General features: G+C 37.1%; 4 protein-coding genes and 1 pseudogene across 4 annotated transcripts; 2 read left to right on the top strand and 3 right to left on the bottom strand.

Annotated features, from left to right (window-relative positions):
* Positions 1-26,168: 26,168 nt before the first annotated feature.
* Positions 26,169-28,765, bottom strand: LOC131019621 (protein REDOX 2-like). Its single transcript, XM_057948212.1, has 3 exons — positions 28,315-28,765; positions 27,333-27,576; positions 26,169-26,698 (listed from the first exon to the last, which is right to left on the bottom strand). Exons 1-3 carry the CDS (start codon positions 28,620-28,622, stop codon positions 26,618-26,620), a joined length of 633 nt encoding a protein of 210 aa, XP_057804195.1. The 5' UTR covers positions 28,623-28,765; the 3' UTR covers positions 26,169-26,617.
* Positions 28,766-39,218: 10,453 nt separating this feature from the next.
* On the top strand, positions 39,219-44,463 carry LOC131023240 (uncharacterized). Its single transcript, XM_057952781.1, has 13 exons — positions 39,219-39,518; positions 39,649-40,026; positions 40,127-40,247; positions 40,441-40,916; positions 41,048-41,269; positions 41,430-41,756; positions 41,895-42,360; positions 42,592-42,596; positions 42,769-42,891; positions 42,985-43,083; positions 43,170-43,541; positions 43,912-44,043; positions 44,133-44,463. The coding sequence occupies exons 2-13, from the start codon at positions 39,664-39,666 to the stop codon at positions 44,277-44,279; spliced, it is 2,853 nt and encodes a 950-aa protein (XP_057808764.1). The 5' UTR covers positions 39,219-39,518; positions 39,649-39,663; the 3' UTR covers positions 44,280-44,463.
* A 1,668-nt stretch (positions 44,464-46,131) lies between these two features.
* On the bottom strand, positions 46,132-48,588 carry LOC131019620 (60S ribosomal protein L6-like). Its single transcript, XM_057948211.1, has 4 exons — positions 48,218-48,588; positions 48,012-48,118; positions 46,517-46,698; positions 46,132-46,428 (listed from the first exon to the last, which is right to left on the bottom strand). The coding sequence occupies exons 1-4, from the start codon at positions 48,460-48,462 to the stop codon at positions 46,273-46,275; spliced, it is 690 nt and encodes a 229-aa protein (XP_057804194.1). The 5' UTR covers positions 48,463-48,588; the 3' UTR covers positions 46,132-46,272.
* Positions 48,589-49,279: 691 nt separating this feature from the next.
* LOC131019619 (MICOS complex subunit MIC10-like) lies at positions 49,280-56,875 on the bottom strand (annotated as a pseudogene).
* Positions 56,876-62,440: 5,565 nt separating this feature from the next.
* On the top strand, positions 62,441-66,500 carry LOC131019618 (protein TIFY 6B-like). The gene is made up of 7 exons (XM_057948210.1): positions 62,441-62,907; positions 64,085-64,278; positions 64,439-64,629; positions 64,708-64,798; positions 64,865-65,153; positions 65,250-65,310; positions 66,116-66,500. The coding sequence occupies exons 1-7, from the start codon at positions 62,844-62,846 to the stop codon at positions 66,234-66,236; spliced, it is 1,011 nt and encodes a 336-aa protein (XP_057804193.1). The 5' UTR covers positions 62,441-62,843; the 3' UTR covers positions 66,237-66,500.
* Positions 66,501-72,089: the final 5,589 nt, after the last annotated feature.

Below are 72,089 nucleotides of genomic sequence, written 5' to 3'. Positions count from 1 at the left end.
TTAAAATCTAAAATATTCAGATACAATTCTCATTGTCTTTTCATTTCTATTCTATAAATTCAATGGATTTGATGACTCTAATTAGTGAAGTGTGTTGTAGAGAATGAAATACAACCCATATTTACTGATATTGGGGGCCTTATTTTTGGCCCAGTTTAGAGCTTATTTTTCCTTCTCTTCCAGACTTTTTTTTTTGATCGGATAAAGTTATGTTAGATGTTAACAATTAGTTCTCCAAACACTCCAAGAATTCACCAAGCCCACCTTATCTCTCCAATCACCAAATTCGCTCCCAAAGGGGATCGAACCCGGGTCTCATCACTTAAGTGAGGACCCGGTGGCCAGGTGAGCTAAGCCCCCTGGTTAAACTCAAGAAAGAAACCTTCTCTTCCAGACTACTCAGAACACCTGCAACTCTTCTTCTCTACATATCTGCGATTTTCCCTCAATTTCCAGAACATAGATACACATTTTTTCTCTCTTCTTTAAATTGCAAAGCGTCTCCAATCCGTCTTCTGCGAGTGTACCCAATTGACGGATTGTTGTGTTAACCTTGGGAAGCAATCGACAACGAGACTTGACACCGGAGGGTTTGCCGAGATAGCTTTTAAAGCAGCGGTGCGCCGTGATTTTATCCTTTTTTCATTTTCTACTCTGTTTTGCAGGAAATGTCTATGCTAGGTCGAAACCTGCAAAGCACTATCGATGGATTCACGACACGTGATTTTTGTTGAAGTTCCGATTCTTTTTATTTTAATCAACCCAGACCGGTTTATCCCAAAGTAATACCACCCTTGAATTATAATAGTGGTTTGCTTAAATGTCAACAGTTACCTAGCAAACCTACATGCAATATAATAATTTATTTTTGATTCAACCGAAAATTGTGGAGGATTGTGAACCCATTACTTTTTGGGAAAATTGCACCCAAATACACAAACTTTGCCGAAAATCCAAATTTAACGCAAACTTAGGATTTTACATTTTAATACACCAATTTAATAAGTTGTTCAATTTTGACACATTTTTCAATTCCGACGACCGGCATTCTGACGTGGACGCCGGAATGCCACATCATCACCACGTCACACACACACACACACTCCACACTCTCTCTCTCACACCCACACTCTCTCTCTCTCTCTATACACGTTTCATGAATGGTGACTGTTCATGGGGACTGTTCATGAATGGTGACTGTTCATCGGGAAAAAGGAATCATCTAAGGCCGCTGTTCTTCTTTCATTCTCCGGCAAAAATCCGGCCGATTTCGCAGCATCCCAAGCTACCGCGACGCCTGCACATCTCGAAATCAAGTCGGACATCTTTTTATCCGGCTGTTGGGGTTCTCCACGCAAATGAAGGGAGGGCTCCGAAAACCCCCGATTCAAAACTCAGGGAGCAATCGTCCGATCAAATCACCCCTACTGCTGTTATCGCCGCTTCCAGATTCATCACCCGCCACTGAATCAATCGCCGCCGTAGTGCTTTAGCATTGGAGTTCGTCTCCGTCGGCACCATGTTCTGGATCCCCTAATTCCATCGTCGAATCGGCTAGAAGAACCTCTGAATCGAAGACCCACGAAATCAGGGAGGGGACGCATCTTTTCCGGTAGGGTTCTGTGATTTTCCAAGGACATCAAGGCTTCTCTCTCAGATCCGATCGGGAACAACCACCGCTGCGGCCTTTCCTCGGTTCCGCCGCACTTATTTTCCATCGCCACCAGCACGGCCTCTTTTGGCAACAACCGTCGCCGTCGCCTGATCCAGCAGCGTCGCAGTCCAAGTCGTGGTTGACGGCGGGAGGCTGGGCTCGGCGGCGGTGGTGCGACGCGGTTCTGGGGAGGGGGAGGGTCCGACGGGGGGAGGGGGGAGGTGACGTGTAGAGAGTGAGAGAGAGTGGGTGTGTGACGTGGCTGCGACATTGGCATTCCGGCGTCCACGTCAGAATGCCGGTCGCCGGAATTGAAAAATGTGTCAAAATTGAACAACTTATTAAATTGGTGTATTAAAATGTAAAATCCTAAGTTTGCGTTAAATTTGGATTTTTGGCAAAGTTTGTGTATTTTGGTGCAATTTTCCCTTACTTTTTTGTACGATACAGAGTAGTGATATTATAGAGATATTATATTAATAAAAATATAAGTGGAAAACATTAATGATATAATATGAAATATAAAAAATATTTTCGGATAATATATTAATAAAAAATATTAGTGGAAATATTAATGGTATGGTATATTGAGATAATTTTTTGTACGAAAATTATAGAGATATTATATTAATAAAAAATAAAAGTGGAATACATTAATGATATAATATATCAATGAAATATAAAAAATATTTTCGGATAATATATTAATAAAAAATATTAGTGGAAATATTAATGGTATGGTATATTGAGATAATATATTAATAAAAATATTAATAGAAAATATTTTCAGATAATATATTGATAATAGATGGAGTATTAATAGTGAAAATATTAATGGTATGATATATTAAGATAATATATTATGAAATTGAAGTAGAATTAATGGGAAATCAATTCGGGTTTCGAAATCGAAGTAAGATCAGTGAAAAATCAATTGAGGATTATGAAATTGAAGTAAAATTAGTGAAAAATCAATTGGGAGTTTTGAAATCGAAGTAACACTAGTGGGAAATCAATTGAAGATTATAAAATCGAAGTAAGATTAGTGCAAATGCAATTGGGGGTTTATGAATTCAAAGTTCGATTAGTGGGAAATCAATTGGGAGTATAAAATGAAAGTAAGATTAGTGCAAATGCAATTTGGGGTTTATGAAATCGAAGTTTGGTTAGTGGTAAATCAATTAATGATTATGAAATTGAAATAAGATTATTGCAAATGCAATTGGGTTTATGAAATCGATGTTCGCTATTGATGATTAGTTGAGATTCTACTTAAGATTCTTAATTTCAAACTAGATTAGTGGAGAATCTTGTTTATATTCTACAATTCAAGAATGATTAATAGATATTCTACTTAAGATTCTTGATTCCAAACTAGATTAGTGAAGAATTATTTAGATTCCACAATTCAAGAATGATTATTAGATATTCTACTTAAAATTCTTGATTACAAACTAGATTAGTGAAGATTCTTATTAAGATTCTTCAATGGAAAGTGATTAGTTGAGATTCTACTTAAGATTTTTTATTTCCAAACTAGATTAGTGAATAATAAGTACTATTTAGATTCCACAATTCAAGATCTATAGGGATGAGCTAAAATAAAAACACATCTTAACGTATAAAATAGGAACCATTTTCAGCCCTTAGATTATCAAGATCTACAATTGATTCATTACCTTGATGGATGAATTCATGATCCTAGGTTCGAATCTCATTGGGTAACAAAATATTTATTTTTTGCAATTCATACCTTTATACAACGAATTCATACGTATTCAACAAAAAAATTCATACATTTTTGTTGGTTTGTATTTTTTATATTAAGAGCCGTTTTTACCGTCGCCCTTCCCTATATATATATATATATATATATATATATATATATATAGGGAGAGGTTCAAATAAGAACCACTAAATAAAATAAGAATGATAAGAACCACTATATATATATATATATATATATATATATATATATATATATATATATATATAGGGAGAGGTTCAAATAATTTGGATGGTTATCTGTAATGACCCGACTTTTTATTAAGGATTATATACTTTTAATTACTGATTTAAGGATTTATTATGGTAATTAGAGTTCAGCATCCTTTAATAAAATACGAACTTATATGAATTTGATAATTTATATATGTGATGATTTATTTATTTTTTTTTTTTCAATAGATGATGCACTCAAAATATATTTTGAGTCCATTAATTTATTGTGGAGAATTTAACACTGAAGTGTTAAATATAAATCTTTTATCGATTGTTTACTTAAGCTCATGAGTAATTTAATTTATGTTAGAAGCAAGCTCAAATGGATTTTATGCTTCAATAAGAATTAGGCTTATATGTCTTAATGTATTTAAATGAGTGTGGAACCATAAAATTAATATATTAATCTCTTAGATTTTTTTTATTTGAATAATCCTAAGCATGCTGAATCCTAAGCATGCTGAAGAATTTACTACGCATGCTGAAGAAATTCTTCAGTCATACATGCTGGCTGAAAGTGTTCATACCTGTAAGTTGAAAAATTTCCACGACCCTCACCACCCCATTTTTCTTTTATAATCTACACCATTCTTCACCCAATCCTCACCACTTCACCATTTCTAAATTCTGCAGCAAGTTCACACAGCAACTACACTACCAGACCAAGGTTTTCTTCTTAAACTGAGCTCGTTTATTTTGAGCTCTCTAGTTCGTTCAACTGTTACAGAGAACCACCAACACATACCAATTTCTCATATTCCATTTTTATGTGCATATGCAGCCTGTTATAAACAGAATTTACATGTATAAATGGAGGATTGAAATTACATGAATGAATGTTTAAGTGCAGTACGCTTTATTGAAGTACATTTACAGTATTTGAAAATGAATTCAGTAAAAAGCCTATTTCTATGTTTTGAACTAAATATGAGGCTTGAACCCTGTTTTGTATATGTGAGTCGAGATCAGAGGGAGGCGGCAGCCGCGGTGGCTCGTCGCCGGCGACGGAGCGGCGGCGGTGAACCTGCCGTTGTCTCCGATCTGCCAAGAAAGGGAAAGAGGAGTTTCAGTTTTTAATTAAAAAAAAAAAAGGGGGAAAAAGATGAGGAAATTTAAAATGAAATGAGAATAGGGAGATCCGGGGCTTACCTTTGTGAGACGGTGCTCGGCTCCTCACAGCGAATCCGACGACGAACGGCAGCGATGGAGGACGAAGAGACGGCGGCCTGGCTTGGACTCCGGCAGAGAGGGCGCATGCCCTGTTCCGATCTAGAGATCTAGAAACCGAGAGAGAGAATCAGGGCGGGCAGGCGGCGGCCGTGCTCTTCCACGGCCAGGCGATGGCCGTGAACATCCGTGGCGTTGAACGGCGGCGGCGGATCTGCCATGGAGGAGAGGCAGAGGCGACGGAGCGGCGGCGTGGTTGCGCTTGCTGTGCCTTTCCAGCGGCCGAGATTGAGAGAGAGAGATAGAGGAGAAGAGGGGGGGAAGAGTTCAGGGAGAGAGAAGGAGAGGCCGCGCCGCTCGCCGGCGGCGACGGCGCCGTTGAACGGCAGCGGCGGCGGCAGAACGATAGAGAGCAGAGAGAGTCGGGAGAGAGAGAGGTCCGAGAGTTAGAGAGAGAGAGAAGCTTGTGTGTTTTGGTGTGTTATGTGTGTGTATTGTGTGTGTATATTTAGGTTAGGAATTGGGCCGGGTTTGGGCCGATTTTTTTTTAAATGTTGGGCTCCCTCTTGGGCCGATTTAATTAAATTGTTTGGGCCGATTTTATTAATTGTTTGGGCCGAGACTTGGGCCGATTTTAATAAGTGTTTGGGCCCTTATTTAATTAACAGATGGGCTTCGATTTAAATGTTTGGGCTCGGCCCTTTACAAATAAAATCTGATGGGCTTCTTTTAATTAAAGGATTTGGACCTATTTTAATTAGATTGTTTGGGCCTTATTCAAAGAAAAACATGATAGACTTAATTTATCTAATTAATTTAGGCTTATATCTATTTAAATTATTTGAGCTCTTAATTATTAATTTAAATTGAGCTTGATTAATTTAATTATATATTGACCTTTAAATTAATTATTTAAATGGAGTTCTTTATTTCAAGTATTTATAAATGGATTATAAAATGAAATATTTCGAGTTAAACTCTCATTTAAATTAATTCTTTTCAAATGACTTATTAATATGGATTATTTGAAAATGATTAAACGATTTTAAAAATAAGAAAGCATGATCTATGATGATATAATTTATCTATGTAATATTATAGGATTTGTTTTTAAATGACGGAATATTTGACTTGATGACATAAATAGAACGAGTTATGATTAATGCGCATGTTGATGTTCGAATAAATAGTTTCGAACCTAAATGATAGTTATGTGATAATGTTTTGAGTTTAAGGTTTTGACGAGATAAGATTAATTCTTTCCAGTCCACATTATATATTACTTGGGCTCCTACGATTTAATTGATTAAGTCCAATGAAATTTATTTATTTAACCCAATAAGAATTATTATTTTAGGCTTCTTTATTAATCCTAATTATTCTTAATTAGTAATTAATATTAAAATTTACTATTTTTTTTAAGGGTGATGATGGGCTCACTTATTGGGCTTCATGATTTTATTATCTTGGGCCTCATTTGTTGGGCTCTAGAAATTAATTGATGTTGGGCCTAATATTATTAATGCACTGGGCTTCGAATTTATTCTTTTGGGCTCGAATTAAATTCCTTTTGGGCCTTGATTATTTTATTTTAATTGGGTCTTCATAATTATTCTATTAAATTTAATTAGAGAAGATTTTAAGACTTACTAATTATTAATTAGTAAGTGAATTAGATTATTTTAAGATGAGTAGATTATTAAAGATTAATAATCCGACCTCATAAGACGAGCTTTAATTCCTTAAATAGGATTAGCATCTCATAATTTAATTAAAGGAATATGAGTCATGCATAATCATTTCACGCATCCTCATTTATTGAGATTTTTCGAGAATTAGAATCTTATTTTATTTTCTCGAATTAAAGGTCAAACACCAGAGTTAGAGCTAAACCGTGAGTCTGCTATTCAGGTAGGCTTTCTATGTATAAACTAAAATTATATATTAGAATTGTTAAGACTTTATGCTTATGAATTTAAATGATATTGTCAATGCCTAAATGCTTTATGTTTTATTATTAATTGCCTATCTGATGTTAATCGAATTCGGATTCTGGATGGGACCGCAAATCCCTTCGGAATTAGTGTACACCTTGTGATCGTGAGTCATCTAGCGGGTTGGCCGATCATAGTGTCCGTAGAGGGAGGCCTCCCTCTCGGCACGAGTTACTGATATGGTGATTAATGATATAAAATACCTGCGCGGGTTATTGATGAAAGAAATGATATTATGTTTGGTAAATACGAGTCTTTAAAGGAAAACCCTCGTATCTTACTACTGTTGAAAGGCTTGACAATAAAATATTATGCATATATGTAAATTTCGGCAAGTGTCCACTAAGTACTTTTGTACTTAGCCCTGCATGTATTTTTTTAAATGTGCAGGTTGAGCTGTGATCGAGGATGTAGTGTGCAAGCGGAGCTTTTGTCAATTTAGGACGAGAACCTCAGAGTGGAGTATATGTCTTCATACATATACTCAAGTTATTGTTATTCCGCTGCGAACACTGATTATGTTAAGATATTATGTCATTTGTCAAACAATATGTATTATTTAATAATGTACTAAAACCATTGAGTACCCCGTTTTGGGATAATATTATGTACGGTCCCCTTGTGGCCTTCATTGATATCTATATATTTCGATTGATTTCTTTATACAAGTCGAGTCATCAAGAAGCCAAATATGCCCTTTCTAACTCCCGCTCCTAAATCCCCTCCCTTAGTCGCGGTTTCCCCGAATTTGCTATCCTTAGCAAGTGCGGTCGTGACAGAATGGTATCAGAGCATTTCTTTTGCTCTGAGTACTACTCATTCCTTCTAAGTTGAGTCTAGATTAAGTAAGTAAATACACTTTGAACTAGTTGACAAAAGCTTGGCACTACATCTCGTCACGCTCAACGGAGGTTATGGTAAGTACTTTCAAGTTTTAATTAAGTTAATTTCTTGAAATGTATGAAGCATGAATAAGTATGACTATTGTATGAATCACAAGAACTTAGAACTGTTAAGTTATATATGCTCACTCTCACGACGGAACATAGAAGAGAACTTAGGGAGATGCCTTAACTTTTTCTTCATGTTACGATGACATCGACAATGACGGTCGAAATAGAGAAAGAAGAATCACACGAAGGGTCGCATGATGAAACCACGAGCATGAAGATTGAGCAGCGTAACGAACGCCAATAGTACGTTGATGGCATGGGCATAACTTAAATATTCGAGTGTTTTTCTACGATGAGATCTCGAATTAGCTTGGCCTTTTGAACTTATTTTGTTGAAACTTTTAGTGCTCGTTGCTAGATTTAAGAAAATATCATCATCACATAACAAGCCCAAAGTTCGGTAAACAACGACACTAGAACTATATGATAGTCGAATTGGTAATCTGTAATTAAGTATTAAGAACCTGTATGGCTTGTGTAAATACTAGATTTAGATGATGAGGTATTTTTGCACGTTATGGTTATTGAACCGAACTTGTTTTCCGATTTTAGATATTTAGAACCTTATCGCCTTAAGTTACTTGTCGTGTGCTACTTTTGACGATAGAACTTCCTTTGTTAGATGGCAAGGACTGTTTTCACCCGACGACGACCACTGCCCCCATGGGCTAGTCCAGAGGAGGTCGAAAAGTCCTACCGCACCTATGCTCCATGTCACGGGGATAACCTCGGACAGTTCCTCGCAGGTTTTCACAGACACTGGGTCGAGGCGAGTGCACATGGAGTATCAGGGTATGACGGTATCCAAAGGTTGATCTTACTGTTACCTTCCGAGTGGCGGGGATGGGCTAGGCAGATCTCTGCCCACTACATCTTTCGCCGAGAAGATTACCACGACCTCATGGGAGACTTCCCTAGCTTTATTGCGGAGCTTCAGATCTGTTTCACTTTGTGGGGCCGCGCCCCTCTAGGGCCCTACATCCTTCCGGGAGACTACGTACAGGTGGGAACGCCTTTGCCAGCGGAAGCACCCACTACTGCTCCCGAGCCCTCGATGGCCTTGCCCCGAGATCCTCCACCACGAGCCTCAGTTCTAGGGCGCCGTGGTAGGCACGATGACGAGGCAGGCCCTTCTCGTCCACGGGCTCGCAGGGATTTCCCATCGCCTCCTGACTCATCAGCCCGGGCTGCTACTCCTCCACCACCAATGATACCTACGGCAGAAGCAAGGCTTTCGACTGCCATGGCCAACGCTGACAGGGTCATGTCCAACCTGAGGGAGTTCATAGATAGGGGCAAAGCCCCTATGCAGGAGGATGATGGTACAGTACCGTATGGTACGATGAGGAGTACTCATCCCGAGCCCGTGCCACCTCCAGCTCCGATCAAGCCTCGCACCACGGTCAGGATCAGTACCAGAGATGATCCGATCCGTGAGATTGTGGACGACATCTTCCGCTCAGCCCAGATCATGCAGGAGACAGGCGAGGGCCAGGGAGAGACTCCGTTGCCCAGCTGGGAGCAGGGCGAGGATGAGGAGAAGGACCCCGAGGAGGATGAGGAGGAGGACCCCGAGGAGGATCCAGAAGAGGACCCCCTAACGTCACCAAGGAGCAGCCGTACCGCGACTCAGGGTTCGCGGATTTGATAATTTTTAAGCTTGTTGATGTTTTCCGAAAACGATGATTCATTCCGATATTTTTGTAACCTATGACTATGATTTTATTTATGTTGTCTCTAGCTAGCATTAGTACGAAAACGTTGGTCTCTAGGACGTTCCATGATTAAGTACCCTTGCGAGGTTGCTTAGCTAGTAAACCGGTACACCATAGGGAGTACTCGGATCGACTTTACTTACGTTTTGGTTGACGATGTAAAAGCCCTCGATGAGGCAATTTTTCCATGATATATCTATATATGACCCTAGCATGGGCTTTCTGCGACGATCTCGTGTATGTTTTATGTTTCTCTACGGGTTTTATTCTTCACAAGTCAGTTAAGAATGTAGTAACTTTGAATAATGTGACTTGTGTATGCAACGGTTCCTGTTAATATCTTAGTTTTGGAGTTATGATAAGTTAAATTTGACAAACAGTTCTTTATTAATTGCCTTAGAGATTCCTGTATAGAATGTATTAAAAAGGGTGTTTGTAATTTGCAGAATGCCGCCTAAACGAGGTCGCCCCCCCTAGGAGAAACGTTAACAATGATGGAAATCGCGATGAAATACCTGAAGGGCGGCGAAACGACAGGGAACCTACCCCACCCCCTCCACCCCCTGCTAGAAGGACTGAAGAACTATTTCTTCGACAGAATCCGCCCACATTCACTGGGACAGGCGACCCAGCCGAGGCCGAAGCTTGGATACGCGCCTTGGAGCGTATCTTCACCTTCCTACACTGCACAGAGGAAGAGCGACTCTCGTGTATGTCTTTCCAACTAGCCGGATCGGCTGATTTTTGGTGGGAAGCCCGCCGAAAGACTCTGACTCCCGAACAATGGGCAACATACACTTGGGAAGACTTTAAGACGGGATTATATGATAAGTATATTCCCAAAAGCTACAGAAAGAAGAAGGAGGCTGAGTTCTATAGCCTGAAACAAGGGAAAAGGACGGTGACCGAGTATGACAGAGAGTTCTGCGATCTATCGCGTTATGCTCCACAACAGGTGGATACTGATGAGAAAATGGCGGAGAAATTTTGTGCCGGTCTGAGGCACGAGATTCGGATGACTCTAGCTAGTCATGGTGGACTCTCATACACTGAGTCTTTGAACAGGGCACTGGACATCGAAGCTGCGATGCCAGTAGAAAGGTTGGCTCCGCCACAGACCTCAGCGCCAGCCAACCCACCTGTACGCCCTCAGAACTTTAAAGGAAAGCGCAACTGGAACGACCATAGAGGGAATGAAAACCAGACTAACAAGAGGCCATGGCAAGGAAATGCGCCGTTGGGACAATATCAGCAACAAGGACAAGGGAAGCAACAGGGTCCTGCCCCGGCTGGAGGCAGCCAAAGACAAAATGAAGTTCCCCTTTGTCCAAAATGCCACAAACCACATCGTGGTGTCTGTAAGGCTGGAACTGACAGTTGCTACACGTGTGGCCAGAAGGGCCACTACTCGTCACAATGCCCCAACAAACAGCAGGGCGCGGCAATCAGGGCCACTTATGCCCAGCCCCTGCAAGCAGTTCAAGGGCAACACCAGCCCCGCCAACAACAGCCATACCAGCAGCAATACCAATACCAGCCCCGCCAACAACAGCCATACCAGCAGCAATACCAACACAAGAACCAACAGCGCCAACAGCAACAGAGGCGGCAACAACCATTGCCGCAGCAGGCGAGAGCCTTTGCTCTCACCCAAAACCAGCCCGAGAAAAACCAGGGAAACCTGGCAGGTATGGGCAAGCTTAAAGGTTTTTCCATAATGATTCTGTTCGATACTGGTGCCTCGCATTCTTTTATATCTGCCCCTTGCGTAGATACCGTAAAAATCGAATCAGAACGAGCTAAGTGTGCCTTAAGAATCACTACACCCTCAGGAGAAAGATCTACCACCACACATGTTTGCTCGAACGTAGAATTTGAAATAGGAGAACTTAAGATGGTAGCGAACAATCTTAATATTCTGCTCATGTGGGACGTAGATATGATCTTAGGAATGGACTGGCTAGCTGAGAATCACGCCACCATCCTTTGTAGTGAACGAAAAATTTCTCTTCGACCACTTGGAAAGGAACCGACGGAATTTCACGGCATAGGTATGAAGAAAAGAGTACCAGTGATATCCGCATTACAAGCCAGAAAAGAGATGATGAAAGAAGGAAGCACAGCTTATCTCGTCTACCTAAACGGGGAAGCTAGTGAAGACAAGAAAGTGGAAGATGTGGCAATAGTACGAGACTTTCCAGAAGTTTTTCCTGAAATATTGCCAGGACTACCTCCAGACAGGCAACTAGATTTCACCATTGATCTAGAACCTGGATCTGCCCCAGTATCAAAGGCACCGTACAGGATGGCCCCAAAGGAACTACAAGAATTAAAGGTGCAACTACAGGAACTCTTGGACTTGGGTTTCATCAGACCCAGTGTCTCGCCTTGGGGAGCGCCTGTACTCTTTGTCAAAAAGAAAGATGGAACCATGAGAATGTGCATTGATTATCGAGAGTTGAACAAACTGACGCTTAAAAACAAATACCCTCTTCCAAGGATAGATGATTTGTTCGATCAACTCAAAGGAGCCAGTGTATTCTCAAAAATAGATTTAAGGTCTGGTTATCATCAACTGAAGATCAGACCAGAGGATATATCTAAGACCGCTTTCCGCACAAGATATGGTCACTATGAATTCATTGTCATGCCATTTGGTCTAACAAATGCACCGGCAGTATTCATGGACCTCATGAATCGAGTTTTCCATCCATACTTAGACAAATTTGTCTTAGTGTTTATAGATGATATCCTCATCTATTCTAAGAATGACCAAGAGCATGAAAATCATTTAAGAATCATCCTGGAGACATTAAAGACGGAGAAGTTGTTCGCCAAATTCAGCAAGTGCGAATTTTGGTTGAAAGAAGTAATGTTTCTAGGGCACATCGTATCAGCAGATGGAATCAAGGTGGACCCCGCCAAGGTGCAAGCAGTGCGCGAGTGGAAATCACCAACCACACCTAATGAAATCCGGAGTTTCTTAGGTTTGGCAGGATACTACCGGAGATTCATCGAAGGATTCTCTAAAATAGCGAGACCAATGACGCAATTACTTCGCAAAGGAATCAAGTATAAGTGGAACGAAGAGTGTGAAGCCAGCTTCCAAGAGCTGAAGAAGAAATTGACAACTGCACCAGTACTAGCAGTTCCAGCAGCCGATAAAGAATACGTGATTTTCACGGACGCGTCCAAAAATGGGCTAGGTTGTGTGTTGATGCAAGAAGGAAAGGTCATTGCCTACGCCTCGCGACAACTAAGGCCACATGAATTGAACTATCCCACTCATGATCTGGAACTAGCAGCAATTGTGCATGCTTTGAAAATTTGGAGACACCATCTATACGGAGTTAGATGTGAAATCTTCACTGATCACAAAAGCCTTAAGTATTTTTTCGAGCAGAAAGACTTGAATATGAGACAGAGGAGATGGCTCGAACTCGTAAAGGATTACGACTGCGGTATCAACTACCACCCGGGAAAAGCTAATGTAGTAGCTGATGCTTTAAGTCGTAAAACTCAATCCGAGTTAGGACTTCTTCTCACTCAAGAGGACACGCTTGTAAGGGATTTTGACAAATTGAAGATAGAAGTGGTTCAGCCACCGGCAACGACAAGAGCAATTATTGCAACTCTAGTAGCCGTCCCAGACCTCAGAGAAAGGATCGTCAGTGCCCAGAGAGCGGATGAAAGCTTGGAAAAAGTTCGTCTCAAGATCCGAACAGGCACGCCAGGAGGCTACCAAGAGGCAACGGATAACGCAATTCTTTTTGAAGGAAGATTGTGTGTTCCCCATAACGAGGAACTGAGAAACGAGATCATGAGTGAAGCTCATGACACGCCCTATACCGCTCATCCCGGGAGTACCAAAATGTACCAAGATCTAAAACAGAAGTTTTGGTGGGACGGGATGAAACGAGATATAGCCTCGTTTGTAGAGCGTTGCCTTGCATGCCAGCAAGTGAAAGCTTTACATCAATGACCATATGGGAAATTACAGCCATTGGAAATCCCAGAATGGAAGTGGGAGCACATAGCGATGGATTTCGTGACGGGTTTACCCAAGACAAATAGGGGCAACACAGCTATTTGGGTAATAGTAGACCGTCTCACAAAGAGCGCTCATTTTATACCGATTCCAATTACCCATGGATCGGAGAAACTAGCCCAACTGTACATTCGTGAGATTGTACGGCTACATGGAATACCAATATCCATTACTTCAGATAGAGATTCAAAATTTACTTCTAGATTTTGGATCAGTTTGCAGAAAGAGTTGGGAACGAGATTAAACTTTAGCACCGCCTTTCACCCTCAAACAGATGGACAATCAGAAAGGACAATTCAGACCCTTGAAGATATGTTGAGGACAGTGGTGCTAGACCGAGGAGGAAGTTGGGAATCAGTGCTGCCATTGATCGAATTCGCCTACAACAATAGTTACCAGGCAACCATTGATATGGCACCTTATGAGGCGCTGTATGGAAGGAAGTGTAGATCACCACTTTACTGGGATGAGGTGGGTGAAAGAAAAATCCTTGGGCCAGATGCAGTAAGCGAGATGATTGAGACCATCCGCCAGATTAGAGCAAGAATTAAAGAGGCTCAGGACAGACAGAAGTCTTATGCTGATACCCGACGAACCGAACTACAATTCCAGATTGGAGACAAGGTTTTCCTTAAAATATCACCCTCGAAAGGGATCGTTAGATTCGGTGTTAAGGGTAAGTTGAGACCCCGTTTTGTAGGACCTTATGAGATCCTTGAAAGAATAGGTCCCGTAGCGTATAGGTTGGCACTGCCACCTAGCTTTGGAAACGTCCACAATGTGTTCCACGTGTCACAGCTGAGACGGTACGTGTTTGACCCCAAACACGTGATTCACCAAGATGAAATGATTCTTAACCCAGACTTGACGTACGAGGAAAAACCTGAAGCCATTTTGGACCGAAAGGTGCAAGAGTTAAGGAATAAATCGATCGCGTCAGTCAAAATACTGTGGAGACACCATGGACCGGAAGAAGCAACGTGGGAACTTGAGGACCAGATGAAAGAAAAATACCCAGAACTTTTCACATAGGTATGCAAATTTCGGGACGAAATTTCTTTTAAGGGGGATAGTATGTAATGACCCGACTTTTTATTAAGGATTATATACTTTTAATTACTGATTTAAGGATTTATTATGGTAATTAGAGTTCAGCATCCTTTAATAAAATACGAACTTATATGAATTTGATAATTTATATATGTGATGATTTATTTTATTTTATTTTTTTCAATAGATGATGCACTCAAAATATATTTTGAGTCCATTAATTTATTGTGGAGAATTTAACACTGAAGTGTTAAATATAAATCTTTTATCGATTGTTTACTTAAGCTCATGAGTAATTTAATTTATGTTAGAAGCAAGCTCAAATGGATTTTATGCTTCAATAAGAATTAGGCTTATATGTCTTAATGTATTTAAATGAGTGTGGAACCATAAAATTAATATATTAATCTCTTAGATTTTTTTATTTGAATAATCCTAAGCATGCTGAATCCTAAGCATGCTGAAGAATTTACTACGCATGCTGAAGAAATTCTTCAGTCATACATGCTGGCTGAAAGTGTTCATACCTGTAAGTTGAAAAATTTCCACGACCCTCACCACCCCATTTTTCTTTTATAATCTACACCATTCTTCACCCAATCCTCACCACTTCACCATTTCTAAATTCTGCAGCAAGTTCACACAGCAACTACACTACCAGACCAAGGTTTTCTTCTTAAACTGAGCTCGTTTATTTTGAGCTCTCTAGTTCGTTCAACTGTTACAGAGAACCACCAACACATACCAATTTCTCATATTCCATTTTTATGTGCATATGCAGCCTGTTATAAACAGAATTTACATGTATAAATGGAGGATTGAAATTACATGAATGAATGTTTAAGTGCAGTACGCTTTATTGAAGTACATTTACAGTATTTGAAAATGAATTCAGTAAAAAGCCTATTTCTATGTTTTGAACTAAATATGAGGCTTGAACCCTGTTTTGTATATGTGAGTCGAGATCAGAGGGAGGCGGCAGCCGCGGTGGCTCGTCGCCGGCGACGGAGCGGCGGCGGTGAACCTGCCGTTGTCTCCGATCTGCCAAGAAAGGGAAAGAGGAGTTTCAGTTTTTAATTTTAAAAAAAAAAAAGGGGGAAAAAGATGAGGAAATTTAAAATGAAATGAGAATAGGGAGATCCGGGGCTTACCTTTGTGAGACGGTGCTCGGCTCCTCACAGCGAATCCGACGACGAACGGCAGCGATGGAGGACGAAGAGACGGCGGCCTGGCTTGGACTCCGGCAGAGAGGGCGCATGCCCTGTTCCGATCTAGAGATCTAGAAACCGAGAGAGAGAATCAGGGCGGGCAGGCGGCGGCCATGCTCTTCCACGGCCAGACGATGGCCGTGAACATCCGTGGCGTTGAACGGCGGCGGCGGATCTGCCATGGAGGAGAGGTGGAGGCGACGGAGCGGCGGCGTGGTTGCGCTTGCTGTGCCTTTCCAGCGGCCGAGATTGAGCGAGAGAGATAGAGGAGAAGAGGGGGGGAAGAGTTCAGGGAGAGAGAAGGAGAGGCCGCGCCGCTCGCCGGCGGCGACGGCGCCGTTGAACGGCAGCGGCGGCGGCAGAACGATAGAGAGCAGAGAGAGTCGGGAGAGAGAGAGGTCCGAGAGTTAGAGAGAGAGAGAAGCTTGTGTGTTTTGGTGTGTTATGTGTGTGTTATGTGTGTGTATTGTGTGTGTATATTTAGGTTAGGAATTGGGCCGGGTTTGGGCCGATTTTTTTTTAAATGTTGGGCTCCCTCTTGGGCCGATTTAATTAAATTGTTTGGGCCGAGACTTGGGCCGATTTTAATAAGTGTTTGGGCCCTTATTTAATTAACAGATGGGCTTCGATTTAAATGTTTGGGCTCGGCCCTTTACAAATAAAATCTGATGGGCTTCTTTTAATTAAAGGATTTGGACCTATTTTAATTAAATTGTTTGGGCCTTATTCAAAGAAAAACATGATAGACTTAATTTATCTAATTAATTTGGGCTTATATCTATTTAAATTATTTGAGCTCTTAATTATTAATTTAAATTGAGCTTGATTAATTTAATTATATATTGACCTTTAAATTAATTATTTAAATGGAGTTCTTTATTTCAAGTATTTATAAATGGATTATAAAATGAAATATTTCGAGTTAAACTCTCATTTAAATTAATTCTTTTCAAATGACTTATTAATATGGATTATTTGAAAATGATTAAACGATTTTAAAAATAAGAAAGCATGATCTATGATGATATAATTTATCTATGTAATATTATAGGATTTGTTTTTAAATGACGGAATATTTGACTTGATGACATAAATAGAACGAGTTATGATTAATGCGCATGTTGATGTTCGAATAAATAGTTTCGAACCTAAATGATAGTTATGTGATAATGTTTTGAGTTTAAGGTTTTGACGAGATAAGATTAATTCTTTCCAGTCCACATTATATATTACTTGGGCTCCTACGATTTAATTGATTAAGTCCAATGAAATTTATTTATTTAACCCAATAAGAATTATTATTTTAGGCTTCTTTATTAATCCTAATTATTCTTAATTAGTAATTAATATTAAAATTTACTATTTTTTTTAAGGGTGATGATGGGCTCACTTATTGGGCTTCATGATTTTATTATCTTGGGCCTCATTTGTTGGGCTCTAGAAATTAATTGATGTTGGGCCTAATATTATTAATGCACTGGGCTTCGAATTTATTCTTTTGGGCTCGAATTAAATTCCTTTTGGGCCTTGATTATTTTATTTTAATTGGGTCTTCATAATTATTCTATTAAATTTAATTAGAGAAGATTTTAAGACTTACTAATTATTAATTAGTAAGTGAATTAGATTATTTTAAGATGAGTAGATTATTAAAGATTAATAATCCGACCTCATAAGACGAGCTTTAATTCCTTAAATAGGATTAGCATCTCATAATTTAATTAAAGGAATATGAGTCATGCATAATCATTTCACGCATCCTCATTTATTGAGATTTTTCGAGAATTAGAATCTTATTTTATTTTCTCGAATTAAAGGTCAAACACCAGAGTTAGAGCTAAACCGTGAGTCTGCTATTCAGGTAGGCTTTCTATGTATAAACTAAAATTATATATTAGAATTGTTAAGACTTTATGCTTATGAATTTAAATGATATTGTCAATGCCTAAATGCTTTATGTTTTATTATTAATTGCCTATCTGATGTTAATCGAATTCGGATTCTGGATGGGACCGCAAATCCCTTCGGAATTAGTGTACACCTTGTGATCGTGAGTCATCTAGCGGGTTGGCCGATCATAGTGTCCGTAGAGGGAGGCCTCCCTCTCGGCACGAGTTACTGATATGGTGATTAATGATATAAAATACCTGCGCGGGTTATTGATGAAAGAAATGATATTATGTTTGGTAAATACGAGTCTTTAAAGGAAAACCCTCGTATCTTACTACTGTTGAAAGGCTTGACAATAAAATATTATGCATATATGTAAATTTCGGCAAGTGTCCACTAAGTACTTTTGTACTTAGCCCTGCATGTATTTTTTTAAATGTGCAGGTTGAGCTGTGATCGAGGATGTAGTGTGCAAGCGGAGCTTTTGTCAATTTAGGACGAGAACCTCAGAGTGGAGTATATGTCTTCATACATATACTCAAGTTATTGTTATTCCGCTGCGAACACTGATTATGTTAAGATATTATGTCATTTGTCAAACAATATGTATTATTTAATAATGTACTAAAACCATTGAGTACCCCGTTTTGGGATAATATTATGTACGGTCCCCTTGTGGCCTTCATTGATATCTAGATATTTCGATTGATTTCTTTATACAAGTCGAGTCATCAAGAAGCCAAATATGCCCTTTCTAACTCCCGCTCCTAAATCCCCTCCCTTAGTCGCGGTTTCCCCGAATTTGCTATCCTTAGCAAGTGCGGTCGTGACATTATCATGGTCTCATGATAATTGTGGTTCTCCCTTGAACCACACCACACACACACACATATATATTTATATATTAATTTTCTTGAAAGTTGAGACTACTAACACTTAAACATTTTCTTAAGATTTTATTATTTTTATATATTTATGATATTTCGATTTTTTGTATTATGTAATCTTAGTTAGTTTACATTGAAAATTTGTTAATATGATACAGTGTTATTATTATAAAAATATCTGTGAATAGGCGAAAGTACCCACTTTCATAAATATAGTATTATACTCCTACCGTTCACGAAAAATATGATATTTTTGCTATTTCAGGTGTCCACAAAAAGGATAACAATTTTCATTTTAAGACATGATTGCACATCTTTTATTATTACAAATACCCCTTATTTACAAAAATATTAATCTCAACCACTCATTTCTTATAATTGTAGGATCTTTTTTCTCACTACATAAAATTACCGTCCATTTTATTCAAAATTGTGTTCACAAAAAATGTCATATTTTATATGAACGAAGTAAGTATAGTATATGTGTAGATCACATATTAATACCGCGCATCGCGCGGGAGATAAAATAGTTAAACTAAGATTAGTGGAAATGCAATTTGAGTTAATGAAATTAAAGTAAGATTACATGAAAACGAATTGTGGATTATGAAATTGAAGTAAGATTACATAAAATAGAACTTTGGATCATGAAATTGAAATAAGATTACATGAAATCGAATTGGGATTCTCAAATTGAAGTATGATTAGTGGAAAATCGATTGGGGATGATGAAATTGAAGTAAGTTTAGTGCGAAATTATTTGGGGATTTTCAAATTGAAACATGATTAGTGGAAAATCATTTGGGGATTATCAAATTGAAGTATAATTAGTGGAAAATCGATTGAGAATTCTCAAATTGAAGTATGATTAGATGGAAATCTGTTGGGGATCTCAAATTGAAGTATGATTAATGAGAAATCGATTGAAGATTCTTAAATTCAGTACGATTAGTGAGAAATTATTTGAGGATTCTCAAATTCAAGTATGATTAGTGGGAATCAACTGGGAATTCTTAAATTTAAGTATGATTAGTGGAAAATTGATTGCGGATTTTCAAGTTCAAGTATGATTAGTGAAAATTCAAATAAGGATTCTTAAATTCAAGTATGATTAGTGGAAAATCATTTGGGGGTTCTCAAATTGAAGTGTGATTAGTGGAAAATTGATTGGGAAATAATTCTCAAATTCAAGTAATATTAGTGGAAAAAAATTTAGGGATTCTAAAATTGAAGTATGATTAGTGAGAAATCAATTGCGGATTCTCAAATTTAAGTATAATTAGTGAAAAATCGATTGGAGATTTTTAAATTTAAGTATAATTAGTGAGAATCAACTGGAGATTCTCAAATTCAAGTATGATTAGTAGAAAATCGATTGGGGATTCTCAAATTCAAGTATGATTAGTGAAAAATCGACTGAGGTTTTTTAAATTTAAGTATAATTAGTGAGAATCGACTGGAGATTCTCAAATTCAAGTTTGATTAGTAGAAAATCGATTGGGGATTCTCAAATTCAAGTATCATTAGTGGCAAATCATTTGGGGTTCTCAAATTGAAGTATGATTAGTGAAAAATCGGTTGGGAATTCTCAAATCAAAGTAATATTAGTGGGAAATTATTTATGGATTCTCAAATTGAAGTATGATTAATGAGAAATCGATTGACGATTCTCAAATTCAAGTATGATTAGTGAGAATTCGATTGAGAATACTGATCAAATTCAACTATGATTAGTGGGAATCGATTGGGGATTCTCAAATTCAAATATGATTAGTGGAGAATTGATTGAGGATTTTCAAATTCAAGTATGATTAGTGGAGAATCGATTGAAGATTCTCAAATTCAAGTATGATTAGTGGAGAATCGATTGGAGATTATGAGATCGACTCGATACTATTATTATTATTATTATTATTATTATTATTATTATTATTATTATTATTATTATTATTATTATTATTATTATTATTATTATTATTATTGATTTTTTAAACTTAATGATGTACAACTTAATATTATAGATTATTATTATTATTATTATTATTATTATTATTATTATTATTGGGAACCTTGTGGAATATCCTAACCCTTGTTTTGATGATACCAAAATTCATAGGACTTAAATGTAAAAGACTAGAATCGTTTTGAACTCAAGTGTTAGAGTTCGTTTCTAGTTTAGTTGCGGTGTCAAAGACTGAAGACTGAAGAATGAAGATTGAAGACTGAAGACTGGAGTTACCAACTGAAGTATCAGTTGAAGAATCAGTTGAAGACTGATTATTTAATGCGCGCCATAGACTGATACTAAAGTCAAGTATCAGTTGAACATTCCTCCTAGGACTGATCTTCCAACGTTCAGAGGAAGCCACATACGCTCAAGTACAGCCGCATTAAATGCAGAGATATCTCAATATCTTATCTCTGCAGAGGTCATTCCTATCTGGTGGTTACTTTTCAGAGATGTCACATCTCATGTCCTTCAAAGAGAGCCGTTTTCACACAGACAAGGAACCTCGAAGATTGAAGCCTCAGCCCAAATTCGAATTGCTCTCCAACGGAAGAAATCTTGAAGACGATTTACGCCAACGGATCTATTCAAGAGTTCTCCTACAAATAGCGCTCGAGGATCACTTCAATCTTCACCGATTCAACAAACATAAGCTGAAGCTATGCCGAAATAGCTACTCAGCCCAAAGCTTAACCGCTCAAAGCTTGAATCGAAGAAGAGAATTCCAAAGCCAAAATCAGTCACTGCTGATTACATACATTCTCTTAGACCCTAGGCATATATTCTGTCTACCCAGAAGCCAAAGGTCAAACTTGCTTCAAAGAACTTGTTCTTTGTAAGTATAGTTGGCACTCGTTTAAACCTCTCCCCCATAAGAGTGTTTGAGTGATTCGGAGATTCAGGAAGGTACTCTGAACTCTGAAAGGGAAGTCTGAGCACGAGGTGTGCTTAGCAGGGAAATCCTACGCGAGTTGTGTAGGTGCTGAAATCCTATACGAGGTGTGTAGGTAGAGAAACCCTACGCGAGGTGTGTAGGTACTGAAGAGAGTTTATCTTCAGTTCACGGTTTGCAGTGCACCAGGCAAGCACTTGCGGAGTGGATTGTTGGTCTGATCAACCAGCCGTGGATGTAGGAAAGAGTTTTTCCGAACCACGTAAAAGTCTCTGTGTTATTTACAGCTTTCAGTTTTACATTCTTAACTGTGCTATTTCTATTGATAAAACTGAACACTGACTAACTGCTAGAGAAACCTTAATCCAACTATCTGCTCCACCGAGACTATTCGAAACTAAGTTTAATTTCCGCTGCGTGTGATATCAATCTGACTGAACTATCCTCTGATAGTAAGGAAGAGTGATATCATCTCTATCTTTGCAAACACGACTGAAGCCCTTACGTGGATCAGTTAAGTTCTTGTGACTTAACTGATAACTCTTTACTGAAGAGCTTTCAGTATCAGTCGTCAACCCTGTTGGTCAAAACTAATTTCGGTTAAACAGGTGTCTGGTTTGCTTGTAAAGTTTCTTCTCTATCTCTGACTGAGATCCCTCTGATTGAGGTTGGTAGATAGACTAAAAATAGCCTATAGGTGTATTCCCCCTCATACACCTATTCGAGACCCCCCGGACCTAACAATTATTATTATTATTATTATTATTATTATTATTATTATTATTATTATTATTATTATTATTATTATTATTATTATTATTAGCTTATATACTTTATTATAGTATTAGTATTGAATTTTTAACTTAATGATGTATTTCGATCAAATATTAATTTTATAATTACTCAATTAATTATTTAATAAAAATATTGACTTTATTTACAATTACTGTATTATATACGTGCAACTTTTTTCCTACTTTTTGCTTACACGTGTTTATTATATATTCATATATTGTTGTATTTAATTTTTTTTACACCTGTTTATATATATTTTTTCAAATTATACATTTACTCCAAAAAAAAATTCAACTACTAATTTTATATAAAATACTCCCTCCGTCCCACTGTATCTGAGACTCTTTCTATTTTTGGCGTCCCACTGTAAGTGAGACCTTTCCTTTTTGAGTAAAAACTTTTCCCTTTAAACACCTTTTCACTTTTTCACCTACACACAAAATACACATTTCTTAATTCCCGTGCCAAAAAAAAGATCTCACTTACAGTGGGACGGAGGGAGTAAATATTATACAAAAATATAATCATAATAAAAAGAAATAATTTTTTAATGGATGATTATGATTTGTTTTCACTTGAAATACTTTTTTTATGATAAAGTTGATAATTATTTATTATATTTATTATGAAATCATGTGATTTTTTTTTGGTTATCTTTTTTAATTTATGCAAAAGTAGAAAAATTGCCTTGCAAGAAAACCGGTACAAGTCTTCGTAACAACAAAATGCAGCACGAAAATGGGTAAATTGTTGGATTAAATAACGAAAAATTCTAGTAAAGATATTTCATGGAGTGTTGGAATACTATCACTGCTCTTAGGGATGGCAATGGATCCTGGACCCGGTCCAGATCCGCAGATCCAGATCCTTTTTACAGGACCTGGACTTTGTAAAAAATGGATCCAATGGATCTGGACCGGATCTGGATTACTCTTAAGATTTGCGGATCTGGATCTGGAGCAAAAGTTTTGAGACCCAGATCCGGCCCACGGATCCGGTTATATATAAAAAATATATTTTTTATTTTATTTTTATCAAACTCTACCTTAAAGATCTATTACTAATCTAAACATCTATTTTAATAAATAATGTATATAATTCTATTAAAAATAATATTTTATTTTATCTTAATTTAAATTTTAGTTGTTGTTATTATTATTATTATTATTATTATTATTATTATTATTATTATTATTATTATTATTATTATTGGAGTATATTTTATTTATATTGATAATATTGTTTTTTTCTTTTCAATGTAAAAATGGAAGACACATTGTTCCATTGTTACTGAATATTGTGATGAAGATAGAGATAAAATTGATTGTAATGATATGACTGTCTACTTGGTTATCGGGTTTTGGATAATCCGTTAATCGAACCGAAATTTTCAGGTTTGGGTATCCAATAACCGAATTTTTTGGGTATCGGTTCGGTTTCAGGTATCATTTTTAGAAAACTTTCGGGTATCGGTTAACCCAATAACCGAAACGGGTTAACCGAAATAACCGAAAATTATTTAATAAATTATTTAATATATATTATATATATATTTTAATTATTAATTCATTAATTTATTTATTTTTTATTTAAAAATCGAGTCTTAGCTAAAATAAAATTATGATATGTTTAAAGTTTAAGAATAAGCTTTAGTTTAGTGGATAAGTTGTTTTGTGTATTTTCTAGAGACTAAGGTTCAAATCCTCTATCTAGCAAATTATTTGAATTTTAATTTTTTAAATGGGTATTTTGGATACCCAAATAACCGAATCGGGTAACCGAAGCGGTTATTGGGTAACCGACCACCTAAAATGGTTCGGGAACGGTTAGTGAAATATGGTAATTTCGGGTTCGGGTAACCGAAAATTCGGGTATGGATAACCGAACCCGAACCGATCGACAGCCCTAGATATGATAATTAATTTTTCATCCCTTTTTATATATACAATTAAAATAAGTGTGTATCTACTAATATATTATTTAGTACTTGAATATCATATTCTTACTTATTATGAAATTTTATACTAATATTTTTATATAGGTTATGATTTAATATTTATTTTTAAATAATTGTTGATACTCTAGACAAAATTCAATTTTTTTTAGTTAATTTAAAATTTATAAATATTTTAAAAGAGTAAAAAGTATGGATCTGGATCTGGACCCGAGACCCTGTGAATCTAATGGATCTGGGTCTGGATCTTATTTTTTGGATCCAATGAATCTGGACCGGATCTGGACCTAAGTAAGAAAACTCGGATCTGGATCTGGACCAAGCAGGATCCGGTCCAAATCCGGCCCATTGCCATCCCTAACTACTCTGTATCGTACAAAAAAGTAATGGGTACACAATCCTTCACAATTTTCGGTTGAATCTAAAAATAAATTATTACTATTGCATGTAGGTTTGCTAGGTAACTGTTGACATTTAAGCAAACCACTATTATAATTCAAGGGTGGTATTACTTTGGGATAAACCGGACTGGGTTGATTAAAATGAAAAGGACCGGAACTTCAACAAAAATGACGTGTCGTGAATCCGATAGTGCTTTGCAGGTTTCGGCCTAGGATAGACATTTCCTGTTTTGCAGGTCAGGAACGCTTCTGAAAATCTGTCTGCTACTTGTTCTTACTGTCGAACAACTTGCAGGCTTCTGTTCTAACGAAGTGTACGTGGGCATTTGATTGGTGAAGATAGGTGAACTAGACTGACTAAAAATTAAATTTCTCAATTATCAATTATTTTATCGTCTACAAGCAGGGGCGTAGCCAGGGGGCCCCCAAATTTTGATTTTTTTTTTTTTTTTTATAATATGTCTAAAAATGTTGTTGTTATTATTATTATATTTGTATTTTAGTAAAAAAATGTCTAAAATGTATTGAATGCCCCCAAAAAAAAATTTAGTAAATGTTTTGAACTATATTATCTATGAAAATGTTGTTATTATTATTATTATTATTATTATTATTATTATATTTGTATTTTAGTAAAAAATGTCTAAAATGTATTGAATGCCCCCCCAAAAAAAAATTTAGTAAATGTTTTGAACTATATTATCTATGAAAATGTTGTTATTATTATTATTATTATATTTGTATTCTAGTAAAAAATGTCTAAAATGTATTGAATGCCCCCCCCCCCCCAAAAAAATTAGTAAATGTTTTGAACTATATTATCTATGAAAATGTTGTTATTATTATTATTATTATATTTGTATTCTAGTAAAAAATGTCTAAAATGTATTGAATGCCCCAAAAAAAAATTTAGTAAATGTTTTGAACTATATTATCTATGAAAATGTTGTTATTATTATATTTGTATTCTAGTAAAAAATGTCTAAAATGTATTGAATGCCCAAAAAAAAAAATTTAGTAAATGTTTTGAACTATATTATCTATGAAAATGTTGTTATTATTATTATTATATTTGTATTCTAGTAAAAAATGTCTAAAATGTATTGAATGCCCCCAAAAAAAATTTTAGTAAATGTTTTGAACTATATTATCTATGAAAATGTTGTTATTATTATTATTATTATTATATTTGTATTCTAGTAAAAAATGTCTAAAATGTATTGAATGCCCCCAAAAAAAAATTTAGTAAATGTTTTGAATTATATTATCTATTAAAATGTTGTTATTATTATTATTATATTTGTATTCTAGTAAAAAATGTCTAAAATGTATTGAATGCCCCAAAAAAAAATTTACGGGGGCTACCGCCCCCGAACCCCCGTAACAGTTCAGCCCCCCCCAAAAAAATCCTCGCTCTGCCACTGTCTACAAGGACAATACGTTTTACGCCTTGAACTTCAACTTAAGATATAAATAAATAAAGCAGTTAAGTTATCGGGACGGGCCCACTTGTAGATTAATTTTGATGTGCATAAGTAGGGAGTTACCAAGTTGCATGTGACTTGTGTGTCATTGTAATATTGATGCGAATGTTAAAACATTTATCAGTTTACGTGTGAACACATGTACCAAGAAATTAGTAAATTATTTAACAAGAAATGGAATAATGTGGATGTTTGGTCAAATTTCTCCATCCCAAAGCTCCTCAACTGAGTTGTAATCCCCATGATCTTGAATAATAAATATATCTCCTGTGAAGCCTTTTCCTTGAGGAATCTTTTGAATTTTGCAAATATCTTGAGCACTTAGTTGCCAGTTGAAAACTTGAATATTTTGTTTCATCCTTTCTTTGTTGAAGCTCTTAGCTATGGGAGTTGCACCCTCTTCAACTATCCATCTTAATGCCACCTGTGCTACTGCCTTGTTTGTGGAAGCTGCGATTTCTTTGAGAATTGGACTTTCCATAACAGCCAGGCTTCCCCAAGATGCACCGTTTGCTCCTAGAGGAGACCATGCCGATACATGAATATTCTTCTCCTTGCAAAATTGCACCACTTTTTGCTGCTGCCATTCATCTCCACCTAATCATTTCAACATGCAACACAAAATTAACTTCTTCCTACTCATAAATACTTGTCTTAATCATGTTTTGTTTCCTCAATTTTCCTTTTTTATTCAACCCCCCATCATTCAGTGTTCTTAGAAAATATCTCTAATTTTCGTTTTCTATTTAAAATCCCCGACTTTCACCATTTTCCAAAACATATCCCAACATACAAATTAGTTATCAGGAATGATGAGTCATGCAAAATTTTAGGTGGAACGGTGTGAGACGGGGAGAAAATTTCATATACGAGTCCAGCTATATAACTCGTTATTTTGTGTTTGGATTTTGTATGATGGGACATTTTTTGAAAAATAATACTACTAAAAGCTCGGGGTTTTGAATAAAAAACAAAAGTTATATGGATAATTTCTAAAAAAAATTGAAGTGGGGACATAAAATATGATTAACCTTAAATAGTTGAACTTGATAGCAAATTTAATAGCCTAATTAATTTAATAGAATTTCACTTACACTAAAGTATATAGAATTTCAAATTAATCAGCATAGTTTCCAAACATGAATAACTAGATTATAAATTATGTCTAGCTAACTAGTGAATAACTAGATGTTACACATTTAAATAAATAGAAGCGAATAGAAGATTGAACCTGATTAACTGATGGTGGAATTGTGGCAAATTCCAAGATTTTAGAGAGTTTTGCAGAGCTGAAGTTGCTGACCCCAATGGACTTAGCCAATCCCAACTTAGAGCACTCTTCCATGGCTTCCCAAATCCCTTTCACATCAAAATGAAGCAAGTCTTCTGCTCTCAGATTGTACACGTCACCACCTTTCTTGATTCTCAGTGGCCAGTGTATAAGGTAGAGATCCACATAATCAAACTTTAACTTGCTGCAAACCAAGTACAAATTTTTCATTTTCTAGAAAAAGGGAAAGTAGTCAACGTTGGGAAAATACATTGGCTTAGCGTCATAATACGAAGCTTTATAATAATTTTAACCTAATAAAATCATTAATACATTATTCAAGATCAATAAATCAGATTATGGTAAGTGATTTCTAGCATCAAAAAGCATAGTTGGCATCGGAGCTGAGTCAGCTGATGCCAACATGAACGAAATAATATCATTAGCATTTTAGATTAATACACGAGTTTAACTTTAGCTAATATAACTGCTTCAACCCAATAACTCATTCATACAAAAATATTCTTACTATTGTCAGGCTAAAATTAGTGAATCTTCCCTATTTATTCATATATGTCAGAGAATTCCATCGATTTTTAACATTCAAATTTACAATTCCAATCCTTTTTTATTTTTAATTACTTTTATTAAATTTTTTATGAATATTAAGATAAACGATCTTTAAAATTTAATACAGTTCATGAATGAAATAATTAAAAACAACATATATATAATTGAAATCCACGATTTTATTTTACTCTTGATAGATTTTAACAGTTTCAATTTTCAAGTGGCTTTCATGAGATCCTAGCCCAATTAGTATTTCCTAGAAACAGAATAAATAAATAAAGAAAACATATATTTCCTAAAAACAGAAAAATTAAATAAGCAAGAAAGCGAAAAAAATAAAAGAAAAATTAGAGAATACAATGAATTATATTACCTAAGAGTTTGGTTGAGTGCAGGAAGCACAAGATCACGATGATTGTCGTTCACATTCAACTTGGACGTAACGAAGACTTCTCCGCGGCTCTTGATGAGGCCGCGCTCCACCGCCTCCGCCACCGCTAGCCCGACCGCCTCCTCGTTGCCATACATGGCTGCAGTATCGATGTGGCGGTACCCGGCCGCGATACCGTCGACGATGATGGCTGTGAGCTCGTCCATCGTCGGCGCAGGAAGCGCGGCGGTTCCGAAGCCCAGCGCCGGCATCTTATGGCCGGAATTCAACACTATTTCACCAACAACCATCTCTTCTTAATTAAATTTTAATTATCAAGTTTTGTTGCATGCGAATTTTGTAATACAAAAAACCAAATTAGTGGATGAGTATTGCTTTCCATAGGTGCGTTATTTATATCAACCTCAGCCCAGTCACAAAGCACGCAAAATTTGAATTCAACTCTAATTCACCAACGACCACCACTTCTGAATTAAAAATGATCAAGTTGTGTCCCCTTGGGATGGCCTAGTGGTTAGGGTGGTTGCCTGTTGTCCAAAAGGTCACAGGTTCGAGTACTCTCGGCCACAATAACCACTAGGTGGGATGTGTGTGTGGTTTGTATTATTTATAATGTAATTTCATCAAAAAAAAATAATCAAAAAAAAATGATCAAGTTGTGTAGCATGCAAATTTTGAAATTGAAAAAAAAAACAAATTAGTGGATGAGTATCTATACTACTCCTTAAAACAGCAGTTTTCAATTAGAAATTGATTTCAAATCAATTTGAAAATTGAATGGCGATTTTGTAGTTAAGACAAAATTGAAGATTTATTTATAAACTCTATTTATTCTTTTCATTTTCTTTACTTTAACTTCTTATTTTTTTGTTTTATTTATTTCTAAAATTATGAAATTCGATTAATTATAAAATATTCAATATGCCTATCAAATTAAAGATCACGATAAGAGCTTTAATTTGATATAGTTTATGTAAATATAAGATTTAAAATGTAAAAATTATATTAGTTTAAATATTAAAATTTAAAAAATTTCTCTCTCCTCTCTCATCTTTTTTTTACTAAATCTATTCTTTAATTCATTTTTCATCATTTTTTAATTTTGTAAACTTTTTTTTTTACGATTCATAATTTAAAATAAAATATTAAAATATTTAAGTCAACTAACTCACATTTCTAACAAACGTTTATTTACAGTTCTAGAATCTATAAAAAAGGTTTTATTTTCTTTTTCTTTATCTTTTTATTTCTTTGTTTGTTCCTTTCAAAATTTTTGAAATTCGTTTAATTATAAAATATTTAATATGCATATTAAATTAAAGATTGTGATAAGAACTTTAATTTGATATATTTTATTTATAATATAAAATTTATATTTATTTAAAAATTAAAATTTTTAAAAATTATCTCTCCTCTCATTTTTTTTTTGAATAATTTTTTTAGTAGTTTAAATTTTTAATTTTTTAACTTATTTTTTTTATTTACATAATATCAATTTTTTTATTATTGTGGATTCTTTTTTTTTTCAATATTCAATAAAATATATTTAATTAGTTAAAGTTAAATTTTTTTTATTATATGTATAAATGTGATATTGAGTTGTTATCAATTTTATATAAATTTAGAAATATAAAAATATTTCTCGTGCATTGCACGGGGTGCAAATGCTAGTTGCTATCTATAGGTGCGTTATTTATGTTAAACTCGCTTCACAAATCACAATTATATATTCACAAGCACGCAAATTTAAATTATATGTGATGAGTTCAGAAATAATTGTAATCGTAAAAAATAGATAAAAGTAGATAAACGACACCAAAACATACGTGATTCGATCATAAAATGATCTAGGTCCACGGGGTTGCTCGAGTTTCACTATATTTCATGTGGAGTTACATTGTACATTGTTTAAGAATGAGAAAAAGAGTGTTCTTAACCTAATAATGGAAGTCCTATTTATAAAGATCTAAGTAACATTGGCCCATTTAATATCTCAAGCCCATTTATTCAAGCAATTAGGCCCAAATCCCTGGTATTAGAACTGGGAAATCGGAGCCATGCTTTGCCCAGACGAGAGCCAGGTCAGCCCTGTCACATTCAGAGCTACACCAAATACTTAAAATAAACATATTAGCAATAATAATAATAAGAATAAATAAAGATATTTTTGGTCCTATTATGCACAACGATGGTGCATATTTTACTCCTCATCAATATGTATGTATAATTTATATATAGATATAAAGGTCAAATTGAGTTTTTTTTTTTTTTTAGAAGAGGGTCAATAATGATTCCTCATTTCTCCTTTTGGTGACTCGAACCCTGATACCTATTGATTGGAGAAAAAACGTCTTTGGTGAAATTGAGTTTTGGTTTTTACAACCAAATACAAACATGTCCCTCCAAAAGAACGGGGATTAACGATGGATTAATATTAATGGAAAAAATTACCCGCATCAAAGATTAGACCTTAATTAATGACGGAACATTATTCTTGTAATTTGTTTCGATTAATACTTAATCCATAATCACTTTGAAGAAAATTAAATTGCAAGTGATGACACTACAAAAAAACGCAAGATTACAAGCTAGAATTATCGGCGGCAACGCCGCCGCCGATAATTATCGGCAGCCCACCGACAGCGGAGGACGCGACCCTTTTTTTTTAAATATTGACAGGAATACCAGCGGCATGGTTGCCGCCGATGATCACCGGCGGCAATACCGCCGGTGAACAAGGCTGTCGCCGCTAATTATATTAAATGTTTAATTTTTTTTTAAATAATACCGACGGCAGGAGCCACCAGTGATAAGCGGCGGCACACGACGCCGCCGATAAATTGAAGCGAGTCGGCGAATACTGGCGGCAAATGGGCAGAATTGCCCTAGCAGCACACACAAGCGCTGATGTCTCTCTCTCCAGCCCCCTCTCTCGCCTCCACCGCTGTTACCGCTCGTCGCCGCCGTCGTCGTCAGCCTCCGTCCAGGTAAGCCCCCACCCTTCCTTTCGTGTCTCTCTCTCTCTCTCTCTCTCTCTAACCCTCTCTTTTTCTCTCTCATTTCAGCCCCGCTCCCGCCGCGCCACCGTTGCTGCTGCCCTGACACCGCTCTGCCGCCGACTACTACTGTACGCTCTCGCTCTCGCCATTTTATTTAATTTATTCACTATTATTTTTGGTAGATTAAAATTGATAGATTAAGTATGAATAAATAAATTTTAATTAATTTATAGTATGATTAAGTATGAATTTGTTAGATTAATTTATTTATTTTAGATAATTTTGTTAAATTAAGTATGATTAAGTAAATTTTTAGTAAATTTGTTGAATAAGTATATTGATAAATGTTTAAGTATGCTAGTATGTGTTTAGGATGAAATGATATGCTACTATATTGTGCGATAGATTTAATCAATTTCTTAAGGATCTTCTCCCTTTGGGATAGAAATTGATTACTTCTTAAGGATCTTCTCCCAACAAATGATTTTTTTTTATTGGTTATTTTATATTGTATTGCTTGAACAATTGGGGCGGATAGACCTAGTAAATTAGAACCACTATGGTTAGCTGGTAGAGTCGAGAACTTGGTAGTTAGGATAGTGAGGTTATGCTGCCGAAATTTCTTTGATTCAAGTAATTTATGATATTTTATTTATTTATTTTAATTAGAATTTACAAGAATGAGTGATAATCGTATGTGGATGTACGCGGTATACAATGATCGTTCTGCATTTGAAACGGGACTTGAGGGTTTCCTTGAGTATGCGATAAATCAAACGGCGTACACAAGTGGAGTAGGTAACATTACGTTCCCGTCTAGAAAGTATAAGAATGAAGTCATTTTATCTGTACCTACAGTCATAGAACATGTTAGTAGGCGTGGGTATGTCCACAATTACACAATCTGTGCTTATCACGGGGAAGCACCAGTTTATTATATATATGCTACCAGAACATACTAGAATGGACGAGGATGATGAATCATACAGTAACTACCAAAGGATGGTGTATGATCATGCTGAACCTAATAATTACCAAGATCCAAATAAAATAAAATGCAAAATAATAAAAGCCCTAATACACATCACCCATCTCAATCATATTGCGTTATTTTCTGCTTCTTCTTCTTCTTTTTGCGTCAAGGATACTAATAGCAGCAGGGATAATAAGCAAGATCCGGAAGCCACCCCCGAAGAAATTGTTGTTTTCTTCTTCTTTTTTTTGCATCAAGGATAGTAATGGCAGCAGAGATAATAAGTAAGATCCGGAAGCCACCCCCCGAATAAATTGTTGTCGCATCTCGCCGGATTGATGATCAAGATGAGCCGATCCAACGGTTGAAGGGGATTTCATACCGAAAAGGTTCACAATTATCATCGTTGGATGCTATAGTTCCTTTTTCATTTTTATTTTAATAAAAAAAATTACCTTTTTATGTAATATGTGTGTGTGGATCATAAATATCACTAGAAATTGTTGATATTATTGTGCATAATTAGGAAATGTATTGTGGAGTTCAAGCATCTGTTAATCGAAAAAAATGAAGAGTTCGAGAAAATTGTTAATTTGAAGATGTTGAATGAAATTTGTCTGTATGAATGCTGACCTCCACGCTTTTTTCCCGTAGATCAACTCCACGATTATTTGAATATACCTAAAATTTTGAAATTGAAAAAAACTGTCAAAATATTTGCCGGGAATTTGTTACCGTTAGAACTGTTGCTTTATATATAATATAGATTTTATTTATTATTGTACTAATGTCATTATTATATTTTACTCATTAGCATAAACTCAATTTAACAATTTTGGGTCCACAATAAAATTAAATTAAATTAATAGTCCACACTTAATATAACAAATTAGGCTCTTAAAAGTTAAAAAATATTATTATTAAAACTCCATACTTAATATCCCTGGTTTATTTTTTCAAAAATTAAAAACAAGTACGCGTACGAATATATTTATGTTAAAAGTTCACATTTAAATAACTTAAAATTAATTTTTTTAAGCCAAAAATAGTCAAATTAGACTTAATATCAACATAATCATAAAAGTTAATTTATGGTAAAATTTTATTTTTAATCTAATCAATAAATATACACTATTTTGCTATAAGCTGTAATTAGTAACATATTTGTAGTATTATTTCAGCTTACAAAATAAAGTTATTTTAACTCCAACTAAAATATTTGTCGCTATTTCACCATTTTTTTCCTCTAATCTAAAGTACACAAAACCCCACAATTCTTATATACAAATACAAATAATATAAAATGCAAAAATAATAAAAGCCCTAATACACATCACCCATCTCAATCCAGCGCTGCTACATTTTCTTCATCATCATATTGTGTTATTTTCTACTTCTTCTTATTCTTTTTGCGTCAAGGATACTAATAGCAGCAGGGATAATAAGCAAGATCCGGAAGCCACCCAAAAGAAATTGTTGTTTTCTTCTTCTTCTTTTTGCGTCAAGGATAATAATAGCAGCAGGGATAATAAGTAAGATCCGGAAGCCACCCCCGAATAAATTGTTGTCGCATCTCGCTGGATTGATGATCAAGAGGATCCGATCCAACGGTTGAAGGGGATTTCATACCGAAAAGGTTCACAATTATCATCGTTGGATGCTATAGTTACTTTTTCATTTTTATTTTAATAAAAAAATACCTTTTTATGTAATATATGTGTGTGAATCATAAATATCAGTAGAAATTGTTGATATTATTGTGCATAATTAAGAAAAGTATTGTGGAGTTCAAGCATCTATTAATAGAAAAAAAACGAAGATTTGGAGAAAATTGTTGATTTGAAGATGTTGAATGATATTTGTTTGTATGAATGCTGACCTCCACGTTTTTTTTCGCTTAGATCAACTCCTCGATTATTTGAATATACCTAAAATTTTGAAATTGAAAAAAAATGTCAAAATATTTGTTGGGATATTAATGAAATATCCTTATCCTAGTTTTGATGATACCAAAACCCTAAGATTTTCTTTTTCTAGACTAGATCTTTTTGAACTTAAGTGTTAGAGTTCAGTTAACTAGCTAGTCTGAAGGTTTGAAAACTGAAGACCGGCGGACTGAAGATCGAAGGACTGAAGACCGCTTGACTAAAGATCGCAACTGAAATGGCTGAAGACAAATACTGAAGTATTTAAAGGACGAAGACTTCACTGAAGATTCAGTTATGACTGAATAACTAATGCTGGGCACGTGGAAATAGCGGACTGGCCTACTGAAGTCAAGTATCAGTGAACATTCTTCATCGGACTGAAGTTTTAAGTTTAAAAAAAGCCACGTACACGCCCAGTACTGCCGCATTAAATGCAAAGATATGAAGATCGTCCTTCCTCTGCAGAGCTTTCCTTTTTCGTGCTAACTTTTCAGAAGCATCATGCTCCTACAGCTAGAGACGTCATTCGTCAACAAATTAGGAGCCTCGAAGATTGAATCCTCAGCAGAAAATTCAAATTTATCTCACAACGGCCGAATTCTTGAAGACCATCGTGCCAACGGATCTATTCAAGACTTCGCCTATAAATAAGCTCGAGGAACATCTTCAATCATCACCGATTCAAACACTTAAGCTGAAACCCTGCCGAAATTGCGACTCAGCCTACTTACTACTTTCCAAAGTTTGAATCGAAGAAGAGAATATCCAAAGTTCAAATCAGTTTACTGATTACCCAAATTCTCTTACATTCTTAGGCAATTTCCTTGCAAATCCCTAGCCTAAGCTTTGATTACAGAGAGCCTGTTCTCTGTAATCCAGTTGGTATTTCGAACCCCTTTTCAAAAGAGTGAAAAGAGAGTTTGAGAGAGTGTGAGTTCTAGACTATTGTATGAACTCAAGAATTCTTAACCCCCGCAAGCAAGGCGAGTGTAGTCATTGCAACTGCGAGCTGAGAAGAAGACGAGAAGTCCAATTCGGTGTATTGGCACTGAAACCTAGTTTCAGTTTAAGGTTTGTTGTGCATCCGTAAGCACAAGCACAAGCCCAGAGTGATTATCAGTGTGGTCAACTGACCGTAGACGTAGGAACTTGTTTTCGAACCACGTAAAAATCTCGTGTTGTTTATCGCTTTCAGTACTTACTATCCTTTACTTGTGCACAAATTCCTCACTTAACTGAAACTGATAAACTGAAAAGAGAAACTTAAAAACTGACAAAGTGTTAATCACTAAGGCTTTTTTCTAAGTTTTATTTCCGCTGCTAGTGCTATCATTCTAACTGAGAAATCCTTGGATAGTCAGTAAGATTTATAACACTCATCTGATTTCAAAATATAAACTGAAACCTTACGTGGATTATCAGTTGGAGCCTTGTGCCTAACTGAAATCAAAATACTGAAACTGATTCAGTATCAGTCTAAACCTCTTTCTAAACTGAATACTTGTTGACTGTTGACTTCAGTCTACACCTTTCAGTATCAGTCGATACTCACTTCAGTTTTACAAAAGATTTTCGAAAAATAGCCTACTGGTGTATTCCCATACACCAGTTCAGTGACCCTCCGGGACCCAACAATATTTGTCGGAAATTTGTTACCGTTAGAATTGCTGCTTTATATATAATATAGATTTTATTTATTATTGTACTAATGCCATTGTTATATTTTAATCATTAGCATAAATTCAATTTAACAATTTTGGATCCACAATAAAATAAAATAAAATTAATAGTCCACACTTAATATAACAAATTAGGCTCTTAAAAGTTGAAAAATATTATTATTAAAACTCCATACTTAATATCCCAGGTTTATTTTTTTTAAAAATTAAAAATAAGCACACATACGAATATATTTATGTTAAAAGTTCACATTTAAATAGCTTAAAATTGATTTTTTTTTAAGCCAAAATTAGTCAAATTAGACTTAATATCAACAAAATCATAAAAGTTAATTTATGGTAAAATTTTATTTTTAATCTAATCAATATATATACACTATTTTGCTATAAGCTGTAATTAGTATTATTTCAGCTTTACAAAATAAAGTTATTTTAACTCCAACTAAAATATTTGTGGCTATTTCACCATTTTTTTCCCTCTAATCTAAAGTACACAAAACCCCACAATTCTTAAATACAAATACAAATAATATAAAATGCAAAATAATAAAAGCCCTAATACACATCACCCATATCAATCCAGCGCCGCTACATTTTCTTCTTCATTATATTGCGTTATTTTCTGCTCTCTTTTTTTTGTCAAGGATACTAATAGCAGTAGGGATAATAAGCAAGATCCGGAAACCATCCCGAAGAAATTGTTGTTTTCTTCTTCTTCTTCTTTTTGCGTCAAGGATAGTAATAGCAGCAGGGATAATAAGCAAGATCCGGAAGCCACCCCCGAATAAATTATTGTCGCATCTCGCCGGATTGATGGTCAAGGTGGATCCGATCCAACAGTTGAAGGGGATTTCATACCGAAAAGGTTCACCTTATCATCGTTGGATGCTATAGTTCCTTTTTCATTTTTATTTTAGTAAAAAAAATTACCTTTTTATGTAATATATGTGTGTGGATCATAAATATCAGTAGAAATTGTTGATATTATTGTGCATAATTAGGAAAAGTATTGTGGAGTTCAAGCATCTGTTAATAGAAAAAAAATGAAGATTTGGAGAAAATTGTTGATTTGAAATGTTGAATGAAATTTGTCTGTATGAAATTATGAATGCTGACCTCCACGTTTTTTTCCCTTAGATCAACTGTACGATTATTTGAATATACCTAAAATTTTGAAATTGAAAAATACTGTCAAAATATTTTCCAGGAATTTGTTACCATTAGAACTGCTGCTTTATATATAATATAGATTTTATTTATTATTGTACTAATGTCATTTTTATATTTTAATCATTAGCATAAACTCAATTTAACAATTTTGGGTCCACAATAAAATTAAATTAAATTAATAATCTACACTTAATATAACAAATTAGGCTCTTAAAAGTTAAAAAATATTATTATTAAAACTCCATACTTAATATCCAGGTTTATTTTTAAAAAAGTGAAAAATAAGTACACATACGAATATATTTATGTTAAAAGTTCACATTTAAATAGCTTAAAATTGATTTTTTTTAAAGCCAAAAATAGTCAAAAAATAGTAAAAGTTAATTTATGGTAAAATTTTATTTTTAATCTAATCAATATATATACACTATTTTACTTTTTTTTTTGAGGGAATATACAATATTTTGCTATAAGCTGGAATTAGTAAAATCTTTGTAATATTATTTCAGCTTACAAAATAAAGTTATTTTAACTCCAATTAAAGTATTTGTGGCTATTTCACCATTTTTTCCCCCTTGGATTAGAGCATCGGCAACGCCTTACTCGAGTGCCTACTCGAGTAAGGCGTCGCCGATCGTGTATGGCATTGCAGACGGCGGATACTCGAGCATTACTGGATCCTTCGAGTATGCTCGATCGGGGGAAGAAGGAACGCGCGTACAATGCACGCGCCGTAATTAAAAAAAATAGAGAAATTCAAATTTTAAATTCGAATTTTGACTGCTTTTCCTCGATATGCGTGCTTTGACTGATCGTTTCCATTTTTTTTTTGTTTTTTTTTTTTCCTTCTTCTCCTCTTTAAAAAACCCCATCTCCTTCATTCTTCTTCACATCTCTTCTTCTCCAATTTTCTTCTCCTCCATTTCTCTTCAAGAATTTTCTTCCTTCATGGATCCTTTCTATGATCCTAATTGGTGCCCCGATCTCTCCTCCGATTATCACCCCGATATGGGAGGAATCAACTTGGAGGAGACCCCACCCGAGGAGGAACCGGTCAGTGCAGAGCAGAGTGCCTCCAAACCAAAGAAGGGCGGCCGGAAGAAGGAAATGGCCACCAAAATCAAGCACGACAAGGAAGTAAGGATCCGTCATACTTACCTTCCCGAGCATACGGATCTCATCGTCCAAGTTTGGGCGGAGGAGACCAACGATGCCATCCGTGGGACGGATCAGAAGGGGGAGGCGTATTGGGGCCGGATCCGCGCACGTGTGAACCTCATCATCGGCGTCGACCTTAAGATCCGACAACTTCAAGGCCACTGGGCCCGAGTAGCAGCGGATGTGCGTCTCTGGGAAGCTATTTGGGTGGAGACGCGCAACAATTGGCCCTCCGGTCATTCGGATGATATGCTTCGTGACAAGGCCCAAATCCTCTTCAAGGCTCGAAGCCCACAAAAGGCCGCATTCAATTTTTGGAACGCGTGGAAAGTTTTCCGGAACAATCCCAAGTTCAAGTCGATGTACCTCTTGGAGACGTGCATGCCTCCAAGAGGACAAAGACTACGGAAGAGGGCGGCTTCATCACCTCGGCGTCGGGCGAGGAGATCTCTTCTTCCCGGCCCATTGACAACAAGGCGGCAGCGAAGGCAGCAAAGGGGAAAGGGAAGGCATCAGCGTCGCATACGAGCTCGGATTCTCCACCGGAAATAGTGGAGAGGTTGGACAGGTCCGACCAGCAGATGAGGGCATTCACCGCCCAGTACCAGCGGAGGAACGATATCAAGGAGAGGGAGCTCGATATGCAGGTCCTGAACGCGGATACGACGCACATGACGGACACACAAATGGCATTGCACGCGTCCATGGTCGCCGACGTGCTCAGGCCTCGTGGTCTAGACTAGGATTTTAATTATGTAATTTTAATGATGGGGTAATATGATGTTTAGGTGTTGTTAATTTTTATGTAATTTTTTTTTATGTTTTAGGTGTTTTAAAATTTTATGTTTAATGGCGTATTTAACTATTAGAAAAATATGTTATTTAAATCATGCAATTAAATTTAAATGAAAAACATAAAAATCAAAACTAATGTTATCAAGTAGGCTATCAAGTAACACCAATACTGCACTACCTACTCAATAACACAACCACTATCAAGTAGGCTATCTAGTAAGCCCATTGCAGATGCTCTTAGAGACTAGAGTACACAAAACCCCACATTTCTTAATCCGGCGGTTTTAATTTAACACATGCGCCGCTAATCTCTCTCTCTTTTCCGCCGTCGACGCCGCTCGTCGAAGCCGCTCGCCTCTTCCATTGGAGCAAATTGCTTACTGCATTTTGCGTTTTGCAGTACCGTTAGAATTGGTCTTAGAGATAAACAGCTGAAGTTAATTCTTCCGCATCGTTTCGTCAGTTCCAATCCGCCGAGTACAAGGTCAGTTGCAATTCGTGGTTCGTTACATCTGAATTTGGGTGAATTTATATTTTTTGTTCGTGATTGGATACTGTGAGGGGGTGAGCTACTGTGTGGAAAGTTTGTTAACTGAGCGGGGAATTTATACCAGGAACTGCTGGAAATCATGGCGGAGAAGGGGAAATCTAGGGGTGAAATTACGCAACGTCGAAGGAGAGAGGGAGGAGATGTTAGGAGCAAAAAGAGGAAGAATTTGAGCTCGAATGGTAAGCATAAGGAGGAGAAAGGCAGTGAGAAGAAGCGCCGGAGTGGACCTCGGCTGCCGAATGCTTTGAAGAAGGAGCTCGAGCGTCTTAATCCGACCCTCAGTGGAGAGGCGTCGGATGGCGATGAAGAGATTGACTCCGATGGTGCAGCTGGCAATGACGTTTATGAAAATGAAGAAGGTGTTGCGGAAGAGGAGTCCTCGAGGAATAGGCGGTATGATCCTGTTGAAAACTATGAGTTTGAGCTTCCTGAAGACTTTGAGGTCTCTCTCTCTATCTATTACGTGCATGAATAGACAAACACATGAAAATTCGCACCATGTTAAAGGAAGGTTGCATGAGGTATCTGTGTTTCAATTATAGGATTGGAAGGTTGCATCTGATGCAGAAGAGGATGATGCTGATGATGATGATGAGGAGGATCCAGGAAGACATGCTCGAATGTTGGAGGAGATTACTGGACTTCGTGCTGATGCTTTTGGAGGTATTTTTCTCTTGCAATTCTCCTTCTAGAATTCGTCGAGGTTCCTTTAGTTTTGATATCATAACATGATGTATGTTGAGCAACTGATTTAGTTTGGCTCTATAATATTTTGGTCGATATTGGTAGTGATGTCCTTGGTATTGGATTTATTTTCCTGAACTCACAAAAATTTGCTTCCCTAATCTAATCCCAGGTAAAAAGAAAAAGGATTTAATCATATCCGAGGCATATCCAGAGTCTGAGTATAATCCCAGTGGTGATATTCTTGATGGTGATGGCCGTATTAGCATTAACGACCTTCTAGACCCATTACATGGCAAGTCTGGCAGCAGCCAACTCAGGAAGGACTTGCGGAGGATGTGGACAAAATCTGATCCTACTCTGGTACCGGTGCGCAAGACCGATAAAGAGAAGATTGAGCGGGAGGAAGCCTATAAACAATCTAAGAAGGATATTACCAAGTGGGAACCTTTGGTCAAGAGGAACAGAGAGGCACCTACGTTGTTTTTTGATGAGGATAAGGACATTGGGTATTCAACTATAGGAGCAATTGCTTCTGAATTTAAACCAAGAACTGATTTTGAGAAGAAAATGGCTTGGTTGGTCAACCAAAGTGAAGTTGCTGAAGCTCACAAAAAAGATGGTGCCAGGCTTCTCGAACTTAACGAGGTATCATGGCTATGTAATACATAACAATCATGAGTTCTCATCCCTGATTCTCTAGAATTTTGTCCTTTCATGTTTTATCGTAGCAAAAAAGCATAAAATTTTATTAAGCAATGCTGCAAATTATATTGCAGATATCCATTGAAGATGTAAAGGAAAGGCAGGAACGGCTTGCAAAAATGCGTGATCTTCTTTTCCGTCATGAATTGAAAGCAAAACGAGTTAAAAAGATAAAGTCCAAAACGTATCACCGGCTGTTGAAGAAAGATAAGGCAAAGTCAGCAGAAGCTTCAATTCGAATGGACCCAGAAGCTGCGAAGGACCATGCCTTTAAGAGAGAGGCCAAAAGGGCTGAGGTAACTTTTTCTATATTTCATAATTGGCTATGACATCTGATTTTTTTTTTTTTTGGATTCCTTGGCATTTGTTCTTCCTGTTCCCAGTGGTATCAGAATTCTTGATCTGAAGAAACCTTTTGTGTGTCAAAACCATTACTTAATGCCTTGATACCTGCAGGAACGTATGACCTTGAAGCATAAAAACAGCACTAAATGGGCTAGGCGAATCTTAAAACGTGGTTTAGACGCCCAAGATGATGCTACCAAAGCAGCCTTTAGTGAGCAACTTAGTCAACATGCTGCTTTGACTAGAAAAATAAATTCTATCAAAGAAAGCAGTGGTAGTGATGATAACAGCGACAGTGATGACAGTGATGTTATGTCAGCTGGTTCAGACCAGGAAGTTGCGGAAAAATTGATCAAGAAGGCTAAGGAGAAGACACTTCAAGTCCTAGAAGGGAATGATGAATTACCTATGCCGGGAGTGCTTTCTTTACCTTTCATGGTAATCTTGGTGCATCTTTCATATCTTCAGTTGACCTCTTAAAATCTTCTGAAATATTGGGTCATTCTTACCGGAATAACTGCCCTCATCTGGTAATGTAGTTGTTGAAGCATAGTCCTTTGCCTTTTATTTTCACAGGTGCGAGGGCTGAAAAAGAGAAAAGAGGCTGTTGATGAAGAAGCAAAACTTGCTCTTGAAGAGTATGAGTCAACTTTGAAGCAGTTGGGTGATACAAGTAAGTTGGGAAGCTCAGAAAAGGATGCCAAGGTTGCCCCAGGTGGTAGGAGGGTGTTTGGTGCTCCTGAAAAGGTGGTTAGTGTAACAAGAAAGAAGGAAAAAATAAATAACTACTATGGTAATAGTGACAGTGAAAGTGATGCTGAGGCCACAGAGGAGAATACTCGACATGATCAAACTGGAAAATCTCTAAAAGAGATGGATATTGACCCTAATTTACTTCGGGAAGAATTTGGTTTTAGTCATGATTCAGTATTTAAGGTGAATATATTTGTTCTCTTCCTCTTCATCAATTTATGTGTTCTTTCTTGTTTATTTGATAGAATATTGCAAATCTTTTCAGTTCGATCAAATGCTCAAGTCATTTGTTTTTTGTGGAACAAGCTATAGAAAAATTAGGCGAACTAATTTATCATTATGATAACCTGTGTAAACCTGAGTCTCTAGGCGAACTAAAATCAATCATTAAGATTTAACAATGTTACTGAATACTATGTTTTTTTTCAAGAAGAGATGTTACTGAATGTGTTGGTTTAAGAGAAGATGACATACGGCCTGAAAGTCACATTTCTATGAAATGCATTGTCATCCATGTTAGATCAGGTAACCCGATTTTGTTGTAAACACTCTGTCTCTAGGTTCCAGCCTTCGTATCTGACTCTAAAAATGATCCTCATCTGATTCCTTTTATTTAGGTTTGCCTTGTAATTCAAGCTACTAGGATTTTCCCCCTAAATATTTCTTTTTAGTATGTGATGTTTGTGTTTGATTCTAGACATGTCCCTTTTCTGATCAATCTTTCTTACATGCAACTATAGCAGGCTCAGGAGATGCTGAAGATCCTGAACCTAAGACTACTTATGAGGTTTCTTATCTATCTTCTGATTCCTGGAAAAAGGTTAGTTCTGTCTGGCTCTGGCTTCTAACTCATGTAAATGTTTGTTAGAGAACCGACTCATTAAATGAAAATCAATGGTTTGGTGATGAATAGGTAAGACAATCATCAGATGCTGTTAAAGGGACTGATGACAACCGAATTGTTTGCAAGCCTGGCATTGTAGCACAAACAGCAGAGGATCCAGAATCTGAGGTATTTTGTTTGAAGATGTAATTGATCTTCTTATTGTGTCAAGTAACGGATTAGTAACTAACTGTCCTAAAAAAAATTGTGAGCAGGGCAACGGTGAAGATTCCGATACAGATAGTGGAGGGGAAATGGTTGATGGAATTTTATCTTCAGGCCACAAGTCTACTTATGAACTTCCATCTCAAGCAGAACTGATACAACGGGCTTTTGCTGGTGATGACGTAGAAGAAGATTTTCTGAAACAAAAAGAGGCCGTGTTGGATGAGGAAAATCCCGAACCAGAAAAGCCCGTATTACTTCCCGGCTGGGGTCAGTGGACTGGCGTACAAAAGAAGAGAGGTTTACCTTCTTGGATGTTGAAAGAGCATGAGGCTGCAAAACAGAAAAGGTCCGAATCCCTGAAGAAGAGGAAGGATGCACATCTTAATAATGTCATCATCTCAGAGAAGCTTGGTAAAAAGGTTAGCCTATCTATCTCTTGTCATTTTCTTAATTGTTGCAATGGGTTATACGTCCTTGTGAAGTAATCTCGATGTTTAGGTCAGATGATCGTAAAAAGTCCATATTTGTTTAGTGCACAAAATGATGATATATTTTATTCTCTCTCGCTTCCAATCACCACCACGTTGTTTGTGATTGAATTACAAATATTTTTTTGTGTGTTTCATGTTGTATTTGGTTTCGTTCATAGGATTGATTATCTTAACAAGGTGTTTTAAACCTCATCAATCTTGTTGCTTCCTTGCATGGAAATGCATCGAGAAGTTCCGACTATCCTCATTCAGTTGGTGGTAGTAAACATCTTGACTGATTACTATTTTGTCCTCGTAGGCTGGAAAACTCCACACGAAGACTCTACCTTATCCTTACACATCAAAGGAAGTTTTCGAACAAAGCATCCGGATGCCAATCGGACCCGAATTCAACCCGGCGACCGCCATTGGAGCCCTCAACCGCCCGGAGGTATTATTCACTGCATTACATTTCGTCCACGCCATACCTCCATCTTGAGATTGAAGATTCATTTTTTTTGGGGTGCTATTTATTGACAGGTGGTGAAGAAAGCCGGTGTCATAATCAAACCAATTGAATATGAGGATGTGAGCGACCACGAGAGAGGCGAAAGCCACAAGCGCAACGCTCAGAAGCAAGGCAAAGCTAACGACAAAAATCGTTCAATGAAAAAGATTACTGTTTAAGTGTAATAGCAAAATTTTGGCAATGATATTGCTGTATATTTTTATTTATTTTAATTTATTGCTTGGTCTATAGGTGTTTTAGTTGGACCAAATTTTGTAGACTTCTATTTAGTGTGACAATGTTGTGTCCATTGAGTGTTCCATGAATTTTAGGGGCTCTCAAAGAGCCTTTTTTCCCACAATGGCGCTCTCTACATCCATAGCCCGGATTTTTAAATTTAATTTTTTATTTTATTTTTATTTCTAATATATATTTTTAAATTAAATATTAAATCTAATAATATAAATTTCATTAAAATTAAAATTTAACACCCGACTCAAAAAAAATTAAAATTTAACACTACAATTAAAAATTTAAATTAAATTAAAATAATAATAAAATTATACATTAATTGAAATTAAAATAATATTAAAATAAAAATAAATCCTACAATAATAAAAATTAAAGTCCTTGACGACGTCAAATTTGTGTGACCATGCTAAGGTGAAACTCCAACTTGGCGAAATTCATTTGCGACGTATCATGGAGTCGGCAAGGTCCCGTTGAGTTTAAAACATTCATGACTTTAATCATGTTTTTCATGGCAATGATTGCTCTTTCTTGCACGCCCAACGACTCTTCATTTTTCTTCCATTTTCTCTTGTCTCTTTTTGACGCATTTTGGCCTTGGGGCCTCGTTGTCATACTCGGCTCGCTAGAAGATGTCATGGGGAGACTGTCCAATCCCTTCGAATGTTTGGAAGAGTGAACATCCGAGCCGATAGAAGCGAATCTTTGAGATTAGCGGAGCACACGCCAAGCGTGAGAATATTTGAACTGACGCCAAGCTCGGAGGCATAAATCTCTTGAACTTGATCAATGATTTGATCATCACTCATGCCACTTCACCAATTGCTACTCCTACACCTCGACTTTCTTTTGAATGCGTTGGAATTACGACTTGATTTGCTTCACATCGCGTTAAAGGGTGTTGGGAAGTCGTTGCTCATTGTACGTCGTGACGATGCTTCCCAATAGACGAGAGCCTTTTGATCGGTTACGTTGACAACACTTAGAGTAGCCTCGGCCCACAAGTTGCATATGAGTATCGTCTCCTTCGGAGTATAGTTGCTTCGTTGTTCATCATCGTCGGCATGGATGCTTAGAAAGCTCTAACGAACAAATTTTGGATTGGTTAGTGACAGAGCCGGATTTTAAGGATGTTGTTTCACCAATTTCACCAACAACGCTCTATTGTTTTTTTTATCACAATAGAAGGAAAGCGATGCAACGGCTATTCACAGAAAAAAAGGAAGAAAAAAAAAAGAACATTGAACATGCAAAATTGGCCCTCCCAATTCTTTTTATATTAGTATTTAATTTATGCAATTTTTGGATTGGATGTGTACATAATGTGTCCTCTCTCCTCTTCGAATCAGGTGCACTAAAACATGTCCCTCCGCCGGGCTCAACAACGAAAATCCACCGTGCCTCCGGTTGGGGGCTCAACAACAGCAGCAGACTCACGCGAGCGTGCTCGGCGAGTCCCACTGTGGGTGCCCTAACATCTGGGGAGCAACAGGTTCACACGAGCCTAGAGTCCCACTGTGTGTACCCTAACATAGGTTCACACGAGCCTACTCGGTGAGTCTCGCTATGGGTGCCCTAAAAGGCAATTCGTAATGGGTGGTATATTTTAAAAACAAAATGGGCACTAGAGAATTTGAAGCTCTTTAAACAACAGAAAGACCACGACGAAAAGAAGTCAAACTTGAACGGGGAAATTCATGTACCAACACAAACTTGAACGGGGAAATCATACTTCGAAATTATCAAAAGTAAATACTATAATATAAAAATCTAGAAAAAATGTGGCAAGCAAAACTTTCATAATGTTTATACCAGAGAGAAATATTTGTTCTCAATACAAACCCTAACAAAATTAGGTTCAAAGGACACAAAAGCAGATAAAAAATAACAAAATAGTGCCTATGTCTCAAACACGCTTCTTCTCTAAAACACCAACTCATGTGGTTTCATGCCGGCCTTCAACGAGAACCTCGCCCCCAAATAAGCCTTCAAATCTGGGACAGCCTCCAAAGCCTTTAACAATGGGGCATCAACAGCCTTCTGGTCATCCTTCTTCTCCGCTGGGAGTGTGTTCTTCTCCTACATTTATCAAACCATGCACCATTAGAACTAAAAAATATTGACTCAAGAATCAATCATGAGTTGTGAATAGGATGAGGAAACAAACCTGTTTCTCAGCCTCAAAGAACTCATTCTCTCCTTTCTTTTTCTTCTTCTCAACTTGCTTGCCAAAGTACTTGTCGTCAAACTTGGAGATATCCACACCAGAAATGTCGACCTTTGTGGAGGTTCCAATAACATAGGCCTGGTTGACACGTCTTAGAGGAACACCATTGACCTTGTAGGGACCTGCAGTAACATTAGAAACAAATAAATGACCACAGTTGAAAAGTATCTTGATCTTCATTTACAGATGTACTCATTATTATCATCACACAACAACAACATGCAATAATAGTAGATGATCAGAAGCAAGTGGAGTAACCACATAGAAATGGAATTGGTGCAAACAATGATTTACCTCTAGACTGGGCTAATTCCTCGAAGACTATAAAATCGACAGACCAGAATTCTAATTGGGTAACGTAAACATGTATTCATAAATGTAATTCTCATGGCAAGTCCCAAGAGGTAATCGTGGCAACCCACTACCCAAGGCAATAGGATATGAGAGCAACCCCTCCGGAAAAAGTGAGAGGTCAACCAAAACAGAAGACCAAAACACAGAATCAACAGAAGGGGTTTGCTGTTTGATGATTAAATCACTTGGGCAATACAAGAATTTAAGATATCTCGCCCCAAATGGTGAATCATCACATGAGTCCTAAACCTACACAGACAAAGCATAGTCAAACCTACACATCTTCTCCATTCATCAAGCACTGGATTCCATTTTAAAGTTGTTCCATTTTATCTACACATCAAGAAGCACAGTGCAAATTAAGGGGGAAAAAGCTTAAATCTAACAGTTCAAAGAGTAAATCTAACAGTTCATCAAGCACTGGATTCCATTTTATCTACACATCAAGAAGCACAGTGAAAATTAAGGGGGAAAAAAGCTTAAATCTAACAGTTAGTAACACACCAAACAGCTTAGACTGGGCATATATATGCTAAGCGCAAGACTGAAGCAAGAACTGTTTAAAATAGAATAGTAATTTATTTCTCATGGCAAATCAAAGAGAGAATTGCGGGAACCCACTCCCCAAGACAATAGGATAGGAGAACACTACATCCGGAAAAGTGGGAGCCACCCAAATTGTTAGCTCGCCACAGCATCAACAGAAGGGCTTGCTGTTCAACGATTCAAATTTACTTGGGCAATACTAGAACTGAAAATTTCGCCCCAAAAAGAGAATCGCCACAAAACTAACCGACACACATACAACAGAAACACTAACACTTGTTTCATATAAAAGGCAGTCAAAAAGCTTGCAAATTTTTCACTACGAAAAACAGTGAAAATTTGTGATTAAAAAAAACTTTGTTTATTGCGGCAATCAATGCAAATTAGGCAGCAAATTTCAACAACAGATTCATTCAAATCACGAAGCAGCTAATAATGTATCTAACCAATCAACCGATCAAAACGAACTCGAACATAAAAGGAAGAAATGGAATACAAAATTACAGATATTTCAAACATTTAAAAGAAATCTCACCAGTGACAAGCAGTAATCCAGAAGTGAGCTGCTTCAAGAACACAACTCTCTTTCCCTTAAACCTCCCGGTCAAAATAATCAATACTGTCCCAGGAGTAACACTCGCCCTAAAACAAACAAATCAGCACAAATCCGTAAAAAACTATGTGGGCAAACACCAACACAAACCATAAAAAAAAAAAAAAAAAAAAATTATAGAAAAAAACCTGAGCTTGGTGGGCTTAGGCTTGCGCTTGTTGGAGAGCGGCTTCTTGATGTCATCAGCGGGGTAAAATTTGGGCTGTTTTTCCTCGACGACGGCGCCGGCCTCTTGCTTGGCGTGGACTGGGAATTTGCCACCGTTTTTGGCCTTAATTGCCCAGAGGCCGCGCTTGTGGTACATCTGTGAGCGAGAGACCTTGTGGACTCCGGGAATGAGCTCCGGATTGCGAGTCTTCTGCTTCGGCGCCATTGCAGCAGCTGCAGCTCACTACTTTCTGTGTGTGTATGATTTAGCGCAGGCGAGGTAGGAAATGTGAAGCAAAAACCCTAGCTTGATTTATATGCGCTTCAAACCTAATTGAGCCCTTGTTTTGTTGGGCCATTCTTGGGCTTTATTTAAGTTGTTATTATGGGCCGATACTTGGGCCTAGTTTGGAATTGTAGATTCAATGGACTCAAAATAGAGCTACATTTCACGCACATTAGGTTACTCACATAGTCGATCCTCTGCTTAGAGCTGAAATTTCTTACTAATCAAGTTACGTTTTGTCGTCGTTAAACATTCATGTTTTGGTATCATTATAAATGTACGCATAATTTGTAGCCTTGTTAGATTTCAAGAAATTTTCAATTCAACAGTTTTTCGAGTTGAATTTTTTTGACTTTGGCTCCTCCCAAGATATATAAGAGTTGAAATATTTTGACTTTTGCTTGTCCGAAAATATATTTTTGCATCCGCCAAAGAGTTTATGGACTTTCGTAGAGTGGTGGATAGAACTGCAGTAGGTTTTATTTTCAATTTCTGATTTGATTGGTGAAAAAAAAACGAAAAAAGAAGGAAGAGTTCTTGAGCATTTAGGGATACTAGAGTTATACTAACTTATTAGGTTTGATTTTAAGTATTTTCGGTTGAATCTATCAAAAGAGAATAAAGTATTCATATTCTTTATTGAAATATAATGAACTAGTTATCGATGATTAACAACAAAGCAACTAATATCCAAAATATGGAAGAGCCAAAAGGTAAGTAAAATTAACCTCGAAAATATGAGCCAACATCCATGAACAGGGAGCAAACAAGTGAGTGCATTTGATTGGTTTAGTAAAACAAAAAAAGACAAAAAATGTAAAAAGTTGTCCAATAAACTCATTAGAGATTCAATCCAATGCAGAATTCTACACAAGAAGGAAATAGGAGCATTGATAGACAGGAAACATGTCCTCTTCAATTATCTCGAAACAATACTGATTATTATCTTCTTTTGTCTTGTGTTCAGCTTCTCTCGGACAGAGTCAAAAGAAAGAGATAGCATTCATGAAATCAATGCAATAAATCGCTACGTTATTTGAGTAAAAGCGAAGCAGAATTCCTGGCAATACCTTCTCTGAGTAGACAAGAGGCAAATATATGGAAATGGAAGCCGAAATCCTATGAAAACATGCTGTGAAGTTGTCGTTGCTTTATTCATCTCCAGCCTGCAATAAGTAAATTCATTTATTCAAAATGCACATAAGGATGGAATATGAGGCGAACAAGATGCAAAAATTCATATACGATCAATCACAATAACAAGTGGAAAAGGAAAACAAAGGAAGCAATAGTAACATTTAACACTATTACAAAGACATTACGAGAAACAGAAAAACCAAACTCACATTATAAGACCGACTGTCTAGGAACCATTCTCATCTACTTCCAGTTACCCACTAATCTCAAATTTATGACTCATTCAAGGATTTGCACACTGTTGAGAATAAAAAAGTTAGTCAAAAAGATAAAGTTAGTCAAAAGATGTTGTAGGAATATTCATGATGTTGTAGGGATCCTCATGATGTTGTAGGGATCCTCATGATGTTGTAGGAATATTCATGATGTTGTAGGGATCCTCATGATGTTGTAGAATATCAGCTCACTTTCTAAACACTATAAAAGGGGATGATTGTATCAGCAGGAAAAATCAAGAAAAAAGAAATACAAGAACAATATTCAAGAAACAAATTCTCTCTATGATGATAACATGTTTTTTAACATGGTATCAAAGCGGGTTAAATCCTTGAAACTCAGAAAATTATCATCATAGTTTCCAAATCCCTTACTCAATCCCTTTTTTTTTTTTTTTTTTTTTTTTTTTCGATCAAACCTGTTCTTATCTCACGCTGTTTCACCTGAAAACAAACCACAAAACAAAACATGTCAGAAGAAACCCAAATTACCGATCCAAAAACAACAGCCTCACAAGAATTATCACTACAGATTGCAAATTTAGTGCAAAACTCAAACACAATCTCGCTGGGAATCAAGCTTGATGGCAATAACTACGCCCTATGGGCTCGCCTCATGAAGGTGGCCATAGGGAGTAGAGGGAAATCCGGCCACATCACCGGCCGACCACCACCTCCAAAAACAACGGATCCCGACTACTACAAATGGGAGGAAACAGATCTATCAGTTTTTTCATGGCTCATACAAAACATGGAAACAAAGTTAGTGGTGAACTTTGCTCAACACCAAACGGCAAAAGCTGTCTGGGATAGCCTCGCTATCACCTATGGAAGCGGGGTCGATCCTTTTCAGATTTACGACCTTGAAGTTAAGGCCAACAAAGTAAGCCAAGGAGTACTTACTCTGGAGGATTATTGGAACGAACTGCAGGCGATTTGGCTCACCATCGATCGAAGGGAGCCGGATCCTCTCGGGTGTTGTGAAGAAGGAATCAATAAATACCGGAAATTAATCGAGAACCGGAGACTCTATCAATTCCTCTCTGGGTTGGATCGGAAATACGATAACATCCGGCGAGACATCCTCAAAGAAACACCCATTCCCTCAGCCGAATCGGCTTTCTCAAAAGTAAGACGAGAGGCCGCCCGGCTACAGATCCTGCAGCCGGCAACCAACTCTACCGAAAATAAAGGCTCATCATCGGGAGAAATAGGGGCTGGACTCGCCTCCTCCCGCCACCACTCTGGAACCAGCGGCCGACCACCCCACGCTGCCAGCACCTCCGGCGGCAGAGGTCCCGGCTTACCATTTTCGAAACCAAAAAGGGAGGACAAATCGAAGCTCATTTGCACAAACTGTGGAATGACGAGGCACACCAAAGAAGGGTGCTTTCGACTCATCGGCTACCCCGAATGGTGGGAAGCAAAAGGGAAGGCGGCGGCCGGCGTTGATGGCCGAGAGACCGCCGGATCGGCGGTAGCCGTGGGTGGAGCCGAGAGTTCCGAGAGAGGCGTGAGTTCCGAGAGAGGCGTAACCGCGACCACCTTCCCAGGCCGAGATGGCCGAGGAAACAGCAGGCTGTCGACTGCCGGAGCCTATGCCGGCGTTAATGGAGGCGGAACCGAGAGAGGAAAGGAGGAATCAGCGGCTGATTTCAGTCAAAGGGAGAGAGAGGCGAGATTGTTCGGTCAAAGGGAGGAAATATTAGGTATAGGGTTTGATGAATATCCATCAAACCCTCCCATTTTTGCCTTCTCTCAATCTCAGTCCCCTATTTTTCGAAAATTACAAAAGAAACCCCATTTTTTTGAGTCTAGTCCCTCAAGTTTAGGGAAATCCCAGAATAAACCCCATGTTATTCAAAACAGCCCCACAGTTATGCAAAAGTCTAATTTTGACCCTAAACTTTGTGAAAATTCGAAAAAAACCCCTACTGCATGTCAAGTCTCAAATAAACAAATCAGTAGGAACAAAAATTGGATTTTTGATTGTGGGGCTACAGACACTATGACTTTTGATAAATCAGATATACTTGAGTCATCAAAATCCTTTAGAACTCATGTGCAAACTGCTAATGGTGACTTAACTCAAGTAGAAGGGGCCGGAAATATAGAAATTACCCCAACCTTGCGATTATCCAATTGTCTATATGTGCCGTCCCTATCTCATAAGTTGTTGTCAATTAGTCATGTTACCAAAGAACTCAATTGTACCATGCTAATGCATCATCACTTCTGTTTTCTTCAGGATATCAGGACGGGGGAGATTATTGGGCGTGGCACTGAGAAAAATGGACTGTACTATGTGGATGAGATTGCTCAAAAAGGCAATGTGATGCTGGCTCACGGAACTGCAAACCGGGAAGCTTGGCTTTGGCATCGTCGGTTAGGACATCCTTCCACGGGATACCTTAAACTTTTATTTCCAAAATTACTCCAAAGTGATACTCTTTCTTGTGAAACTTGTATCTTAGCTAAAAGCCATAGACAATCTTTCAAATCAAATGATACACAAGTGAACTCTATGTTTTCTTTAGTTCATTCTGACGTTTGGGGTCCTTCGCCCGTGATAGGGGGACAAGGTTTTAAATATTTTTTGCTATTTATTGATGATTGCACTAGGATGACATGGGTATATTTTTTAAAACACAAATCTGAAGTTTTTGAAAAATTTACTCATTTCCATACTATGGCTCAAACTCAGTTTCAGAAAAACATACAAACCCTTAGAACCGACAATGGGGGGGAATTTGTTAATAATTCCATGAAAATTTTTTGTCAAACAAAAGGGATTATTCATCAAACTACTTGCCCCCACACTCCTGAACAAAACGGAGTTGCCGAAAGAAAAAAACCGAATTTTACTTGAAATGACTCGTTCTATGATGATTGAGTCTCATGTTCCCTCCTCGTTTTGGCCCGAGGCTGTGGCAACCTCGGTTTACCTTGTTAACCGTCTCCCTACTAGGACTCTTAAACTTAAAACCCCATTACAGAAATTGTCTACCCTGGCTTCCATACCTATTGCCCTTACACTTCAACCACGGGTCTTTGGGTGCTCTGTTTTCGTTCACATTCCTAAACATGAACGCACCAAACTCTCTCCTTGTGCAGTCAAGTGTGTGTTTGTAGGATATGGGGTTAATCAAAAAGGATATAGGTGTTACAATTCCAAAACCCGTCAAATTATCACCACCATGAACTGTGATTTCCTTGAAACTGAGTATTTTTATAGTAACCACCTTACCAGTCAGGGGGAGAGTGAGAGTGAGATTGACTTGTTAAGTTGGTTACCAATGCCAAACAGCCCGGAAGCAGATCCAACAGAAAAAGTTAACCTTGCCACAGAGCAAACTCCATCCACTACTGTACAAAGTCCGCCTCCTCAGCCAATATCTCCTCCGCCGCTGGTATCTGAGGTAAACACCCCTGAACTTACCACTGAGATTTATGGTTTCACTGATCATATGTCTCAAGATGTTGAAAGGAATCAGGAAGAGAATCAATGCCTTGTTGAAAGGGATCATGAGGAGAGTACAACAAATGAAGGTACAAAGGGATATGTTCTACCACCCAGGAGTACTCGGGGTATCCCTCCCAAACGGTATTCCCCGGAAAAGTTTGGGAAGAATTCTCGGTACGCAATTGGGAATGTAGCAAAAGGAAACATATCCAAAACCGCCGCAGCTTATGAGGCGGCCCTGTATGATGAAGAAATACCACAAACAGCAGAACAGGCTCTGAAAAGTAAACACTGGAGAGATGCCATGAAGAAAGAAATAAGTGCACTGAATCGAAACCATACATGGGAGAAGTGTAGACTACCAAAAGGGAAGAAAACTGTAGGATGCAGATGGGTCTTCACAATCAAAAGGAGATCGGATGGATCTATTGAGCGTTACAAAGCTCGATTGGTCGCAAAAGGATACACACAGATGTATGGAATCGACTATGAGGAGACCTTCTCACCTGTTGCAAAGATGAACACTGTCAGAGTGCTCATCTCAATTGCTGCTAATAAGGACTGGGATCTTCATCAGTTCGATGTTACAAATGCTTTCCTACATGGAGAGCTTGAAGAAGAAAGAGAAGTCTACATGGAGGTGCCTCAAGGCTTTTCAGGAGATTTTGGAGAGGGTGAAGTTTGCAAGTTGAAGAAAACCTTATATGGGCTCAAGCAGTCTCCTAGAGCTTGGTTTGGAAGATTCACCGCAGCCATGAAGAAGTTTGGGTACCAGCAAAGCAACTCAGATCACACCTTATTCTTAAAGAAACGAGGTGATCTAATCTCTTGTTTGGTTATTTATGTTGATGACATGATTATAACAGGGGATGACACAGAGGAGATTCAAAAGTTGAAAGAAAGCTTGTTCAAAGAGTTCGAAATGAAGGACTTAGGAAAACTAAAATACTTCCTCGGAATTGAAGTTCTCAGATCAAAGAAGGGGATCTTCATCAACCAGAAGAAGTATACTCTAGATCTCCTAGCTGAAACTGGGATGCTAGATTGCAAGCCAGCAGAAACTCCTATGATCGTAAATCATGGGCTACAAATTGTGGAAGGAGCTCAGTTAGCCGATCGAGGACAATATCAGCGTCTGGTAGGGAAACTTATCTATCTTTCCCATACTCGACCTGACATTGCTTATGCTGTTGGTGTTGTTAGCCAATTCATGCACCAACCACAGGCTGACCACATGGAAGCTGCGCTCAGAATCGTGAGATATTTGAAGAAGACTTTTGACTATGGAGTGCTGTTCAAGAAGACTGAACACCTCGAGGTACAAGCTTACACAGATGCTGACTGGGCTGGAAACCCAGTAGACAGGAAGTCAACAGCTGGATACTTTGCATTCATCGGAGGGAATCTTGTCTCATGGAGGAGTAAGAAACAAAAGGTGGTAGCTCTCTCAAGTGCAGAATCAGAATTCAGAGGGATCAAGAGTGGGTTAACCGAAGTCCTTTGGCTAAGAAGATTGTTGATGGAATTAGGACTTCACTCAACAAAGACGTGTCAAATGTACTGCGACAACAAGGCTGCCATCAGCATATCTGAAAACCCAGTTCAACATGACAGAACTAAACATGTCGAAGTGGATAGGCACTTCATCAAGGAAAAGATTGAGGAAAAGATTGTGGAGCTCCCGTTCGTGAGGTCCGAAGATCAACTCGCTGATATCCTAACCAAAGCTGTAGATTTCAAAAGTTTCTCAGAAGTGCTTTCCAAGTTGAGTATCGGAAATCCCGTCACTCAACTTGAGGGGGAGTGTTGAGAATAAAAAAGTTAGTCAAAAAGATAAAGTTAGTCAAAAGATGTTGTAGGAATATTCATGATGTTGTAGGGATCCTCATGATGTTGTAGGGATCCTCATGATGTTGTAGGAATATTCATGATGTTGTAGGGATCCTCATGATGTTGTAGGGATCCTCATGATGTTGTAGAATATCAGCTCCCTTTCTAAACACTATAAAAGGGGATGATTGTATCAGCAGGAAAAATCAAGAAAAAAGAAATACAAGAACAATATTCAAGAAACAAATTCTCTCTATGATGATAACATGTTTTTTAACACAACCAAAAATAGATGCATAATATTATAAGAAAGTCAGAAACATCCAAACTTCTACTAGAGCATAGATAAATTTGTCCCGACGAATCCAAAGTATCCACAGATTATGATATCTGGATGTCATTGTTTACCAATAAATGCAGACACACCACAAAAAAAAAAAATTCATAGACCATCTCTATTCACTTATTGAGCTCAAGTGTATACAATGCTAATTTCATACCAACGGACCCGAAAAAAGAAATAGAATAGTGCATCCGAACTCTTGTTAACCAGAAACTCATGAATTACTACCTTGAATAGAACATGTTAAAATCAATGTCACGTCTTCACAAACGGCAACATAATTTCATTCAAGGAACATTCATATCTCCAAATGAAAGTGATACAACCTGTGACTGGTACATCACGAAAAGCAGAATTTTCACTTACTTACCTCGGGCAGAGAAGTCGATTTTGGTGCAGCTGTATTAAATTTATGAGCACATTCAGAGTATGCAGAGCCGATCCCCACCCCAGCACCAAATGCTACCGAAGCCCAGCGTGTTACAGGACTTCCTGGTGCAACATTCAACATAGCTGACTGATTGGTGAAACTGATCGATAAACTAATTCACGTGAATATGCATCAAAGACATTGGTAAGAAAATGCAAAAAGAGAAAATGGATCTTTCTCTGCATCATTGAAAAACTCTCCTAATCACAATACTCTATAACAAAATGTTGAATTGGAGAAACAAAATCAGCATGAAGTCTGAATTCTACATTAACAATCATTTACTTCCAAAAAACAAAATCAGCATACATTCTGCATTCTACATTAGCAACACTTGGAAAAAACAAAATCATACACAAACACATAATCATTTCACAACAGATTAGTCTACTATGCACATGACAACACGATCTACTCCCATTTGCATACATTCTCTTCCTCACTAGAACACAAAACCTAGCTACCAAATTATCGAGCTCAAAACACCAAAACCACAAATTTCGCAACATCAACGACTAACAAAACTAAAAACACGTAAATTTGAGAGGGAACACTCTCAGAAAAAAAGAAGTCCGGCGAAACCGCCGGCGAATGACGAGTACGCGAAGCGGCGGACGCTCAAATCAACACAGACATCCCATTTCGCATTCAAATTGTATGTCTCTGGAATCTCAACTCTGTTTTCAACCATTTTGAATGGTTTTCAACAAAATCGCTACAATTCCTTCCGACTTTTGACTCTGGAATCTATCTCCCTCTCAATCAACAACGAAATTCTCTCCGATTTCAACTGAGGGTTACGCTATGTGTCCGGATTTCTAAATTTTTCCGCTTTTCTTTTTCCATTGGCCTCTGAAAATTTTATTTTTTTGATTTTCTTTATTTTTTATTTTAAAAAAAAATCCGTTAGTTTTTAATTTGTTTGGGCCTTAATAGATCTTTCAGCGTTAGTAAGAGTCATTAGGCCCAAAAAAGAGTAATAGATTTATTTCCCCAAATAAAAGAGTAACAGATTTTTTTATGATCATATTTAGTTTAGGATAAATATTACTTTATATCCCAATGTATTAGCATTTTAATAACTATCGTTTGAATAAGTGCATAGAAGTATTCAACGTATCAATTTTTTCTTATTTTTGTCCCGAAAAATTTCCGGGGACGTGGATCGACGAAAAGCCAAATATGCATATTATGTGGCTTTGTTGGACTGAAAGAAAAATAAATTGATTACAGGTCTTGCATCGCTCCTATATTTGCTGCTCGGCTGAGATAGAGAGGGAAAAAGTTTGGTGGTGGTGACCGTTTGGCAGAGAGATAAGGCAGTGGAAGTGTTGCTGCTGCTGTGGCGAAGCGGCGACGACGACGACTTTGACAAGCAGTTATGACCAGAATCAAGAGAGAGGAAAGAGGATAAAACTGGGGATCTCTTTGTTAGGGCTCGTCTCTTTTCCGGAAGAAGATGGCCGATATGATTTGTAGTGGTGGTGATGGCCAACTGCAGAACTCGTTGGAGATGAAGAGGAGGTTGTGGTCGGAATCAAGAGAGGAGTAGGAGAAAATTGGGGATCTCTTGGTTAGGGCTCACCCCTTTTCTGGAAGAAGAGGACCGACATGATTAATGGTGGTGGTGATGGCCAACTGCGGAATTCGCCGGAGATGAAGATGAGACGACGACGACTCTAACGAGTGGCTCTGGTCAGAATCAAAAAAGAAGGAAATGGAGAAATTTGGGGATCTCTTGGATAGGGCTCGCTTCTTTTCTGGAAGAAGATGATAGATGAGATTAGTGGTGGTGGTGGTGGTGATGGCCGACTGTGGAACTCGCCAAAGATGGAGATGTATAGGCGACGACTGTGAAGAAGAAGAGGGAGTAAAGAGAAGGAAAAAAGTGAGAGATGAAGAAGAAGCCACATAAGATTAGATTAGTTTTCTATTTTTCGACCCAAAGAAAGCCACGTAAGGCGCTTATTAGGAATTTCGTCGATCCACGTCACAATTTCGATGTCGGAATTTTTTTCGGGACATAAATAAGAAAATATTAACACATTGGGTACTTCTATGCACTTATCTGAACGATAGGACATATTTGTTAAAATGCTAATACGTTGGGACATAAAATAATATTTAGCCTTAGTTTAAGTACATGTACATGATGCGAACACTACAGTTGATTAAATAAAATACATCTAACTTTTGAAGACTTATGTAGAACCATTGCTAATGAATATTGTGTTGACAACTTTGAATTACTTGGCCTGTGTCTTTAGTGGATCTGGAAATTTCTGTGTGACGTGAAGCATGACAAAAGAGAATGTGGTGACCCGAACTTGATTGAGAGCAGCGAGCTCTTCCTCAAATAGTATAAGGAGGCTTGTCTTCAGGCTAGTTTTAGCCGATATATTCTCTCTTGCGAGGGATAGTCGCTGGATTCCACCGCGCAAGGGGACCTATCGGTTCGAAGTGGATGTGTCGATTCACAATGGTGGTGGAATGGTAGGTGTGGGTTTCATTGTGAGAGATTGGCTAGGTTTTGTAAAAGAGGCGGTGGCTCGGCATTAGGGATGGCAATTATACCCGCGGGTACCCAACCCTAATGGGTGGGGATGGGGCCAATACTTTTGGGGTCGGGGCGGGGACGGGTATGAAAAATAAAACCGAGTCGGGTTTGGGGCGGGGGTGGATATATAGATCCCCACCCCGAACCCGCCCCGAATAATATATATTTAGTATATTTTAAATTATTTTTTATTATTTAAGAAATATATTAGTATTAATATTATATTAAAATTCAAATTTATGATATATAACATTTTTCTCATTCTTTATATAACACAATTCACCCACCATTTTTCATTCATTTTTCAATGTGGGACATTGTTTCTCTTCAACTCTCCCACATTTCTCATCCCTTTTTGTCCCACATTGAAAATATAAAGAATAGATGAGGAAAGTTGGCTTTATAAATAAGATTTCCTACACAAGACTTAACTTCATTAACTTTGCTATATTTTTTCTTTATTCTATAAGGAAAAAAAGCAAATTTTAATAAAAGTTTAAATAAATTTGAAATAAAAGTTAAGTTAAAATTATTGTAAATTTTAACTTTAATTTAAATTTAAATTTAAATTTTGCGGGTACCCGACGGGTATTCTTCCCCCATTGGATAATACCCGCCCCGACCCCGCCCCGATTTAAACGGGTATGGAGGCGGGGCCGGGGATGAATTTCTTAGGCGGGGATGGGGATGGGAAAGCAATACTCGGCCCCGCCTCGCCCCGTTGCCATCCCTACTCGGCATGTGGGCTGCACGAAAATGACCCTTATGGGAGGACTCCATGCGCTCTTGCTGGGTATTGGTTTCTGCATAGAAAATGATCTCTTGCCTTTGTTAGCTTATTCTGATTCATTGCTGGCTGTCCATGTTGTCTCAGACTCGACTAGAAGGACTGACTCACTCTGTGATGATTTATATGAGGCATTTGTGCATAAATGGGCTTCACAACTAATCTTCAAACCCTAGACTCAAATTGCCCATATATATGGATAGAATGGGCCTCTCATTTTAGATACAAATATTTCGTTGTAAAATTATTTTGATCAGATAAAAAAAATTGGGGGAAACTTACAAGTAATGGTAGTGGGTTTAGAAGGTCGTTAATGCTAATATGGCCATCACCATCAACAATATCACCACTGGGATGATACTCGGACTCTGGGTATGCCTCAGATATGAATCCTTTCCCAAACAAACTCAGAACTACGCCTCAAAACTTTCCAAAATTTTTAAAAACGGTTACACAGTCACTTATCGACAAAATAAACCACGCATGAACGAAACCGAAACACAAACGAAAAAGTTAACCTGATCGATCGGGAAAGACAGAAGCGGGAGCACCAGAGACGAAGCCCGGAGCTGGAAACGGCGGCTGTTGGGAAATCAGTTCCCCATCCAAACTTGGTAGAAGCAAGAAATAAGAATAAAACTAGACACAATTTAACAACACAAGAATTTAACGTGGAAACTCCAAATCCGGAGAAAAAACCACGACCCACTGAAAAATTACTATATGATAAATTTCTACAATCACACAGTATTTCTCACCCTCTCGACTCACAACCACTACACTCTTACAAGCCTTTGAAAACCTCTCACCCCTCTAAAACAAAGAGCAAGGAATTTCAAACTAGAAGTAATCACAAGACTAAAGGTAGTGATTGGTGCAATTGTATCAAAGACCTTGGAACTCCTTAAATAGCCTAAGGGTCTCCACCTACTTTGATAGCTCAACCAATGTGGGACAAAAATCCCCACTTTCATTTTTAACACAATTCCAACAATCTCCACCTTGTTAAAAATGAAAGAAAAAACACCATTGTCTTCACCGACAATCATGATTCTTATCACAAAGAACCATCATCCTCAAAAGAGAATAAACCTACTCCACCAAATGAGTAGAACACTTAGAATAAACCATTCTAAGAATTTTACTTCGGCACATGTCGAAAAAACCTTGCTGAAATTTTTGGTGCAACCTTCTAGCTTTTGGCCCTCCTAGAAGTCATCAGCCATCGACATACTTTTCACCACACACCTGCATCCATGCCAAAAAACCATGCACATGTGGTCCAACTAACATCATCACATCCTCTATCATGGCCATTGGACATGCCATAAGGATATTCATGTCCTCAAAGGACATCATCAAACACGATGTTAGCTGCTTGTTCGGAGCTTTCTGCCGAATCCGCTCCACCTTGACGAGCTCCACCTGGACAGTTTCGCTTCGTATGGCCGGGTTTTCCGCACCTCCAACAAACAACGCCCTTGGAGTCTTTCTTCCTCCCTCTGCTAAAGGCCACCATTGCTGAATTTTCCGATGAAGTACGTCCTTCACTCATCAGCCTTCTTTCTTCCAAAAGAAGTTTGCCCGTGACTTCAGCAAAGACCAGAGTTTCCTTCCCATAAACTAATATTGGCTTCATGTGTTCATAGGAACGTGGAAGAGACAAGATGAGTCTCAACGCCTTATCCTCATCTTCAATTTTTGCTCCAATACTCTCCAGTTCAGAGATAATGCCATTGAGAATACTCAAGTGATCTGAAATCTTCACACCTTCATCCATCCGTAAGGTATGAAATTGTTCCTTCAAATACAACCGATTCGAGATGCCTTTTGCTTGGTACAGAGCTTCCAGCTTTTCCCAAAGCTCCTTCGCACTCGAAATCCCATGTACATTTGCAAGTACATTCTTGGCCAAGCAGAGACGAATTGTGCTTGCCGCCTTCAGATCCAGATCCTCCCAATCTTCATCACTCATACCGGACTTGTTGTTTGCGTCATCATCTGCACCGGACTTTTTGACTGCACCCGGACTTCCTTTCAGGGCCTTGTGTAACCCAGATTGTATCAGCACATCCTTGACTTGCACTTGCCACAAGCCAAAATTTATTATTCCATCGAATTTCTCCACGTCGAACTTCATTTGGACTTGAAGTTGACTCGACGTACCGCTTCTCCACCAAAATGAACAGCCGTCTCGCAAGAGACACCCCCGCCCGGATCTTTCTCAAGAAATCCTTTCTGATGTGGAAGATCAGACAATGCTGCAACCACAGAGCATACTTGGAATATCAAGAGACCTCAACCAGGCTCTGATACCAATTGTTGGGAAATCAGTTCCCCATCCAAACTTGGTAGAAGCAAGAAATAAGAATAAAACTAGACACAATTTAACAACACAAGAATTTAACGTGGAAACTCCAAATCCGGAGAAAAAAACCACGACCCACTGAAAAATTACTATATGATAAATTTCTACAATCACACAGTATTTCTCACCCTCTCGACTCACAACCACTACACTCTTACAAGCCTTTGAAAACCTCTCACCCCTCTAAAACAAAGAGCAAGGAATTTCAAACTAGAAGTAATCACAAGACTAAAGGTAGTGATTGGTGCAATTGTATCAAAGACCTTGGAACTCCTTAAATAGCCTAAGGGTCTCCACCTACTTTGATAGCTCAACCAATGTGGGACAAAAATCCCCACTTTCATTTTTAACACAATTCCAACAGCGGCGGCTACGGCGGCGAAATGGGGAAGTGAGAGCCGAATCAAATGAGGAATGAGGATTAGCTGTAAATAAAGAAGGGATTAATGGTGGCAGATTTGGGATTATGGTTATCATAATTGCAACACCAATAATCTGTGTTGGATTTCTTTGCTTGTTATGGTGGGAACATAATCGTTGCGAATTTTTGCAGCCGAAGTTCAAATTGAATGCAATTTAACCATTTCGGATTTCGGAATTTTATTTGGCTTTGGTCCTCGAAGAGTGTTGTTATTCCAAATAATCCATACATTTTCTTCTTTTATGTTACCACGATGAATAATCCATACATTTTACTAGTATGCCTATCCGCGATGATCGAAATTAATTACCACGAGAAGTGTTTAACATTAAAAAATTCAGAAAAACGTCACAATCATAAACCTGTATATGATACAGTTATTACATCTAATCTAATAAGCCTTCTACTACCTCTCTCTCTCTCTCTCTCTATAATATTTGAGTTCTTGTCTCCTCAAATATTCATTTTCTCTCTCATTCACGAGCAGCCAGCCATCATAGCTCAGCTCCAAACAAGCAGCCGTTTGTCTCCACTATTCACAACCAAATTTGGACCCTTTTCTTTTCCTGGTTTGATTTTCAAGAATCACAATTTCAAATACTGGGATTTCAATAATTTTTGTCTCTGCAAAGATTGTTGCTTGTTTCTCTCGTGGGAAAAGAAATAAAAAAAGGAGGTGATAGTTTTCTTGATTTCTGCTGAAGTTGAAGATGGAGAGAGATTTCATGGGTTTGTCTGTGAAGCAGGAGGTTCCTGATGAAATAATTGATGCTGGTAATTACTATATTTTCTTTAACTTTTTCTGTTCTTATGTTTTGCACATATGGATTCGGTTTTTATTCCTTGCTTGCTTGTATGTTTCTGATCAGAATTTATGAATCTAACTTGAAAAAGGAGAAACTTTATGTATTTGGTAAGTTTGAAATAAATTTTGCATATGGAGATTACTTTTGCTTTATATAATTTCATCTCTTTATTCCAAACAAACACAAGAGGGTACTTGGCAGTCCAAGAATTATTACTATTTTTTTCTTATATTTTGTAAAGCAATTATTTATTTATTTATAATTAAATTTTGGATGACATGCAACAACTGTCTACTGTACCTTAAATTAAATATTATTCTTTGTGTAATGATGTGTGATGTGGATTCTTCACGTTTCGTGAGAAATCATCAAAATGGGCATTAAATTTTTATTTAATTGTACAAGTCTTCCTTTTATTTTAATGTTTAAAATCTATGGGCTTATGCTAGAACAGTGCTCACAATTTTATATTCATATTCGGTGTTTCTTGTGTATTAGATTTATACAATGCTAACATGCACCTCGTGAGACCCTTCATTATTATATAGAAAATGTTAATTAAAGCAGAGCAATATATGTAAAATAATAAAATAAGTTGTGCTCTCCAAGAAGTCACCAGTCACCACCCCACATGCTGAAATATTTTATTTCTGCCCACCTCCAAAAGAGAGGAAATAAAATATAGCATGATGCCTGCAATAAAAATGAAAAATGTTTTAAAATTCCAAAATATAGGTCGTGTATTTAAACTGTTTTGACCATATGGGAAGGCAATATTCTTTATTTCTTATGCATTGATTAGTACAATAATATATGCATGAGATGCAGCATTGAGCCTTTTATTTTAAAAAAAAGTTTATGTTCACACCCCTTTTTACAGCTACGAGTTTGAATTATTTAAATTTAATTTATCTTGGATTCCTAGCTAGTAGTATTTGATTAGCATTAGAATATTAAGAGAACTGCAGTTTGTGATTTTTTATGCAGCTTTTTTGAAACTACACTTTACCAAATTAACTTATTAGTTGTTAATCATTAGGTAATTAAGTCCTTAAATAAGGTGGCTCTGAGCAGGAAAATCTATTGCTTCTGTGCTCATATTGATAGCTCTAATTAGCTTGATTTCATATTTTTTGATTGCATAGCTTCAGTGAGAAGCTTACCAATGCAGTGGTCATTCTCCAACAAGGGCTCTGCTCTTCCTCAGCTCTTGTCTTTTCAAGGTGCTCAAGAAGACAAACAACCCAAAACTGGTTTTAATTCTCTTGCATCATCTGGATTGGTTACCTTAACTACCGATGTTTTCGACTCCGATCACAGCCAGTTTCCTGCTTCACAGGTTGGCTATGGCCCCCTGTTTGATCTCTTTTATTGCTTTTCAAGAATTAGAAGACAGTTATGTAACTAACTGTATTGTTTCTCTCTGTCCAAATCCATGTTGTAATACATTTGATCGATTGATAGCCATAAATGTTTGAGTTTGTGATTCTGATTTGCAGAAAAGCCATGTTCCTGAGAAGCAAGGTGGGGTTCGTTATACGGTGACAACATACGGAGACACACACAATATACGTCGTGCAATCACCACTTCACCAGCCTCCTACGCTGCTCCTGTGGCCGGATTTCCAGTGGCGAATCCTCTACAAGCCAAGCCTTCTAACAGCGCTGCCGTTGGAACCACTGATTTTAGGTATATATTGGTTGGTGGGAATTAGTCATTGAAAAACCTCCCAAGTAAAGTAATCAAACTGTACCTCTTCTTGTGCAGGAACTCGTGCAAGATCTCGAACACGCCTGCTCAGCTAACCATCTTCTACAACGGCTCAGTATGCGTGTACGACGACATTTCTCCCGAGAAGGTATACACACCCCTTAACCATAACCGCATTTCCATTGGCTATAACTTTGTTCATCAATGGAATTAGGCTCAAGCTATTATGCTATTGGCTGGAAATGCACATTCAGTGGCTCCTAAGGCGACGCCTCCTGCAGTTCCCGTCCAGGCCGCCATGCCTAGATGTTCGGTTCCTGACAGGCTAACCATAAACCAGTCTTATGCAACCACACCTCGTCGTTCCAGCCCTGTCCCTATGACCCCTATTAGCGTCTCCCAGTGTGCTAATAAGCCATCTGGAGCTCGTATGTCACCTCCTATCAATGCTGAGCCTCTGAAAACAGTCATTCCTCTAGGATCTGCAAGCTTTCTATCATCAGGTACTTTCTTTCTCTTCTTCCCCTTCTGTGTTATCTTAGTTTTACAATCTTTGTAGACATTAATACCTTCTTCCTCGTGATGTTGTTTGTTTTCAGACACTGTGCCTCAGTTTCGCAAAAAATCTCTAGCCCGGTTCTTGGAGAAACGCAAGGAGAGGTAATTTCTAGTTCTTGATTAGTACTATACACATGCCTCATTTGAACTGAGATTGGCGAAATTCTTGTTCAACCAAATGTTAACTAACATCTTACTTGAAATCACCATGATTTTGTTATCACATGACTTAGAGGGTGTTTGGCTAAGCTTATTTTAAAGAGCTTATAAGCTCTTGGAGCTTATAAGATGTTTCAAGAGCTTATAAGATGTAATTTTTAAGAGCTTATAAGTTGTCAAAGTATTTGAATAATTGAGCTTATAAGCTAGAGAGAAAAAAAATTTGCTAGAGAGAAAATATTTTTTTACAGAGAGAAAATCGAAGAAAAATGAACATGAATGATATATGATGAAAATAATAAATTATAATTGAAAAATATTTGTAAAAAGATAGTTGCATATGAGATTATAAAAAAATAAGTTGGGTAGAGGAACTTATTTTTTTGGGAGCTTATAAGCTCTTGGAGTTTATAAGTTGTTTAGGAGCTTATTTTGCCAAATACTTTGAAGGAGCTTATAAGCTCCTAAACAGCTTATAAGCTGTTTTGAGGAGCTTATAAGCTCAGCCAAACACCCTCTAAGTCTACTAGTCCATTTTCATGATAGGAGACGCGCTTTCTTTGTGCATATGCCTTTGACATTAACTACAAAACTTCCATTCCTTTCCTATCGTCATTCCATACTGGACATAAAAGCACTCTTCTGCTTAGCTCAATGTTCAAAATCCGCAATTTTCTTTGGAAATGTAAACCGATTTAACAGCAAATCTGCATCAGTGTCTAAAAAGAGTTGCTCTTGACCATTGTAGGGTGATCAGTGCTTCACCTTATGGTGAGTGTCAATCTGGGGATTATAGCGCTGCCGGAGCAGGCGCGATGAGCTTGTCGTTGAACTCTTCAGGATCTTGTCCAGTTCCAGCTGCCAATTGAGAGGCTGGTTTTAGCAGAAGCTGCAAATAAGTTATAGAGATAATTAAGCTGCAATATAAAAATTTCCAGTTTCAGTTTGTGCTATACCTTTGTTTATTACGAATTAATTACTATATGTTTTGTTTTTTGTCTGTTAAGCATTGTTGTAGACTTGTAGTCCATTTTGAATTTGTTTCAAGAATGTAGTAGCCTTATAATCAGAATTACACTGTATAAATATTAATTTTCGTATCAAGAATTACAGTGTCATACTCGTTTTGAGTATGATAGGGATTTTGCAAAAATTAATACTATGATCTTCACAGATACCCAACCTCATATGTGTACACGTATGTGTACATTTGTATATAGCTGAAAACAAATTAAATAGTGACATAGTAGTAACCCCTCTTTTCGTCCACGATATCGTTTTCACTTTGTTGACGACACATATTTTAAAAAAATGGTGAATAGTAATTGATAATAATAAGTATTATTCTGAGTGGAGTTTGGATCTCATTATCATTGTGAGTAAAGTTTGTGAATCCTACTGCTATAAACGAAAGTGAAAATGATATTGTGTACGAACTAAAATGACAAAAGTGGAACAATATCGTGGACGGAGGGAGTATATTATATATGTTTATGACCACAACCAAAACAAATATATAACTAATAGCTTCACATTTAGCCTAGGGATGGCAATTCAGTCCGAACTCGTGAGTTAGCCTAAATTGACCGACAATCTAAAAGGGTTAAGGTTGAAATTTTCAGCCTGATAATATGTTTGCTCGATTATATTAATTTTTTCTTGTTATTTAGTTTTTCAACTTCATTACTTTGCTTCTGAGAGTTGATGTAATAAGAATTTTTCTCAAATGTTTCTAAAATGAATTTTTATTGAATATTTGAAATTATACTTAGTATTTCATTTTTATAAGTTTTAATATAAACTTAACATAAAATATTTAGATGTAAAAAATAAAAAGTAATAACCTAATGAAACAAGTATCAACACCTTTAATTAAAACGATAAAGAACGCTATGATTTTTTACGTGGTTCGATCAAATGATCTACGTTCACGGGAGGTCGCCGGAAAATTCCACTATTGTTGAAAGAGTTTACATTTACAAGTTTTCAACAAATAAACTCTAGCTTTAAAGGCTCATTCATTAGGTCAATTGGGCCCAAGCCTCATTATAATATTGCCTTAGTTTCGGAGCTGAACTGTCATATGTGAGCAGCACTGAGCTATCGGGGCGACTCAGCGGTGACATTAGTAGAGCTGACCAGTCAATGCTGACTTTGGTAGAGCTGATCAGTCAACGCTAACTTTGCAGAGTTGACCAGCAAACACTGACTTTGGAAGAGTTGACCAATCAACGTTGACTTTAGAAGAGTTGACCCGTCAAGAGTGACTTCAGCAGAGCTGACCCCGTCCAAGGTGACGCTCAACTGGGCTGTTGTTAAGGATGATCTCAACAGGATTGCCATCAAAGCTAGCGCATAATATTGTCCTCATCATAACCAGTTAACAAAAATGTACGTTTTTATCCCTCTAAGAGTTGCATATTAGTTGTTATGTAAATTGACACTGAAATATCATTTATTTATACATGTATTTATTTGTTATAAATATAAAATTATCATATATATATATATATATTAATTTTCGAGCCCGACTAGCTTGATATGTTAACCCGAACAAACTCAAAATATTTAGGGTTAGAGTAAAAAATTTATAGCTCAAAAAAGTTTCAACCTGAATAACCGCCAACTCGTATAACCCTTAATTTGATAAAATTGACCTAAAACTCAATAGATTGACTCGATTGACATCCATTATTTCACTTAATTCCTTGGATGCGCATCACATCACGATATACAATTAAGGAGATTGTGTTCTTACAAAAGTAAAAATAAAGGAGATAATTTAACACAAAAGTGACTAATACTGTTAGTGTTAAAATTTATTTAACTCTATTTTTATTGTTAATATATTTTATCTTCTTCATTAATTGTTATTATTTCTTGGGAATAATTTGTTGAAAACTGAAATAAATAGGCTGGAGATTAAATAGGAAAAAATCAAAGGAAGTCTTAGTGAAACTAATATTTTTTAAAAAGTGGTTGAAGGACTTGATCATCAAGTTTACTTTGGCACCAAATACTAACCATTATCCATGCTCGTCACCTCACGTTCTCAGCCTTCCATCCTTGATCTCCATATTTCAAGAAATCTATAAATGGGGAGGAAGGCCACTATATTCGGTACCAATTATCTAAAGCAAAAACACAAGTATCAAAGAGCAAGACTGTTGAGCTGTATTGCTTCAACATTCAAACCAACATTGAGTGGGAGATTCGTGAGACTAGAATTAGTTGATAGGGTTTGACAGTTAGTGACATGTATATTAACTTCGGTAAAGTTTAGTTGTTGCTAGTATCTATGATAAGATTACAAATGTTTTCTTTTCTTATTGGATCTAAGTAGATCATGTAATGAATTGTAAAAAGGAATTTTTTTTAGAGTTAATATATAAAACTATCCACTTTCATATTGTAAAGATAAAAATTGTCCACTAAGATAAAAATAATAAAAACTGTCCACTTTTTGATTGAAAAGACAAAAATACCCCTTACTTTAAAATTTAAAAAAATGGCCAGTCATTTTATCTCTTTCTCTCATCTCTCTCTCTTCACCTTCACGTCACTCTCTCTCTCTCTCTCTCTCCCTCTTCCTCTCCTTCTCGTCCTCGCCGCCGCTCCACAGTTGCCGCCCACCACCACCGCTACACTGCTGTTCTGAGACGGAGCAGCGTTGCTCCGCCACTGCTGACTCGCCGGGGAAGAAGACGCTCTTCTGGCTCGGCACCTTTGACTCCGCCGCGCCGCCTCCCCCGATCCGACGCTCCGCCTTCCCCGGTTCGACGCGCCGCCTCCCTGGTTCGACGCTCCCTCGGAAGCCTCCCCCTCCGTTCGCCTACATCAGCGCCTCCTCTGTACACCTGAATTCGAGTCCGCCCCACTCCTGAATTCCAATTCGCCTCGCCGGAGTCGTTGCAGCGGCTGGGCAGATTCGGTGTAGATCTGGCTGGGCAGATCCGGTTGAATTCTATATCAATCTCTGTCTCTCTCTCTTCCCCGGTCAAAGCAGATCCGGGCAGACCACCTTTCTTTCTTTCTCAAATTGAGGAGTAATTGGATGTTTTATATCCAATTCCATCGGATTTTAATACCTCAGGTTCGTCAACAAGGATTTATGCCCTCGTCTTCTTCGTAATTTCGTTTTCTGATCTCAACAATGCGATTATATCTCAGTTTTCTGGAAATTATATATGCCTCGGAAATTATTTATTTGTAAAAATTGGTTGTTTTGGGGTTGAATGCTGTGTAAACGAGGTAATAAAGTGCTGTAGAAGTCGATTTGTCTAGCCCTAGGTCGTGTTTGATATGTTGAAGCTTGATTCGATTCATTGTTAAAGCTACTATTTCTAAAAGTTTTTACATTTTATCTATGAGAAGCTCCCTTCTAGAATAAGGGTTTCCATTTTAGTTAGTGTATGCAACAACTAAGATATTTGATTTTATCTGCTGAGTTCTTTGTAGAGGTTTTTTGCAATACACTAATGATTTTTCTCTTTTTGTGGTTTTGAAAGTTTGCTCTTTTATCATTTCATGCTAGTAGTTGAGGCCAATTCATCTGATGGTTCTGTTCTCATTTTCACGTTTCATTTGTTTAAGAGCCACGATTTTGAGTGATGAAACCACTTCACATTTGATCTTTTTCGTTGGTTGCCCTGTTGTCATGACATTTCTTGTTAACAAACTGTTGCTATTTTGCGATTTTCAGCCACGGAATCCCGTGTGATTGAAGGAGTTTCTAGAGAAATCAGAGCTCAAAGTGAAGGATGAATTCACGTCCAAATGCTTCGAAGTCAATAGTTTGTTGTATTTTAACTGTAGATTGAATTGATTCCAATAATATTTTTGTTGTATTTTGATTGTTGATTTAGAGGAATTGATGTATTTTGATGGTAGATTGAGTTGTTGTATTTTAGTGTTGTACAACAATTTGATTGAGCTGTATAATTATTTTTTTAATGTTCTTAAATTCACAACCAAATTTATGAATTCACAGCAGCTTAATGTTTTTGAATTCACGATCACATCTATGAATTCACAACTTAATATTCTTGAATTCACAATCAGATCTATTAATTCACAACTAAAATTCGAATTCACAATCAAATTAAATTCTAGTTTTAGTCGTGAATTCAAACTTTAAAAACTCAAATTCACAACTACTTGAATTCACAACCAAAATAAATTCTAGTTGTGAATTAAATTCAGGTTGTGAATTCGACTGATTGTGAATTCACAACCAACATAAATCTGGTTGTGAATTCGTTTGTTGTGAATTCACAACCAAAAAATTCTAGTGGTGAATTAAATTTTGGTTGTGAATTCGACTGATTGTGAATTAAATTTTGGCTGTGAATTCGATTAGTTGTGAATTCACAAACAAAAAATTCTGGTTGTGAATTCGACTGGTTGTGAATTCTCAATTCACAACCAGTGTAAAATTCACAACCAAAAAATTTTGGTTGTGAATTCACACTGGTTGTGAATTGCGGGATTTTTTAAAGGGGTGATGTAAAGTGGACATTTTTTTAATTTTTAATGTGAAGGGTATTTTGGTAACAGTGGACATTTTTTAAGTTTTTTATTTTAGTGGACATTTTTTATCTTTACAATATGAAAGTGGCTATTTTAAAAATCCACTCTTTTTTTTATAGCAGATTCACAACTGCAATTAATTAACATGACAGTATAAAATCATTCCATTGTGTGCACTTTATTTTTTTGTTCTTTTAATGTTTTTCATAAGTAATTGTTAGATTCATTGTTTAAACAATTAGTCCAACATACTCTGTTTTGCTGGAGCAACAACTTTCATTTGGCATCAAGAGCTTGCACTTGATACACTAAGTGCTTGGTCCTATTTGTGTCCCCAATGGATGATAAATCCTGCTAGTGCGTTATGCTAAGTATTTGGTCACTTTATAATTGCTACTTTGTTTTGAACAAATGAGCAACAAGGTTTATAAAGATGATGCAATTTTATGACATCATTTTTTACGAGATTTGGCTGTAAAAGAGTTCATTGTGAAAGAGTATTTCAGTACGAGATTCAAATATATGATATTTCGACCAAATTTTTTGAGTTTGAGAGATTTACTCGTTTAGATATATTTATCATTGGTATGTTGTTTGATATGTGGATGCATATGTTACAATATCTGTATTTTTTATCTCTTTATATATAAAACACACACAAAAAGAAAAATGGCTTGTCTTTGACTAAGTTTGCGTAGCCTCTGAATTTTCAGGGAATTGTTTATTATGTTGATAAATTTATTTTCTCAAATTCACAAAAATCGATAAAAGAATACAAAAATATCAAAGTAGTTTGGGAGAATGTGAAATCATAATTGCTTCTGATTAATTTCAGATTTTACGTGATCATGTATTTGTACATTTTTTTAACTAGTGTACCACCCGCGCTATGCGCGATGATTGTGATTTTAAACTCACGTAAATTATGTATATACTTTATAATAATTACTACTCTCGTTCCAATTTGATATACCACATTGTTTTCTTCCTCAAATGAAAAATCTGTACATAATTAACACTCTCACTCAACTCATTATTTACATTAAATGTCATTGTGGCCCACAAATAATTATCTATCTTTTTATTTAAAAAATAATATCTTCATTATCTTTTCTACTTTTTTCGTGAGCGAAGGGAGTAATGAAATGTGAAAATTTTAGAAATATAAATGCATTGCATATATACTTTTTTGG

Source organism: Salvia miltiorrhiza, chromosome 4 (genome assembly GCF_028751815.1).
Source record: "Salvia miltiorrhiza cultivar Shanhuang (shh) chromosome 4, IMPLAD_Smil_shh, whole genome shotgun sequence".
Taxonomy (NCBI): domain Eukaryota; kingdom Viridiplantae; phylum Streptophyta; class Magnoliopsida; order Lamiales; family Lamiaceae; genus Salvia; species Salvia miltiorrhiza.
Note: the sequence above shows the minus strand (reverse complement) of the source record. Positions and strands in the feature narration are given on the sequence as shown.

What these genes read in the sequence shown, in the direction of transcription:
- LOC131019620 (XM_057948211.1), bottom strand. Translation starts at nt 48,462, where the DNA reads ATGGCGCCGAAGCAGAAGACTCGCAATCCGGAGCTCATTCCCGGAGTC. An exon ending in CCTAAGCCCACCAAGCTCAG is followed by an intron (nt 48,119 to 48,217) that starts GTTTTTTTCTAT and finishes TGTTTGTTTTAG; the next exon opens with GGCGAGTGTTACTCCTGGGA. An exon ending in TCTTTGAGGCTGAGAAACAG is followed by an intron (nt 46,429 to 46,516) that starts GTTTGTTTCCTC and finishes TGATAAATGTAG; the next exon opens with GAGAAGAACACACTCCCAGC.
- LOC131019618 (XM_057948210.1), top strand. Translation starts at nt 62,844, where the DNA reads ATGGAGAGAGATTTCATGGGTTTGTCTGTGAAGCAGGAGGTTCCTGAT. An exon ending in TGCAAGCTTTCTATCATCAG is followed by an intron (nt 65,154 to 65,249) that starts GTACTTTCTTTC and finishes GTTTGTTTTCAG; the next exon opens with ACACTGTGCCTCAGTTTCGC. An exon ending in TTGGAGAAACGCAAGGAGAG is followed by an intron (nt 65,311 to 66,115) that starts GTAATTTCTAGT and finishes TGACCATTGTAG; the next exon opens with GGTGATCAGTGCTTCACCTT.
- LOC131023240 (XM_057952781.1), top strand. Translation starts at nt 39,664, where the DNA reads ATGGCGGAGAAGGGGAAATCTAGGGGTGAAATTACGCAACGTCGAAGG. An exon ending in AGCTTCCTGAAGACTTTGAG is followed by an intron (nt 40,027 to 40,126) that starts GTCTCTCTCTCT and finishes TTTCAATTATAG; the next exon opens with GATTGGAAGGTTGCATCTGA. An exon ending in CAGAGAAGCTTGGTAAAAAG is followed by an intron (nt 43,542 to 43,911) that starts GTTAGCCTATCT and finishes TTGTCCTCGTAG; the next exon opens with GCTGGAAAACTCCACACGAA.
- LOC131019621 (XM_057948212.1), bottom strand. Translation starts at nt 28,622, where the DNA reads ATGGTTGTTGGTGAAATAGTGTTGAATTCCGGCCATAAGATGCCGGCG. An exon ending in GCACTCAACCAAACTCTTAG is followed by an intron (nt 27,577 to 28,314) that starts GTAATATAATTC and finishes CTTGGTTTGCAG; the next exon opens with CAAGTTAAAGTTTGATTATG. An exon ending in TTCCACCATCAGTTAATCAG is followed by an intron (nt 26,699 to 27,332) that starts GTTCAATCTTCT and finishes TGAAATGATTAG; the next exon opens with GTGGAGATGAATGGCAGCAG.